The sequence below is a fragment of the Monodelphis domestica genome, chromosome 4 (assembly GCF_027887165.1).
Source record: "Monodelphis domestica isolate mMonDom1 chromosome 4, mMonDom1.pri, whole genome shotgun sequence".
NCBI lineage: Eukaryota > Metazoa > Chordata > Mammalia > Didelphimorphia > Didelphidae > Monodelphis > Monodelphis domestica.
The window spans coordinates 188,011,576-188,080,263 of NC_077230.1; the positions used below are offsets into that span (position 1 = coordinate 188,011,576).

General features: G+C 43.6%; 7 protein-coding genes across 10 annotated transcripts in view; 6 read left to right on the plus strand and 1 right to left on the minus strand.

Moving 5' to 3' along the window:
- The window catches only part of EVX2 (even-skipped homeobox 2), an 8,870-nt gene extending 600 nt beyond the window's left edge, over window positions 1-8,270 (minus strand). The window contains exons 1-4 of the mRNA XM_001368351.4: window positions 7,851-8,270; window positions 6,012-6,873; window positions 4,534-4,784; window positions 1-2,898 (exon numbers count right to left, since the gene is read on the minus strand). The exon at window positions 1-2,898 is cut by the window's left edge and continues 600 nt beyond it. Of these exons, the coding sequence (XP_001368388.1) occupies window positions 2,203-2,898; window positions 4,534-4,784; window positions 6,012-6,435 (1,371 nt within the window). The 5' untranslated portion in view covers window positions 6,436-6,873; window positions 7,851-8,270 and the 3' untranslated portion in view covers window positions 1-2,202. The remainder of the gene's footprint in view (window positions 2,899-4,533; window positions 4,785-6,011; window positions 6,874-7,850) is intronic.
- Window positions 8,271-15,498: 7,228 nt separating this feature from the next.
- Window positions 15,499-19,246, plus strand: HOXD13 (homeobox D13). The gene is made up of 2 exons (XM_001368389.4): window positions 15,499-16,425; window positions 17,404-19,246. The coding sequence occupies exons 1-2, from the start codon at window positions 15,654-15,656 to the stop codon at window positions 17,652-17,654; spliced, it is 1,023 nt and encodes a 340-aa protein (XP_001368426.1). The 5' UTR covers window positions 15,499-15,653; the 3' UTR covers window positions 17,655-19,246.
- Window positions 19,247-21,497: 2,251 nt separating this feature from the next.
- HOXD12 (homeobox D12) lies at window positions 21,498-27,004 on the plus strand. The gene is made up of 2 exons (XM_001368427.4): window positions 21,498-24,469; window positions 24,757-27,004. The coding sequence occupies exons 1-2, from the start codon at window positions 23,905-23,907 to the stop codon at window positions 24,993-24,995; spliced, it is 804 nt and encodes a 267-aa protein (XP_001368464.1). The 5' UTR covers window positions 21,498-23,904; the 3' UTR covers window positions 24,996-27,004.
- Window positions 27,005-30,401: 3,397 nt separating this feature from the next.
- On the plus strand, window positions 30,402-34,713 carry HOXD11 (homeobox D11). Its single transcript, XM_001376870.5, has 2 exons — window positions 30,402-33,098; window positions 33,909-34,713. Exons 1-2 carry the CDS (start codon window positions 32,420-32,422, stop codon window positions 34,142-34,144), a joined length of 915 nt encoding a protein of 304 aa, XP_001376907.2. The 5' UTR covers window positions 30,402-32,419; the 3' UTR covers window positions 34,145-34,713.
- Window positions 34,714-36,416: 1,703 nt separating this feature from the next.
- On the plus strand, window positions 36,417-45,821 carry HOXD10 (homeobox D10). Its single transcript, XM_001368460.4, has 2 exons — window positions 36,417-43,424; window positions 44,895-45,821. Exons 1-2 carry the CDS (start codon window positions 42,680-42,682, stop codon window positions 45,170-45,172), a joined length of 1,023 nt encoding a protein of 340 aa, XP_001368497.1. The 5' UTR covers window positions 36,417-42,679; the 3' UTR covers window positions 45,173-45,821.
- A 2,522-nt stretch (window positions 45,822-48,343) lies between these two features.
- On the plus strand, window positions 48,344-51,184 carry HOXD9 (homeobox D9). Its single transcript, XM_001368489.5, has 2 exons — window positions 48,344-49,824; window positions 50,202-51,184. The coding sequence occupies exons 1-2, from the start codon at window positions 49,020-49,022 to the stop codon at window positions 50,441-50,443; spliced, it is 1,047 nt and encodes a 348-aa protein (XP_001368526.1). The 5' UTR covers window positions 48,344-49,019; the 3' UTR covers window positions 50,444-51,184.
- Window positions 51,185-54,949: 3,765 nt separating this feature from the next.
- HOXD8 (homeobox D8) lies at window positions 54,950-59,625 on the plus strand. 4 transcript variants are annotated; one of them, XM_056794025.1, is made up of 3 exons: window positions 54,950-55,551; window positions 56,583-57,666; window positions 58,116-59,625. In XM_056794025.1, exons 2-3 carry the CDS (start codon window positions 57,039-57,041, stop codon window positions 58,409-58,411), a joined length of 924 nt encoding a protein of 307 aa, XP_056650003.1. In that variant the 5' UTR covers window positions 54,950-55,551; window positions 56,583-57,038; the 3' UTR covers window positions 58,412-59,625. The 4 variants fall into 4 exon arrangements, with proteins under 4 accessions (XP_056650003.1, XP_016289209.1, XP_016289208.1 ...); XM_016433723.2 differs by lacking the exon at window positions 54,950-55,551 and having other exon boundaries at window positions 55,578-57,666; window positions 58,116-58,258; window positions 59,390-59,625; XM_016433722.2 differs by lacking the exon at window positions 54,950-55,551 and having other exon boundaries at window positions 55,579-57,666; window positions 58,119-59,625.
- Window positions 59,626-68,688: the final 9,063 nt, after the last annotated feature.

The window sequence follows — 68,688 nt, forward strand, 5'->3', positions numbered from 1 at the left end:
CTTTTTTTCTTTTCAGAAATCTTTTCCATCTGACAAAAAAAAATACAATTTGTTTTTTTACTGAAAAAGTAAATCGTTTCGAAACAGTTTGCCCGAAAGTCCATTATTAGCATATGAAAGGAAAAAATCCAGTGTCTTCAAAATAGGTCTTTCAGGACACTCGTTTTAAATAAATTATGAAAAAATTGTGCCAATGTGTGTGTATATCGATATGTGTGTGTAGCTCTCTCTCTCTTATATATGTATATATTTAAGGGAAAGATCATATATATAAATGTATGTATGTATATATATATATTTCTGCCTACATATCGATATACACACACATAACCCACTCTCTGGGCCTAAACATGCAATAGCAAGTTATTTGAGGGCTTCAACTCTTCAGAAAATCTCATTATGTGAAGAGTGAAGTGGCTCTGTAGGGAGCATTATGGAAATATCTGGGTTTGATTTAATGAGGCTGTTCACATTGGTGGAATATCAACTTAACAGAGAAAAGTCTACCCAGGGCGTCCAAGTTACCAAAATGAAAATTGGCAATTGAGATGATAAGAACGTGGCTTTCTTCTGCAAAATCACTTCAGGTAACAGAGATAACATTAAATAACATACATTCTATGCACCAAGAACAATGTTTTATGTACCGAGTCTCTTATCTGTCTCTTCTAATGACTTCCCTTAGCGGGTTGTTAGTACTTGACAGCAGGTCTCTGTGCGGGGAACTTTTTTTCCAATTCCACATTCAAAGGAGGTCCATCAGAGAACATGATTGGCAATTTTCGTCATAATCTGCACATTATTAGCATCAAAATTGACATGGCAGTAACACTGGTGGTTTTTGATGTGCCTTTCTTCAAGTTCAAGGAAGTCCCTCCAGTAGCAGTAGGTTTGGTATAGCAGGTCTCAGTTACCCAGTGGTGGCTTTTCAGAGGCAAAGGCTCAATAGACATGCGTAAGAAATAATGCTAAGAGCCAAGGGGGAGGGGAAAGGGAGAAAAGGAAAAAAGGGGGTGGGGGTTAGGGGCAAAAATTCAAACTTCAAAAAGTGTCTATAACGTAAATGCTTCAGGATAATATATACCCAGAGATTCAAGTATTTCCCAGATAGATAGAATATGGTGTTAGAAAGCTGGGCTTTAATATGCCTCTTAAGATCCTATAGTAACCTGTCAATCTCTCACTTTCCCACATTTTACTGGCCCATCCGCAGCTACCTCATTAGATACCACTCTTTTGCATAAAATATGCAAGACATTTTCAATTCATTGGGACTGAAACTAAAGATTGGAAAGAAAGAGAATTAGGGGGAGAGGGGAAGAGGTCCGCTGGTACCAATCTTCTCCATTTTCGTCTTGCTTTGCCAAGGCGGTAGAAATGCACCCATATCTTCTACATCCCTCTTTCTCTGTCCTCTCTACGGACCCCATAAACAGGTAAACACATTCACAAACACTGGCGCTAGTGCAGCCTCCACTTCCACTTTCGCAATCTTTTTCCAAGCCTCCTCTCCTTTGCCTCTCTTTCTCTTCCTGGACTTAAGACGAAGGGCTGACCCTCCCCCAAGAAGCCCAAATTAAAAGAAAAATCGTAACCGTTGCCCCAACCCGAAACAAACTACAACAACCGAAAACAAGACCACGAGCTGAATCTCTGTCTCTGTCTCTCTGTCTCTCTCTGTCTCTCTCTGTCTCTGTCTCTCTCTCTCTCTCTCTCTCTCTCTCTCTCTCTCTCTCTCTCTCTCTCTCTCTCTCTCTCTCTCCTTCCCTCCTCCCATCCCAATAACCCAGTAAGATAAAGAATACCCTAATTCCCTTTTCTTTGTTATTCCTCTTTGCTTCTGGGCCACCTATGCTCATCATTATATGCTCAAGATCAACACAAGCATGGGCTACAAGTCACTAATAACTCAGTTTAGGTCGCATTTCTGCCGTCGAGCCTACAGTTCATTACATGTGTGTGGAGGAGGGCATGGGGGAAGGGAAGAAAAAAGGGAGAGGGCGAGCTGAGAATAAAAAAATAGAAAGAATTTTTTTGAAACCGAGTCGCGGCTCTTGCCCCACCCCACCTCTTTTCTACTTTTCCTTTCCCCCGCCTCCCCTCGACCTCCCCCTAGCGGCGGCCTCAAGCATGGGGTAGGAAGAGGTGTGGGCATCTGGGAGTTCGGAGTCCCTCCCCAGGCTACGCAGCCAGCTAGTTTAGTTATCTAGTGAGCGGGGCCTCCTCCCTCTGGTCCGGGGGGCTGACCGCGGTCTTGCTGAGCACTGCGGCCGAATAGGGCAGAAAGCTACTCTCGGACCTCTGCGAGGCGGCGCTGCAAGCGAAGTCCGAGCCGCTCCCGCCGCCCCCTCCACCGCCTCCCCGGGAGCCCAGGGCCGCGGCCGCCGCCGCAGCAGCTGCGGCCGCCGATTGGCTGCTGTGGCAGCTCAGGCAAGAACAGGGCGCGGAACCGCCGCTGGGGGGCGCCCCGGCGGCCGCCGCGGAAGAGGCCGCAGCAGCCGCCGCGGCCGCTGCCGCTGCAGCCGAGGCCGCGCTGTTGAGCCCGGCGGCAGCAGCCGGAGACTGGTAAAGGCCTGGATGGCGGAAGCTGCAGAGCAGCTCGGGCCGTGAATAAGGGTGCGAGAGAGCACGGAAGGTGTCCAGGGGGCGGATGGAGGTGGCGAAAGGTGAGGAGGCCGCTGCCGCGGCTCCGGAGGCCGCGGCCGCCGCGGCTGCGGCTGTGACACCCACGTGAGGGTAGTAGTGGAGTGGCACGTGCGAATGGAAGGGATAGGGCAGGCTTCCGGTGGCAGCCGCGTGCGTCATCATATAAGTGTAGAAGCTGGGGTCGGCCGGGTGGGGCCACGACATGGCCAGGCGCTGTCTCTTGTCCTTCATCCTTCGGTTCTGGAACCACACCTTGGGAGGGAGGGGCAGAGGGGAAAGGAGGTATAGATGGAGGGAAAGACGAGAAGTACACCCACGTTAGAGACCTAGGCCACTATTGACATCTGGGGACCCTCGCTCCCCCCCCCCCCACTTCACCTCATACACACATGCATAGTTTCACACAATTCTCATTCGGGTCTCACCGTATACACCCCCTTGCTGCGTGTACCATTGGCATCATTCTTAAGCATGCCGACATCAGGAAGTCGATCTCCATCCTCCTTTTGCTTTCCATAAACACACCTGTCCGCCTGTCCTCATATCGCCCCTGTCCCTATCCTAGCCTTTCGTCCTAGTCCTAGTCACAGCTGGAGGCAGTTCAACCAGCTGCCGGCAGATGTACACAGCTCCCTCCTCTTCTCTCTCTTTCACACACACACACATAGACACACACTACACACTTCCATCCCCACCCCCACGTTTGCACTGACGCACCCTTACCCACCCAGGTGCCGGGTCTCAGGTTGTACTGGCCAATTGCTTGTTTATTTGTATATGCTTTTCTGACCTGCATCCTTAAGTGTACTCTACCGAGTTTCTTTCCCACCCCCACAACTCTCCATTACCCAAATGCATAACCTGAAGGTACCTCCTCACAATTGAAGAATTTACGAATAAATTCTGGGCTGACTAGGATTCTCTAGAAGTAGACATAGCAGCTTTTCCTTGAAGGGCACAGGCACAACATTTAAAATTTAATACAGAAAAAAAAGCAGTTTTGTTGATATTTGTTCAATTTTCATTGAATTGTCTAATTACTGCCCCTTACAGACAAACATCTTTCCTTTGCCTGCCGATATACTACTTACTGTTCACAATAACCCTACATAATTCGCCGTCGCCTCCATTAAAGAATAATCCAGGTCAAATTAGAGGGAGAAACTCTTCCCCTCTCAAGACAATACTTCCTGTCAGTGTGCTTACGGGGTTTCTCCTTTTTTCTGGTTTGTCTCAGATACCTAAAATCACCCAGTGACCTAAACGTTTCACCTAGTACGTAAACAAACAAACCATCTATCCCCTCTAAGGTAGACACACCTCACTAAAGAAATTTAAATAGCGAAAAGAATTGTTCCTCTCAAAGGTTTTATGTAGCCGGTACCAGGCAAAAAAGAAAGTGACACAGAAAAGAACAACATCGGAATCGACTTTGTCTTAGCAATACATTTTTAAACGGAATTAATTTTCTTTTTAGCACTTTAAGGAGTGCTACGGAAAATAAGCCTTCCACATCGAGGACAAATGAAAAGTTTCAGTTTAGAGCGATCATTAACGAAACAAAGAACACTATTTTCACTGGACAAAGGTAGGAAGGTTGAGGGAAGACAATGCCTAATTTGTTGATACAGTTCAATAAATCTGTGGCTGTTCTTTTTTCCTATTATTGCCCCATCCATAATCAGTGCTCGTTGAGGGTGGGAGGTGGGGAGGGAAATACCCCATCAGGCTTACCTTTTAGATTATACAAATAGTGCAGGAATAAGGAAGGATCAAGAATAGTTCTCAGCATTTTCTGGCTTCCACCCCAAACTGCCACCCAGAGCCCGAAAGAAAAGGCAAGTGATACCCAGCCATGTTTTTCTAGTAGTTGAGAGATAGCAATACCTTGATGGTGGTTTCCGGCAGGTTGAGCGCAGCGGCCAATTCGCACCTTCTGGGCCGAGAGACATAGTTCTCGCGGTAAAACTCCTTCTCCAACCGGGCAATCTGCTCCCTGGTGAAGGCGGTGCGGTAGCGTCTCACCTGATCGGCCCCGGAGCCCGAACTACCAAGGGCATTACTGCTGTGCAGGTTGGTTAAGCCAGGACCTGAGGAAGAAGGGGTGGTAGTAGCAGCTGAGCTGCTCTCCGAATATCCTAGGAAACAAACAAACAAATACGTATGAAATATAGATTTGGAACATCTACCTAAGGTAAGTAGGTTGTGAGTGGATTAAATAAAGAAGCCTAAGAAGGGGGGACCACTAAGTCTCTGAACTGCCGTAATTGATAGTAGCTGTCATTGTTACAAATTGCTACTGTTAATAGAATCAATAAAGTTTTGGGATCCCTTCATAAGCAAATAATTCTAAGTAAATTAGGTAGTTTTTAATAATTATAGAATTGTTACGCCGGGACAAATTAAACCAAAGAAGAGCAGACACCTCAAAGCACAGTTTGAGATGCTGGAGAACTCAACTGGAACCATCTCTCTAACTTGAATCAGCTTCTCGAGTTCATCTTTGTTGTTTCCTAATTGTTTTTAAGACTAACAAAGTAACAGTCACTAGAGCCAAACAAATTATAGGACAAAAATCCACCTCGCCTTTCATTCCTGTTTCAGATACATCCAACATTGCCAGTACTATCTTAAGAACCCACATAATTTTCTTACCTGTCTCTCGCCGCATAACCAAAAAGGAACGAATCTACATAAGCATGTTATCATACATACATACATACACTCCTATAAAATGGGACATGCTAGGATGGAGGCCAGGATGGAGGCCAGTTTAATGGCCAGTGTGTTAAAAATGAAGCTGAATAATGTCCATTTTTCAGGAGTGAGAATTTAGCAATAACAGTTTTGAGGTGAATTCTGTAAGTTTTTTAAATCCCCTCCCCATATTTATTGCGAGTCTGACTCAGTTGTTCTGTCTAAGCTTATCGCAGAGTAAGACATACACTTTGATCTAGGTAGCCACGGACTCTCTACTCCTTTGATGGGTTTGGGTGTGCGTTTGTTTTTGTTGTGATTCTGTATTGTACATACTCATACAATAAGTATATTTACGTGTATACATACATATATCACATAGATGCACACACAAATATACAGAGACGTATATTAATGTCTCCGGTCCCTCATACATGCATGTACTTTAGTAGATAAACACACCCAAGAGTGTATTATTCCTGGACTCACAAGCCAAGGATAACAGCTTTCTTACAGCTCGGCAGTGTTGATAACTGAGCAGGTAAAAGTACCTCTATTGGCTAGCTGGTTAATCTCCGGGATAACCCGTAAGATCGGAGAGAAGGAAAAAGAAAGAAACACTAAGCCAAGGAGAGGGTGGAGGAAAGGCAGACAGAAGTCCGAGTTACCTTTGTTATTGTTTTCCTTCAACTGAGAGGCACTGAGGCTGGCTGGAGAGCGGAGAGCGGAGCAGCCCACCTCCACATCACTGTTCATATCTGCCTCTGGAGCAACTTCGGAATAATGTCCCGTTTTCTTCCTACTCTCTGCCGGAGGGATTTCCGAGGAGACCGTGCTTTCGCTGGTCTGGTGTTGCAGGTTGAATAAAGTGTCTATTTCGAATTTCCCTTTGGCAGGGATGTCCCCTATAGCGCTATGCAGGGAGGCGGAAGTCAGTCTCGGGCTGAGGCGACCACCGTGCTGCGAATTTTCGAGGGCCTCCAGCACCGCATTTCCAGCTGAGTCGGACAAATTCGAAAACCTTTTGCCAGCTGTAGGGCTGTGCAACCCTCTTTCCATCAGAATCATCTCTTTTCTTATTCTTTCCATCATCTCAGCTTTATAAAAAATGTCAAAGTTGCAAGGCTGGTCCTTTCCTAATGATGAGCTGCTGCAGGGGCTAATTCACATTCAGCCCCAGCGAGCGGCTCTAAATATTATTATCTCTTTTTGAGGGAGGCGTAAAAATTGTGGGATGCCAAAGCGAGGGAATGACTGGTCAAAATGACCCATACATCCCTTCTAGTCCGAAATGTCATTCATCAAAAAGTAGCGCTCGTCATTAAGGTAGGAATGACGCTGTTCGAATAATCATTTATTGTAACAGGTTTATAAGCAAATAAATACGAGCTCTTGTCAGTGGGTAATGAAGGCGGCTTCGGAGCAGACAAATATATCCAGGTGGAAAGAAAGGAAAGAGGAGAAGTGAAGAGTACAGCTCTTGTCCTTTGCCTGATCAGATCTTGCTTCAATTGCTCTGGGGTTTGGCCTCTGGGGGTAAAATTGACAGTCTGATTAATAAAATGAGCAGCGCCACATTTCCCCCTTCATTTAGGGACATCATTATGCTCTGATTTTTGTTTTGTTGCCTTTTAGGTCCTAATGATGCAGCTTCTTCCTCATTTTTTCTAGGACAGAGCCACATGTTAAATAATAGATAATGCTTTTATTTTTGCAGGGCAGATTGTCTGTCTGGGATTAAAAAAAAAAAGAACATTTACAAGCAGAAGTGGGGGTGGGGTGGAGGGAAGGTTGCAAGAAGGGTTGCATAAGGAGAGGATAATTTTCTTTAGATCTGGCTCTCTGATTGTAAGAGCCAAATAGGTTGCTGTTATTTTTTCTTTAGCAGAGAGGACTCTTTGCTCTTTCATGCTCATCCCCTTCCCCACCTCATTCAGGCCACCCTCCCCAGGAAAATCTTCCTCGGTCGAGAGTTTTCAGAAAACTCTCCCAATGCACTAACATAATGTATCAGCGCTTATATCCAAATGGAAATAATTACGAAGATCCTTACTTTCTAATACATTTTGGTTATTGAATTCTGAACTCTGGGTCTAGGGTTTTTACTTTTATAATCCTGCTGATTGATGGTCCTCTCGCCTACGATTTGTCCTCTGGGGAAAATATACTCTGCTATATGATTTGATAGCAAGACTCGACAAATAACTTTAAACACATTTGTGATTTAAGGTACCCTATGAGCCAACCCTTTGCATTTCCACTTTCTTCACTTTTTTTTTTCAAATCGAATAATTTTAGGAACAATAGTCGACTTTTTGGTTCGAAAGCAGAGTAACCAGAAAATATTTCCTCTCTTTACCATCCTCCTCCTCTATTCCCTTCCCCGTCCCTTCCCCCTCCCTCTTACTACCTTCCTCCTCCTTTATCTACTCCTCCTACCTCCTCACCCTCCTCCTCCTCACCTTCCTCTTCCTCTTTTCCCTCTTATTCCGTTCCCGCCACGTTACCTGTAGCTATTGGGTCTTCTCGATGGTCGTCCCAGGCCGAGGGAATTAAAGAAATGCCTCTCGGTTACTCTAAGGTACCGGGGTTTCCAAGCTGAGCCTCTCTCTGTGATAACTTTGATAGTCATAATGACGCCGATGGCAACCATCTTAGGGAAGATAAATCCTCGCACTTGAACATCTCTGGAGTCGCCTTCAAGCCCACCACACAAACCACTCTCCACCCCCAACCCCTAACCCACAAACATACTAGCTCCACCGCAGAATCAACTAAAACTAAGTTTCCGGTGCTCCCTCGTGTGCTGGCTCAAGGAGAAAATAATGGCAACATTCCACCACCTTCTCTGGGATGAAAGATGCTCAGGCTGGCGACTAGTCAAGTGAAAACTAATCTCTTGATACTCAGACGTCCCATGTCCTACCTCCCCCCCCCCCACATACAACCATAAATAATCTAGAATCTTTCTCCAGAACGTTCAAATCGGTGAGCCAAATAAAATGGTGGTTTATCTTAGTAACATCCTTCTTTTAGCTTGGTCAAGTTAGGGATATTTGGGAAATTGAGGAGACCATGTGTACACGTGAACTTTTCAATAATAGACAATAATACCAAAGTGTCCATACCAAAGTGAACTTTTCCCGTTAGGACTTACTAAAAATTAACAGGCCTTATTTAGAAAATCCAGTTATTTATAAAAGAAATAGCCTGAATTTTGTCAAGGGTGGGGAATTTAAGGACGTGGGAGAGAACGTATAAAATAGGAACCACAGAAATATAAGTGGAATAGAGAGAAGAAATCTCTCTCTCTCTCTCTCTCTCTCTCTCTCTCTCTCTCTCTCTCTCTCTCTCTCTCTCTCTCTCTCTCTCTCTCTCTCTCTCTCTCTCATACACACACAAACACACACCCTTCTGTTATCTTACACTTCCACCATACACACTCCTTTTCCATCCATAAGTTACCCCACCACCCACCAATGGCAGCCGACTTTCCTTTCTTCCCTCCCACCCCCACCCCCTATTCAGGCCTGGACCACTGTTATGGTTTTGCTTGCTGAAAACCCAGGCTCCTCTTTGCAAATTAATACCGAAGCTCAAAGATTCTTCCTGCTTTCCCCAGTTGCTCCCATGCTCGCGATCCCCCTTCCTCCCACGTACGTAGATATCCCCACTCTTTCCTGAAGTCTTCAAGGTCTTCGCCAGAGCTAAGACCTTGAATCTGTTGAAATCTCTAAGCTGAAATGGACACCTCAAACAAATGCCTGCTTCATCAAAGCTTAGGTTCCGTCTTATATAGACCCTGAGAAAGGTCTCTGCTACTGAGGAAAACTTTCTCCGTTTTTGCTAAGGGCGGAAGCTGAAAATAAGGACCGGTTATATGGTGCCCCAAATCCTTGAACCAAACATGCAGTCCAAAGGCCATTTGGTCCAGGCTGTGAAGTGAACAACCAATTATGGTAAGAGAAGCGGAAGTCTGCGGGCAGCTTTATTGCTGTCGTTTGGCGCCCCCATCTGTTTTCCTAAATGCTTTGACTGCTCTGAGGAGCTTTTCATTTTTCAAACCACAGCCAGAGAACCAGTCTCCGCTAAAGCCCCTGGTATGGTGCGGCATCTAAGGCCTCGGAGCCTCGGAGCCCTGGAATATAAGGAGTCAGTCACTGTGCAAGAAGAGATTACCTTTTCCTGAGGAACTGCAGGAAAACTGTGGCCAAGCCCAATGTCTTGTAGAAAGGAAAAACAAAACTCCTTTCGTGAGGGCCGCCAAAGCGAGATCTTTATTGGTGGTTTAAGAACTATTTTGCACCTTTTAAAGAATGCTAATATTTAGTTCTATGGGGGCATTTATTGAGAGAAATACGTTCAAGCTCATGTTAGGGAAATTACTCACCATAAAATACATCAATCATCTTGCACTAAACCGTGTTTTGGAACTCCAAATGGTACACAGAATGTGCCTAATAATCCGCCCTCACATTTAATGTCAGTTGGAATTTTAAGAAATTATATGTTTCTATTCTGTCTCTTTACCATGATGGTTTTGTTGTTTTGAATGCATTTTTGTTCCATGTACTCCCGTGGGGGAGGGAGAAATACCATTTGTGTTTAAAGAATTATAAATAGTCCATTTGAAAGGCATTAGGTTGGTTAGTTATACTCAAAACTCTCCATCTTAACTCTTTACAATTTTAGAGTCAACATGATTGTTCTTTAAATCAATACATTTCAATCAACCATTCAGAATGCATATTTTTCCACTCAGGCCTTTTTTCCTTGGAATTTATAGGGGGATAAAAATCTCTAAAGAAATGTTTCAATAACATTTTTTAACGTATCTGAAAAACTTCATCCAATATATTGAAAGACACTTTACCTAAGATGCAAGACTTTAAAGAAACAGCTTTTAACTCAGTCGAAGTTTGTGAGGAATCCAGACTAAATATTTGTTTCTTAGTCAGCTCCGAATCCTCCAAGGTGAAGTGGCAAGTCATTACTGTGATTGCAGGTAATAAAACGCCCAACTAGAAGATGCACTGAAAAAGAGAGGGCTTCCATAAACGTGGGGGGCTTCTTTAAAGGTACTAAAGGATCTTAGGTTGGACTTGACTGCTTCATTGTTTCCCCAAGGGCATTAGGGAACTGTCGGTGTACAATCCATTAACTTTAATTATTCTTTACAAAGCCGAAGGGGGAAGAAGCACTCACCAGGCTGAGGGCGTAGACTAATGCATTATAGCCTTCCTTACTTTACCCTGTTGCATTTTATTTACTTAATCTGCTCAAGGAATCGTCACCGGTCTTGAAAGAAAGAAAGAAAGAAAGAAAGGAATTCGACAACAATAACTTACAATAATAGGTAGTTTTTATGTGGCGCTTTGAGGTTTGCAAAGCACTTTAGAAACATTAACTAGTTGGAGAGATGGAAGTTTGTAACTTTGCTTTTTAAAAGCATAGTTCGATATGGTTTCTATCTAAGCTCTCTCCACTCTCTCCCTCTCTTTAGCATAAAGAAGATGACTGTGGTCTGAGAAGTGGTAGGAGTCTAGGAAGGATTTTCTTCTCAGATACTGGAATCTAGAGAGTCAATTTCGCCTATAGGCAGCACATTGATTCAAAAGCCAGGCATTTGCTTTCCTAGGCACAAGAGGAAAACTTGTAGAGCCATCTAGTGACGGAACCTAAGTACTGCATCAAGAACTATAATCTCATGAAATACTACTGAATGAAGCCATTTAAGAACCAGTCTCCCCTCTGTCCGCTTATTGTTCTGCTCTTACAGAACTTTGCTATTAAATATTTCTGAAGTCTCAATTCTGTACACCACACTAACATTAAATTTTCACCACAAACAACTCATGTCTGTGAGAACCAACGTTATAATCTTTCGCTTGTGTTCTTATATGCACACAAATATTCACACACGTCACTTACTTTCTACTTACTAGCTGCAAGAACAGTCAGAGCTAGCACTTGTAGGAAGCAGGAATTAAGGAAAATAGCTTTTAAAGACCAATGATTTGTTTGTTTGTTTTTTTTAAATCAGAGGGCAACTATATCTTGATGTAGTTAATGACCCTCAAATCATTTAAGGGCATATGATCTTGTTTCCAAGAAGCCACAAGTGGCAGAAAACTGCCACTCCTTAATTCATTTGCCTATATATTTTGGTCCTCTTGTAGATAGTAATTGTAGTTTAAGATAATCATCTGCATTTAATTCATCTTAGCAATTAGGCAGTTATTTAAAGGTCCATACAGGGTGGGTGACTAGTGTGAGCTTAATGTAGTTTTGAGATAGAACACATTAATACTGGATTAAACAACAAAGATTCTGTCTGGGATCGCCTTGCTCAACCTGACATTTTCTTTCTTTATTCTCCCCATACCACCTTAACTGTTTTAGAGATTCAACCTTACCTAGAAATAAAACCAGGCTTTTGCCTTAAGAGAGAAAAATTAGCGAGAGCTAACTATAGCATGTGTATAGAAGGACTTTGGCTGGCACAGTTCTCTTGCAATTCCTTTTTTATTCACTTGAGAAGTCAATAGAAAACCCGATGTCTCCCCTGTATCAATAATCAACTGAAATACTTTCAAAAAGGGAGTTAGGTTAGATTTTGTTGTTTGTTTGTTTTTTTAACACAACCTCAAGACTGTAATGGGATTATTATTATCATTATCTTCATCAAAGTATTCACATACATCCTTTGCCAACAGATTGCCAGATTTAATAGAGGATATTTGGGGGATAGTTTTTCCTCTGAGCAAGAAAGTGTTTTGAGAGAGTCTATGTGTAGAAAGAGGAGGAAATCTTTGATAAAACATAAGTGTGATTTTAGGAGAGAGGAATAACAAAAAAAAAAGGTGGGGAGTGTATAAATTAAGGGAGATTGGCTTGAGGATTCTTGAGGAGAAGGTGATTTGCTGCCTTTACTAATTCCCTATGTTGATTACATTTAAAGCTTGAGTATTTAAGGTCAAAATAAATCTCCCTAAATTCTTAGTCAATGTTCTATTAAACACCACACAGAACCTCTTTAAATGATTGTAACCAAGATTATACCATTAAATACCTCTCCTGTGATATGTGTGTATATATTTTGTGAATATACATATGAATGTAAAAATGAATATTATGTATTCAGAAACTAAACAGTTACTAGATTGCTCTGAGGCTGGGTTTTGTTGTATTGTGTTATGTCGTTTTCACAGGAGGTCCTGTATTTCACAGCAATATTTGGGTACAGATACAAGCTCTATTGTTGCAGCAAGAAACTAAAAGTAGTCTACACTTTGTGAGACTATTTTTGACACCCAAATTTCTTGTTCTGGCTCCCAAATGTCTATCTCAGGAAAATTACTTCGTAGTCATTATCACAGACACTGTGTTTTTATATACCTTCTATAAACTGTTACCACTGTCACCATGTTCCACATACATTCTCTGAAACGACTAAGTACATTATTGAAGTTATTGAAAACTGACATTGTGTCAGAGTAAAACCATCAGGCACTGGCTGAGAATCGAACTGGCAAATCTTATTTTCCTAGAATAGAATTTAGCCTTTTTTTGTAGGGCAACTTAACTTTCTTGCCTGGATAATAAAATGAAAAGAAATAAAATCTTCTAAATAAGAACGATTTTTAAAAACTCTTAGTTTTAGGACATAGTCATTATAGTGTGTATCAGAGCAAAAATATAGCAGAGACCCAAAAGACAACATTTCAGTTAATGACTTCATTTTCAGAACTTCGGAATTAATTTGCTGACTAGTACAGTAGCTGTTATAAATATGATATTTGCATATAAGTCTTTGCATTCAAAGAAACAAATTATTTTGTAAATATACACACATACTCTTGGATAAGAATAGTGACTAAGAACGAAAGAAAGAAGTGAGGGGGTGGAGAAAAAGAAAAGAAAAATGTAGGTGTCATTGCAGCTAGAAAGGGGTTTCCTGTATTCTTTCTGATACTTCGGATTTCTTAGCTGCTGATTAAAATGGATGAGGTTTAAATGTCATCCATATATCCGTCTATCTCTTACTATTAATAGGTATTAGAGATTGTAAATATTGGCACCAGGTAGTCTTTCTTCAACTCATTTCCCCAAACAAGTCAGTAACTTCTTTTCGAAAGCCAGCTGTCGGCATTCTCAGTACAAGTCGCCAAACAAACTGCAAATCCTGTCGAATTTCAGCAAATACGCCAACCGCCTCCGGCCAGGGATTTGATAATGAACATGGCTAGGACTTCAAAAAGAGTATCTGCCTTCTCTTTCTCACCCTTTCCTCTCATAACTTTCTCCTTTATTTGAGGCTTTTATGGTTACTGCATTATGCGTGTCGACATACAAAATAAGATCAATGTAACCAACTATTCTTTGAGGAAATATCTCCCCTTTTCTCGGCAACTGAGGATGACAGGAATATTTTTGGTTTCTCTTATGTCCAGTAGCAGTAGGAGTGTGCAACAAGTAGGCACCGGCCAATCAAAGGCTAGTGAAATGGGTTTGCATGGAAATGGGCTGGACTGAAGAGGGTTTATGTCAAAGGAAAGTGGGAAAAGTGGTGACATTCGGGCCACTGACCAATACCTACACTACCACCACCCAATTCCCATTGGAGCTCGTGTGTACAGTCTTTAAAACACCAGCATTAGGCTGCCTATCAAATGCACCCTCCCAAAGACGGATGACACTTTCGAGGAATAGCTACGCTAAACTTTCCAAACAGAAACCAATCTTCTCAGCTGGTGTTTAAATCATGCTCACAGAGCCGGTGTGTCTTGCTTTAAGCTTTATTTCAGAGGCACAGAATACATTAATTTAGAGAAAGCTCCTAATCCCCAACCCCAGGGAAATGTGACTTTTCTTGGTCCGGTGTATAGATCTATTTGCTAGAGTTTTAACCCTAGGGCCGAGGGCCGTAAAGTCGGGGTCGTTGCTCTGGACTTCTCTCCATTTGAAAACCTCTACTTCCTTCTCTATTTCCCACATATAGAGTACCCCATTCACAGTTGTGAAAAGAAAATGAAGCAAGTTTTCTGAGAAAATGAAATTTCCTACTGAATTTGTGTCTATAATGTGAAGGGGTGATAAGATGACAATACAGCAGCTATGGCAATCCTTTGTAATAATGTGGGGAATAAATCCTAAAGAGGTTCGTTCTTCTCCTCAAATGACTCCCAGAATTGGGGACAAATGGAAATGAGAGAATTGTCGAAGGCGAAGTCTACTCCTAGATTATAAATGTCCATGAAGGAGCCCCCTTACGTTATGTTGGAAGTGCATCTCAACAGGGTGCGTCCGAGTGGACGGTGGATATCTCTGATGCCCAACTAGGCATGCTCGATATCTATTCAAGTGTATGGGATGGGGAAGGAAGCAATTTTGTCCCACAGAGGATGGTACAGTTTGGCCATTCGGAATACGAAATCCAGTAATCCAGTAGAAATAGACAACATGGTGGAAAATTAAACTTTTTTTCTTCTTCCTAAAGTCGTCCTTCTCTTTTATTCAGTAACTCGCCGACCGTAGAGCCAAGGAAATCTGAAAACACAAAATGAAAAACTCAGGCCCCAGGGCCTTAGTCACAAAAAGGAGCCGGGATATAATCAGCTTGGTGCTGTTGGGAAGCAAACGCCTTGGTCAAGGACTGGGGCGTGGGGAGGGAGGGGGGGCAGGGTGCAGAATGATTGCTCAAAGAGAAAGGGTGGAAGAAGGAGGCGGAAATAGGATGAGGGGTGGGTCTAGACTGGTTCGGGGTGGGGGGGAGGTGTTGGGAGCAGCTCTAGCTCCCTTGCACCGCTGCCCCCACGTGTCCTAGAGCAGCCAATGGTTCAACCCTCGGCAGCTACACTCTAATCTGGAGCCGGCCCCCAGCCGTAGTCCTGGCCCCCTCCCAACCTGAACTTCGTTTTTATAAACGTCCTGCAATGAGCTAACCTGTTGGAGGGAGGGCAGGAGGGCGGGAGGCACAAGAGAGGGGAAGAGAGAGAGAGAGAGAGAGAGAGAGAGAGAGAGAGAGAGAGAGAGAGAGAGAGAGAGAGAGAGAGAGAGAGAGAGAGAGAGAGAGAGAGAGAGAGAGAGAGAGAGAGAGAGAGAGAGAGAGAGAGAGAGGAAAGAGGGAGAGAGAGAGGGAGAGAGAGAGAGAGAGAGAGAGAGAGAGAGAGAGAGAGAGAGAGAGAGAGAGAGAGAGAGAGAGAGGGGGCGGGAGCCAAAGTGAGTGGGAGGAAGGGGAGGCGGAAAGCCACTCATCTCGCCATGGTGTCCAGCACGGGGGCCAGGCCGGGGCCAGGCCGGGCCAGGCCATGAGCCGGGCTGCGAGCTGGGACATGGATGGACTTCGAGCGGACGGCGGTGCGGCCAGCGGGGGTGCCCCCTCCTCTGCGGCCGCCACTGCGGGGCAGTGCCGCGGCTTCCTCCCTTCACCCGTGTTTGGGGCGCACTCTGGGCGGGCTGCGGCTGCGGCTGCAGCAGCGGCAGCGGCCGCGGCAGCGGCTTCGGGCTTCTCCTATCCCGGGGCTGCAGAACGCTCTGGCTCATCCTCTTCCTCCTCGACAGCAGCGGCAGCGGCTGCTGCTGCAGCTCGTCCCGAGGCACCCCCTACCAAGGACTGTCCAGGCTCCACTCCGGCTCCGACTCCAGCTGCAGCTCCCCCGGCCGCCCCAGCGCTGGGCTACGGCTATCATTTTGGCAATGGATACTACAGCTGCCGCATGTCCCACGGCGTGGGGATTCAACAGAACGCACTCAAGTCCTCCCCCCACGCCTCTCTGGGAGGCTTCCCCGTGGAAAAATACATGGACGTCTCCAGCCTGGCCAGTACCAGTGTCCCAACCAACGAAGTTCCCTCCCGGGCTAAAGAAGTGTCCTTTTACCAGGGCTATACCAACCCTTACCAGCATGTCCCCGGGTATATAGACATGGTCTCCACCTTTGGCTCAGGGGAACCGAGACACGAAACGTACATATCTATGGAGGGTTATCAGTCTTGGACTCTGGCGAATGGCTGGAACAGTCAGGTTTACTGTGCTAAAGACCAATCCCAGAGCTCACATTTTTGGAAATCTTCCTTTCCAGGTACGGCTGAGAGAAAGAGAGAGAGAGAGAGAGAGAGAGAGAGAGAGAGAGAGAGAGAGAGAGAGAGAGAGAGAGAGAGAGAGAGAGAGAGAGAGAATGATTGATAGCCATATGTTCATATATAATTTTTGATTGTCACGACATCCCAACTCCTCCCACTTCTCCTTAAGTATCGATGGTTCAGGTTGATCAAGGACTTCTTTTTAAGGCATCTTAGAGGTTGGTATGGTTTGCACCAGATCTTCTGTAACTTCATAATTTCAGATCTGGAACCAGTCCCAACCTACGGTGGTTCTACGGTTCAGTCGTCTTAACTCTGTCTCTCTCTGTCTCTCTCTCTGTCTCTCTCTCTCTGTCTGTCTGTCTCTGTCTGTCTGTCTGTCTGTCTCTCTCTCTCTCTCTCCCTCCTTCCCTCTCCTTCTGTCTTCTCTGTATTTCTGTATATAATTTTCAAAGGAAAGTGTTGTGTTTTGATTGGATCCCTGTGCCGTTGGTTGTATTTGATCGTCTTAGCAGACAAGGAAAAAATTTTCCTAGCCCCTTTCAGAGTAATAATTGTCCCAGGGTGGCTTCAATGCTGCTTTGTAGACAGAGCACATAGACACATCCACACACACACCATAATACCAGGAAATCAAACACATAAGGTCATTAAGATGGGCCTTTGTGTGTGTCCATATAGATATCAGAACCTGCGTAGAAATTGTCCATATGAAAAAACTTCTTAAAAAGACACCGTAAAATTGCAGGCTTGTTAAGATGCCTGTTTGAGAAACAATAACATCCATCAAATTAGCCTTCACTTTGAAGTGCAAATAATCTTTCTTTAATAACGTGTAAATAATTATAAAGTGGAAACAACCTGGCATTCTTTATCTCTGTTCCCCTACCCCATGCAGGACTCTCGCACTTACCCATTTGCGATTTAAACGCCTGTAATAAAAGTCTAATTTTTCCACATAATGTCGTTTACAATAGGGGATGTAGCTCTAAACCAGCCTGATATGTGTGTCTACAGACGTGGAAGGAAGAAAAGAGTGCCATATACCAAACTGCAGCTGAAAGAACTGGAGAACGAATACGCCATTAACAAGTTCATTAACAAGGACAAGAGGAGAAGGATATCCGCAGCCACAAACCTGTCTGAGAGACAAGTGACCATTTGGTTTCAGAACAGAAGAGTGAAGGACAAGAAAATAGTCTCCAAACTCAAAGACAATGTCTCCTGATTCCGAGCTAAGGACAAATATGCTTCATTCACAGGCCTTATGTTATCTTCCTCTTAGAAACTTTTGGAAAAACTTGAATATATATTTAATTCCTCCTCCCTCCCCCACCTATTTTCTGCCAGCAGCGGCGAAATTTTGTGAATTGTTTTTCGATCCTCCATCGCATTTTGGATCTAAAACATAAGGCTGCCCAACTTGACTTTGTAGTTCCTTTTCTTTTTGGGTTGTTATCGCTCTTGTTGGTTTCTGTTTTGTTTATTATTATTTTTGATGTTCTGTTTCTCCCTCCAGGCCAGTATAAAGGACTGAATATTTTTTAACAGTTCCCACCATTAATTTTGGATTCACTATTTTGATTTTAGTTATTTTTGTTGTCATTTTTTTATCACTTGAAAAATAGTGCCAGCACTTGTTCCTATGTTTGTTTTCATAAATCATCATGGTCGAATGATTTCAAATCATTCATGGCCTATCACTGACTTATGAAATCATTAAAACCCAATGCGAGGCCATCAGAAACTGCCAAGACAAGGTAGTTTTGTATTTTGAATGTGGGTCTAAATATTGGAAACTGAAGGTGCTGTCCTTGTTTTAAATTTCCAACTTAAGAAATAAGATTTAGAGTAATATTGACACCAAGAGCATCTTTCTGATTTCAGATCTTACTGTTAATTGACAGGTTTTACCAAAGAGTTTCAATACATATAGCAGATTAATTCCATAATTTTAACTTAAAATAAGAGTGTAATGTGTACTTGTAGATGCCTTTATTTCTTCTGAACCAGGTACAGTGATTTAAACAGTTGCATTTTCAAGATTTTATATATTGCTAATATTCATTGCTCTTTCCTTCCAGATAGTTAAGATTGACTCAATTGATATAGATACAGATTTGTTTAATCATTATTTCAATATAGAACATGCTGGATAAGCGTGTAGACATGTGTATTTTTATGTATAGTATGCCCTCATATTAACAAGTTTGTTTGAACAAACACTTTCCCCCTCTCACAGAGGTTCAAAGTTTCTAACAAAAGGGGAAAAAAAAACCCTGGAACTCTTAAGTTCCAAGAATAAACGGGTGTTAAGGAAAATAACAATAAATAATGAATTTTGAACTATTGGATAATTTATATACCTGAAAAATTATTTTTTTAAGTAACAACAACTATGATCTGTGTTATCAATGCAATGTTTTAGACAAATTGCTATCATTTTACTTTTAGGGAGAAACTTAGCAAACAAACAAAAAAAATCTCATTACTTTCTTTTTCTGTAAATTCTTACTTTATAAAGTTGGCATCTTATTATAAAACCATGTTGTCTTTCAAACTATGCATATTTATTTTAATAGCCTATTTCTCTGAACATGTTGATCACCAGTGTGAGGAAGAGTCACATCAGATCCTGTGTGTTTTCCTCTTTCCTCCTCACTTCTACTACCCTCCCCTCCCCCCACATTTTTCTCCTTCAGCTTTAACTAACAATGATGTTTGAAATACCAGACAAACTTGCCTTGAATTTAATTATCTTTTTTAAAAATCAATTCAGCTCAAAATATCTCCAATAAAAATTTTCTATTTCAATAATAACCATGACCTCAGTTTGTATTTTTTTTAATCAAATAGAGATTTTTACTTGGGAATAAAAATCTTCTCTGATTTAGATAATGGACCAAAAGGTGGGTATAAATATTCTAGATACAAAATCTTTATTTAAAATGTCCCTAGTTGGAAAAGACAATATTTGTCTCCCTCATTTTATTCTATTGCAAATATAAAAGGCCTATTCGGCCTGCAAATGGCAAATGAAGATTGAAATAATAATTAGACACTCTAGAAATGCATTCATTTGTTAGGCATTAACATGATTTTCTCTTCCAAGCAAAAAGTAATTAATTACTCCGAAAAATAACCTTAGAAGAACTTGATGGCCTTTAGCTGTTAAGCACTAGGTACAAAATCAGTTGGTTTCCTTATTTGTTTTAAGGTCCTTGCCTCCTCTTTTGAGTAACAGTACACTGCAAAATGCCTCTGAAAAATAAACTACTTTCATTTTGTTCAACATTGCTTCTCTCATTTTATTCCTTTTTAAGTGAATGGAAAGCAGACAACTACATTACCTTTTCCCTCAAATATTAATTGGGTTCTTGAAAAAACGCAAACATATATAAATACATATGTATACATATGTAAACGGTTTGGAGAAAACATAGTCTCTGTTCTTACAAGTCTGTTTGTTGGCTTTTGAGCAAGGCTGTCCCAGGCCTAATCCTTTCAATGAGGGATGCCATTGATTCAAGAGTTCAAAGACATTTTCTGTTAATTTTCTATAGAGGGATGTGTTTTCATCCTAACACAATCTTGTTTTCTCGTGTCTACACCCCAATTTGTTCTTCATCCTTAAACAAAAATATTCACAGCATATGTTCCAAGGGAAAAAAAAAAAGCTATATCTTTTTTGTGTGTGTACTTCCCAGCGTTTTCTGGCCTTGCCTTATGTTTCAGTTTCACCTCTGCTCAAGATCTCTAGTTTACATTTCAGTTTACTCTAGCAAGACATTGAACTGCAGGCTTGTCTGAAATTAAAACTGCATTCAAAACCCTTACAATGGAATTTGAATTGACGGCTAAATCAATAACAGATGAAGTGTTTGCTATTTATATGCAGGTTCTCTTATATCCTGAATTACAGTGGGAAGAGAGAAAGAGAAATTTAGTTAGTAAAAGAAGGGAAGATCAGCAGCGGAGGAAGAGAAGGAGACAGAGATGAGAGAGAGAGAGAAAGAGAGAGACTATTTTGAGTACATATGGACCTAACTAGAATGTGTAACATGTGTCTATAGCTTTTACACAGGCAACCCTCTTCTAGAAGTATTCTTTTGCAAGTCTGCAGCTTGAAATGCTAGAGGATAATGCCTAATTCAATGAGGAAGTCTAAAAGCTATATCAACTAAGTGAAAGAGACAGTGGACTGTTTGTATGTGTGACGCAGAATTTCAGTTAAATGTGCTTCGGCAAGGGATTCACAAGGACCTTGCAAGTCTGTTTCCACTCTCCTAGCTGCTAGTAGGTTATCTATCTCCTTTCAAACTTCGGGTTCCTCCAGTCTGAGCGGAGTCTTCTTTCTTTGCTCTCGCACCTCCCCCACTCTTTCGACCCTTTTCCACAGGGCAGCAGTCGAAGTTCCAGGTCCGAGTTGTGTCTCGGAGGGTGAGACAGCTGTTTTGCCCTTTACCATTGATCTTGACCCGTGTATTGCTAAACCTCGCAAAGCTCTGAGCTCTGGGATAGAGCTATTCTGCCACCTCCTGGACAATAAGAGGCATTGATTAGAAAGGAGGCTCTGTGCAGCAACCCGATATTGTCTCCAAAGTTTCACTGCAGTCTAGGTCGGTCTTATCCCCCTCGACCCTCCACCCACCCCCCGAAACCTAAGCATTCTCTCCTTCCTCAGGAAGCAGGAAATTTATTTTCTACCTGAAAATATTATTTTAAAAATAAACTAGAACAAGAAATAAACAGGGCGGGAGGAGTAGGGGGTGGGGATTGAGGGAAAAGGGGATATTCGAGGACCTAAGAAAGAAGTTCCCGGGACTGTGAAGTCTGGCTGTCTTTATTTTATCTGTAAACTTGCTTTTAATCTAATTTACTTGCAAAGAGACTTTTTAAACACTATCTTTTCAAGAGCTAACCATCATAATGCACCTACCCCTCAACACTGTTTCTTAGTTATAATAAAATTCCTCCAATCCTAAACTTAATTGGAGCAGACCCTGCCGCTTTGTAGAAACATACACCTAACCCAGGGTTCGGCTTGGCAGCTGAGCCCTGGCCTGCTACTTTTGAGGGCATGGGCCCAAGGCCTGCGCAGAAATCCTGCCTGTCCTTTCCTCCTGGGCCCCTCAGGCTCTATTATCAAGCTGTGGCTAACTAGCGTGGGCGCATTTCCTAAAGTACGAGATGTCGGGGCTGTCTAGCGCTTGTAGAGCAAGTTAGAAGGGTGTCCTTTTTCCGATTAAGGATTAAAGGTCCAGAGCGTCTCCGGGCCATCCTCTATCAAGATGCAATGGAACTAAAGCTCCTGCCTAGGCAATCTCGGAGATGAAGGAAGGAAGACGAGATGAGGCAAGAAAAATAGATCCCTTCCTTCTTGTGGAGATCCAGCTTCTGAAGATCTTAAAGAATACCTGGATGTTTTGGTCAGGCCTTAGTCAAGTCTGAGGAAACCAATGAGTTCCTAAGAGCTGCCCAATTGGTCGACATAACAAACAATAAACGAGGCTAACGGTGGTCAACCTTGCCCTCCAGCGACTCCTGTGTGGTCTTTGCCTTTCATCTGGAGCTTTTAACATTCAGGCTTGGTTACTGAAGAAGTTGTGCCTGCAGAGGAGGTTCAGGAGACAGCAGTCGGAACTGAGCTGACTTCCGAGCTGGGTCCTGGAAATTGAAAAAGGAGATGGGGTGGGGGCCGCTTTGTTACAAGGAGATCCCCTTCCTGACAGGGTCGATCCACATCTAACCTAAAAGGTCCTGCCTATCCCTTCCTGACCTGATCCCACACAGGGACAAACGTAGGGGCACTCTGAAGAAACTAGTCTCCGCAGGCACGTTGGCCCAACTGGAAGCATCACCAGACCTGCCTTCTGTTTACAAATGGATACACAGCCCCACTCACCCCCTAGACCCGCCCTTTGGCTTTACAGATCTAACTCCATCTCATGCAAACCCAGCTGCCTTGAATCTTTAGAGGAGGAGAGTAACGTCTTGAAAATGTTCATATGCCTTAGCTCACTGCCTTTCCCCCCAAGGATACCGTGGGGCTCTGCTTCATTTGGACTGATTCTTTTTACCCTCCAGCCACATTCACTGAATGCCGGCCAGGATCCTCATTCTGATCACCTTGCTCCGTGGGTCACCCTAAGCTGCAATCCCTCAGTTCATTTTGTATTCCTGTCCGGGGTTTTCCACTCCTGGACAGTTTGCCGTGGATGGCCATCACCAGTCTCTCTAATTTCTGGGACTCTCTGAATCTCACTCATGCCAACCCTACATGCCAGATGACCTTTCCTTGAAGGTTCTAGCTTCATGAGATCTTCCACCGAAAGTCAAAGGCAACCCAGTCCCAGTTTCTTCAACTCTTCAATTCAGTTCCAGCCCTGCCAAAGTGAGAGGAAGACCCAGAGGAGAGGTGGAAATGAAGCCGTTTGGAGCAATTAGTGAATCCATCAGTCCCTCGAGCAAACTACCCTGGTTCTTTCCTCTAAAGTTTTTATTTCCCCTCCATCTTTGGAGAACTTGATTCTCTGGTTCTGTTTTTAAATTTGAGAGTCATTTCTCCCCTCTGAAATCCAAAGAAAACTCCTGGTTTGTGGGGCAGTATGGATGAGGATTTCCTTCCAAGGCTGGGGCAACAGAGATTTCCAGTCAGAATAGGAAAGCTTCAGATACTCCCAATCTGGGAAAGAAATCCCCAAACAGACGAATGTAAACTCTCATTCCTAATGTTACAAAGCATCATTAACTGTACACTGTAAACTTTGGCCAGACTAATGACCCTGGGTAGAGGAGGATCGTTTGGGTCTTTAATTAACTTTATGTTGCCTGGCATTAGATAATGAAAGGGAAAATGAACCAAATCGATCTTTTCCAGAATCTCCCTGAAAGTGTGCAGATGTGACTTTTAAAGGGATGTGATCAGTTCAGCACACTTTAATGCCACTAGTAATCATTTTTTAAAAGTCAGTCGAATGCCCTTGCCCTTATGGTATATCTTGATGTGGATCAGGGCCCAGTGGCACTCTTTACAGAGCAGGCTAGGAAACAGTATGGGAAAGCAATGAAAAGAAATCCAGGCTCCAAGTAACTAGACTGGGATGAAGAGAAAATAACGCCAATCAGAGGGCCCAATGAAAGTGCCTCATGGAAAGTTGGGCAAATGGTTGGGCTCTCTTTTTTACCCCCCAATCTTGGGGTCTCGAGACCCAGAGGAGACTCCCAGAACCCTCCCTTTCCACATCTGAAAACCTCATGTTTTCTTTCCTGCCAAAGAGTATTAGAAATATCTAATATTCCAAGTGTTATCATAATACTCTAAAAAAAAATAGAGTCGGGGGGATGTAGGCGGTGCTGGAATGGCCGGCTTTGAAGAACCTGTAACGCAAAGTTTCGTCCAATCGTTTGAGCCTGTCCTCTTATTCCCTGTTGTAACTAAATACTGCTGTAAGACCAGCTGAAGTCCTTTGTTGGAGATGTGCGATCGCAGTCTCTACAGATCCGGGTATGTGGGGTCTCTTCTGAATTTGCAATCTCCAGACTCCTTTTATTTTTCCAACCTGAGAGCGAATGGCAGCCAGTTGGCGGCTCTGCCTCCCATCTCCTACCCCCGAGGCTCTCTGCCCTGGTCGGCGCCCAGCTCTTGCGCTGCTCAACCTCCAGGCCACGCTGCCTTCGGCGGCTATACCCAGCCTTACCTTCCAGGCTCAGTGGCCCTCAACCTCCACCCCTCGGGCAGCAAGGAAGGCCCAGAAGAACAAGGCAAATACTATGGTTCCGATTCTGGCTCGAGGCCCGAAGAGCGCAGCCGTCCCAGGCCGACTTTCACCAATGAGCCAAGCCTGGCTCCGGGCGTTGGCCTTAAGCCGGCCAAGTACGACTACTCAGGCATGGCGCGGAGCGTGCACGGGTCAGCGGCTCTTTTGGAAGGGAATCCCTGTGCCGCAAGCTTCAAGGACGACGCCAAGGGCTCGCTCAACTTGAACGTGACAGTGCAGGCGGCCAGCGTAGCCTCCTGCCTCCGACCTTCACCACCCGACGGTAAATTGCATTGGATCTGCTCCCAATTTTCCTTTCTTAACCTTCTAATAGCCCAGGCTCCCCAAATTGTCCTTGCGCCTTGGGGTCCAGGTCACAGGCTGGGTTGCGGAGGGAGGGATGGGTGGTGAATGTATGATTAGTGTCAGGAAATGGAGAGGGTGACCTGAATGAGGATCAAGTAGAACTGGGACCAGGCTGGGCACAGTATGGGCTACGGGTGGGCAACAGGGTTCCTCAGGTGATAACCAGTGGCCCCCGGGGCTGTGCGGGGGGGAACTGTGTTGCAGGATTGCCCTGGGGGGCGGCCCAGGGGAGAGCCCGCAAGAAACGGAAGCCCTACACAAAGCAGCAGATCGCAGAACTAGAAAACGAATTTCTTCTCAACGAGTTCATCAATCGTCAGAAACGGAAAGAGTTGTCCAATAGACTGAACCTGAGCGATCAACAGGTCAAAATCTGGTTCCAGAACCGGCGGATGAAGAAGAAAAGAGTGGTGCTGAGAGAACAGGCACTCACTCTCTACTAGCTAGCTCTAATTGCCTCGCTCCCACGGACTTGGCCTGGGTTGGGCACATTTCACCTCAGAGTCCCGATGGGGGTGGGGGTGGGAAGAAAGGGGGGAATAGAATTTTTTTGTTTCACCTCTTTCTCTCGCCCTCTCCTCGAATGAGTGTAAAGGATTCGCTTCATGCTCAATTCTCTACTACTAGGAGTCTGGCGGGTCTTGGCCTGGTCCAACCTTGGCCTTTCCCTTCTTTGCTTTAACCCCAAATAGCTGTGCTGTAGGGCTGCTCGAGATAGAACGTGAAAAGGGAGAAACTGGTCCACCTTCGATCGGAGGCTGGCACAGAAATGAGAGAACCGTAATCTAGAGAAACCACGGGCTTGGGAATTTCTACCCGGAACCTGCCTTTGAGTTAGTTCCCTTGTTCTTATGCAGCCTCCCTCCCTCCCCTTTTCCCACCTGGCAGCAGATGGTGTCATAGTTGAACATATGAAAACCAACGAAGAAAGCCTTTCTCCTCACGAGAAAAAGCTCCTTGTAAGATCCTAGCCCTCCCGAGAGCTCGAGACCCCTGCTGGGGTAAAAAGAGGAGAGTGAGCTGAACATATGAATTATTAGCAGATTCGGTCGGCTCTCGAAACTCCAGTTTCTGTTCCCAGCTACCTCGGATCCGACCCAGCCCAGTTAGTGAGACAAAAGCTTTCCCTTATTCTAGGGGCAGCAGGACAGAGGCGGGTCTGAAGGGAGTGGGGGAGGGATCAGGAGGAAGAGCCAAGGGCGGGGTGTGTAGGGGTGGGTGGGAAGGAGCAAACAAAACACCTGAAAGATTTAAGGAATCTCTAAATTATTTTCTTGCTCCCTTTAGGTTTGTGTTTGTGTATGTAGGTGTGGTTCTTGGGGGTAAAAAGTAGGAAACCCGTAGGCTACTAGCCTACTTCTAGAGAGTGTGGGCCTGGGGCTGTGAAAATTAGCTTCAATCTTCAGTCTCTTCTGGCTAGAGACCTACTCCCTTGCTTTGTCCCGAACCTCAAGGGATCCAAGCCCACAAGTCAAGCAAAGTCGTCTAGCCTCTTTATGAGCTCCATTCCAGGGCACCGTTTCTCTGTTCCATTCCTAGGGAGGCAGAATATTTGTCTTAACTGTAAATATGGTTTTCCAGTCGCAGTAGGGAAAGATGTAATCCTTTTAAAGTCACTCTAATGGGATACTACAAGGAAGAAATTGGGCCTCTCCAATCTGGGAGATGGAAACAAGGTCACTGAGGCATCTAGCTGGACTCGAAGTAAGATCTCAGTTACCCACCCACTTATTCTTTCCTAGTTAGAGTCCTCTTATCATAGACCCCATGAAAGATAGATGCTCCATGCCCAGGTTAACTCTCACTCCCACTATTCCACTCTCCCCAAACCAATTAAGCAGCCTACTCTTGGGCCCTAAGCCTTTCTCTCTCTTCTGTTCTCTTCCTCTTTGGGGAATCTCTTGCTCTTTGTGTCTTATAACTCTTATTCTCATAGTTCTTTCTCTTCTAGGAGAAAGACTTTCTTCATTAGTTTCCTTGATAATATGAACAGTCAAATGTTTCTCTTACCCTATGTCCTTTCCCAGTTCACTTCTGTTTCTATGCCTTAGCAAGTTTGGGCCCAAGAGCTAGAGAAAATCACTTCCATTCCTATGCCTCCTCTTTTTTTTCCCTTGCCTCCCAAACTCTCTTTCCTCCAACTGGGAGAAAGAAAAATATCTGATGGAGTGTAGGGAATTCGTTCCAATAGTCCAGTGATTTCTTTTCAATGTGTGGTTCAGCTGCTTAAATGGGGATTGCTAACCTCAAACACACTGAGACCCGGTGATAACGCTCTGAAATCTGTGAATAACCTCAGCTGCCTAAGTAGAATAGTTTAATTTGTTTTGGCTATCTAGTAGTGGTTTTGCATGTTTTTGTAACGGAAACAATAGCTTGTATTTAACCGGAAGAATAAAAAAACGTTTCCAGTGGAAATAAATACATGGCGCCAACTGGAGCCCCTCACGGACTGCTGTCTCTTTTATTATTATTATTTCGAACCGATTTTGATCCCCTTTTAATATTTTTCAGACTCATGAGCTCGTTTTCCTTTTCTGGCTGCAGCTTAGGGGCGGGTGTTTACTATTCATTAAATGTGAAAATGGTTTCCAAGCCATTGGTGAAACTGTATGTTAAGCTGAATATTAAATGTCAATAGAGGGGAAATCGTATACAGATTTTTAGCATGTATTTAGAAAAAAGGAAGAGCATTAGTATATTTAAAAGCATAAATAAAAATGGGCACCTACCCTGCATAATCTTAGACTTTCCATGCATGCTTACTGGTCACTTTGGTGCCAGGGGGAACAGAAGATGGGCTTGCTACCCTTTCATATGGTTCCGATTTCTATGAGAAACTTCTGAGCCCAACCTCTTGCTTAGCTCTTCTCTAACAATAGCAGGCCACAAAGCTAAACCTGACTTGCACCTTATGCAACAATATGCATCCCCAGGAATATGTAGGAGTCACATTGGGGAAATAGGGACTAAGCCCCCAGAAGCCGTTTGAATAGGAAGACAAAGAGAATAAGTCTTGATGGAGAGTAACATACCTATTAATCACACCCAAATTCTGTATTACTTTGTGCTAGAGCTTAAGGGAACATTCAAGTGATATATTAGCAAGGGAATGAAATAGCAAAATCAAGAGTTCCTGCTATGGAAGGCATAAATTGTAGACTCCCACTCCCTTCTTAAGCCCATTTGTTATATTTTTAAACTGTTTTCTTTTCTGAGTGCATAATTCAGAAGAAAGAAGACTGAGGCAAGCCCAGTTTGGGAATATTTTCATAGTGCAAAAACCAGGGCCAATTGAGAGTGCCCAAGAAGGGGCAAGTATCCATCTACCTCTTGTCTGTATAATTTGGTTTCCTGCAAGGAGACCAAATGAACAAAGTCAGAGACAGACAATAATGCACTCAGTTTATACAGAGAGCAGTTGTGAAAAGATATGGAATCACAGATTTTTTCTAATCCCAGTCCCAGAACTAGCAAAGACCTCTTGGGGCTGGAGGGGGGTGGGGATAATAATAATTTCTAAAATTAAATAACAAGATTCCTCTTAAATTCTTGTGGGGGTGAGAGGACACAGAAAATATACTTATTATAGAATTCCTCAAGTTTCCTGACTCCACCCCCAAACGATGCCTGAAACAATTCTAAATGCAAAGCCCTGCTTTTGTCTAGTTTGGATTTCTTTCTTTGTATTGCTCTCTCTCTCTCTCTCTCTCTCTCTCTCTCTCTCTCTCTCTCTCTCTCTCTCTCTCTGTGTGTGTGTGTGTGTGTGTGTGTGTGTGTGTTCAAATCTCTCTCGACAAAGCCCACAAAGACTGTACCCTTGATTCAGTCTTGGGTACATGGTCTCTGTAAGACTGTAAGGAAGAGATTTCAAATAAAAAAGTAATAATAAACAATAGATTACCAAATAAAATATGGATTAAGACTAATCTGGCCTTTAATCGCTTCCTAAGCATAATAGGAAAAAAAAAAGTCTTCTTAGAAATCTTATTTTGTTTTTAAGGCAAATTGTATTCCTAAGTATGATCCCAGAAACCCTACCGAGAAGCTTCTGCACTTGGAAAACGGACTTGGTCATCTGTAAATAGGTTGAAAACAACCCAGGAAACGAATAAACAGAGGATATTTAATGCCTCCAACTCGAAACTATGGCCGCTGGGTTAAATAGATCCTTCGGTTTCACACTGTGCAAATTAATGGATCCTTAATGCCTAAAGCAAGTACATATTAATATCTGCACGTCTTTCTCGGACACTGAGGATCTAGTAGATGGGCACCCTGTCACAAACCCTCACCCAGGGCTCCCTAAAGCTAATCCAAAATTCTTGATCAGTAAGGGAGGAGGAAGCATCCTATAAAACATTTTCATTTGGATAGAAAATCAGTTAACGAAGGTTGAGTTTGCAGCAGATTCTGTCTCTTCCTCTTGCTTAACTCAATAAGCTATTCAGAAAGCAAAGAAATGGATTTAAATATCTCCGGGTGGTTTTCTTTCTTTTTCTTCTTCTTTTTTCGTTTCCTAAAAGAGCATAAATAATTAAAGTTTGGCAGGGAGGAAAAGCTTTCTTGCAGAACTGTAGTGGCAATAAATGAAATGACTCAGAATCTCTTCCCCAGTCAGTTTTTACGAGAGCTGCCAGACAGTGTCTGTTCACGTTCTCCAGATACTAGGGGCGCCATAACAAAGTTAAGGTCAAGTTAGTGTCTTATCTTGGGTGGCACAAAAATACCGCATCTTGTCCAGGCGGAAAAGAGAGGACGTCCCTTCTGCGAGAACTGCGGGAAGCCGTGATTCGCCCCGAGGGCTAGCGGATGTGCCAGTTGGATTAGGATGCAGTCGATTCTTATGGATCTGGAGCCAAGGGAGCTAGGATCCTTACGGTAAGGTCCGCGGTTCGCGTCCATTAGAAAAAAAAGCTGTGGATTTTTCGAGGGGTTTGCTGTGAAGACCTGAAGCAAGAAGAGAAGCTGCGGCAGCTGCGGTGGTCCCAACGCTGAGAGATTAGGGGGCCGGGGGGGGGGGGGGGAGGGAGGACTCGGAGGGAGGGAACCAGCGAAATAATGCTGGGAAGGATGAAGCTCCAGACGGATTGCACCCCTCTAACGGATGCGAGGGATGGTCTACGCTAGGGAGGATGAGTGTGACCCCGCCACCTCGCCTTTCCTTTCTGCCAGTCTTTGCAGATGGCGCACCCTCCCCGCCTAAAACGCGGGTTTCGACTAATCCCAGAGTCGCCATGTCGTTGAACTTGAGTTGCTTGCTCTTGTCGATTTTCTCTCAAGATGGTCAGCGACCTCTGTAAGGGGAAGGGGGGGGGGGGTGGCGGAGGAGGAGTGTTGGAGAGGGGAACCTTGTATCTATTGATGAGAGCTCGGGATCCCTATGCCCCACCCAGAGGAACTTAGAAAGAAGGTAGGGGCCCGAAGTTCGATTTCCCAGAGTGAGAGAAAGGAACCAGAGAAACCGCCCTGGATGCAGAGCTAGCTGTTCTGCCTGCTGAGTATCTGGGGAGCCATTTTAGGAATGAGGTTGGGGCGCAGTAGAAGAGTCCAAAGAAGGGAAGGTTTGGGACTAGGCTAGCAAACGGGGGAGAGCACCGCCTTCCTGGGGGGTCTGAGTTTAGGAAGATGGAGGAAACAGGGATGGTGGAAAGAGAAGAGGAGGCGGGCAGACTGAGACCTGGGTGGGAGAGGGGAGGGGGGGGGGAGGATGCCGCAGAGACACCCCCAGGGGGCGGCTCTGCCTCCGGGGAGGACACTATGCCCTCCAGCTTCTTTCTTCTTCGACCTGTTTGCGCAGTGTGTGGGAAGGAGGGGGAAGGGGGCGGGGAGGGGGGGGGAATATGGAGGGAGGGAAAAAGAGGGATGGGGAGGAGAGAGATATCGGCCAGAAATTAGATATGAGCTTCGACTACCTCTTTCCTCCCTGGCTCTCGGCACAGTGGGCAGAAGAGGTGATGGGCACTGAGGCCAGCTCCGTGCGTTCCATGGAGCTATTGCCCACGCCCCGCCGCGTTCGCCGAAGCTTTAAGGCCTCAGCGTTTCAGGGTGAGATCTGGAGGGGATAGGGGCTCCTCTAACAGAAGTTTTGCTCCTGCTGCCCAGTCTTCCTCTTTGATTTAATAATCATCATGTTTAATTTTTTTTGAGGAAATTAGGTGTTCTCTCTCTCTCTCTCTCTCTCTCTCTCTCTCTCTCTCTCTCTCTCTCTCTCTCACTCGCTCTTGCTCTGCCTCACCTTTCACTAAGAAAAGCATTCTGTCCTCTAGGAGGTGAGTGAGATTCAGGTACGAAGGCTTGTCAGTGGCCTGAGTGTGGCAGATCCAGATCCAGTCTTCTGTAGAAAAAAACTGAAGGGTCAGAGATGCTGGGGTGGCAATTAGAAAGCGTTTGTCCCTTTGCGACAAGAGGGAGTATAGGGTCTACAGCTCTCTGATCGACTCTCCACCAAGAGCTTTGGGGCCCAGGCTGCCAGAGTGAATAATAGTTTCCAAGGCTGGGTGATTGAGGAGAAGGGGAGAAAAGAAGAGGAGGGAAATTTTGATGATAGAGTGTGTGGACTGGCTTCCAAAGAGCCTCCTACTCCAGGACATGTTCGGGTTAGCATAGGTCTGAGTGAGTGCATTCAAGTCCCCAGCATGTGCCAGGGAGAGGGAGCGGGGGAGTTGGAAAAAGATGATTGCGGATTCATCTGGGGATTTGAGTAATTTGAGGTGAAAACGTAAGTGCCTTCACCCTGTGAATTGGATTCCTCATCCCTTTGTTCTTCCTGAGCCCTAGAACGTTCAGGTTCTAGAAACATCAGAATCAGGGAGGCACTTTGGGCGGGTAGATGTCTGTTGATCGACCACCCCTCGCTTTAGCGCACTGGTCTATAGGGTATTAGTGGTGGTGTATGTGCGTGTGCTCGCGAGCGCTCGTGTGTGAGAGACAGACAGAGAGGTAAAGACAGAAAGGCAGAAACAAAGTCGAAGAGACAGTGAAGGTGTGTGAGTGGATACTTGTCTGAATTCCGTGGTCAGATATATTGAAAGGATAGGCTGGCCCTTGCTTTATTTCGAACCTTTGTGTGGTGGTTAGTAGAAGACTTGTGATGGAAGCGAATTCGCAAAGCAGACAACATGTAAATCAGGGCTTCCCTTGCCTCAGTGAGTTGCTCCTCAGTTACGCCCCTTGAACAAGAAGCAACAAGCTTTGAATAAGACTGTGAAAGAGGTGGTGGTCATTGGGGGTGAGGGACGCTGACAGGGTTGGGGTGGGTGTTGGTGCTTTTTTTGTTTGTTTGTTTTTTAAGAGAGATTTGAGACTCTCACACCTTCACACCTCGTTCTTACGCTTCCTCTGGACTTTTCTCCTCCCGTTACCTCCGTGTATTTAAAGCAGAGCGGGGAAGGAGGGCACCCGAGCGGCTGAGGCTGAGGGGGGAAGGGGGGCTGGAGGCTGGCTGCAGATGCACCCAGCTGTCTCTCTAGCAATGTGGAGTCAGAGCCCTGAACAGGCGCCCGCGCTCAGGTGATTCGCTTCCAGATCTACCTATGCCTCTTCGCCTCCCAGGGCTGGGCGGAGAAAACCGACCCCTCCCCGCCCCCCCCCCCCCGCCCCCGTAGGCTCTCCCCAAGTGTGTGCCTGCCTCGGCGCCAGGAGAGATCCCGGGAAGTCTTGGTGAAAGACTGATATAGATATAAGGACATTTCTCCATGGAGTCACGTGACATAATTACCACCAGAATCAATCAAGATGAATTGCACGTCAGCACACGGTGGGGATTTTTTCTTAGTTGATCCTGTCCAAAGCCTCTTGTGCAATAGATGGATCTTGTTCAAGGCACGGAAATCTCCCGGTCGCTCGCCATCGCCCAGAGGAAGACATGACCGAGTTTGACGACTGCGGCCCCAGCGCAGCCAATATGTATCTGCCGGGCTGCGCTTATTACGTGGCCCCCTCGGATTTCTCCAGCAAGCCCTCGTTCCTGTCGCAGACGTCGTCCTGTCAAATGACTTTCCCCTACTCCTCCAACCTGCCTCACGTCCAACCGGTGCGCGAAGTGGCGTTCCGCGACTACAGCTTGGAGCGCGGTAAATGGCAATATCGGGGCAGTTACGCTCCTTATTACGCGGCGGAGGAGGTGATGCACAGGGACTTGCTGCCGCCTGGGAGCCGGAGGCCAGATATGCTATTCAAGACTTCGGAACCCGTTTGCGGTCCCCACGGCCCCTCGGGCGCCGCCTCTAACTTCTACAGTACCGTGGGGCGCAATGGGATCCTGCCCCAGGGCTTCGACCAGTTTTACGAGGCAGCACCCGGACCCCCGTACCAGCAGCAGCAGCAACAACCTCAACAGCCTCAGCAGCAACAGCAACAGCAGCCGCCACAGTCCAGCGGCGAGCCCGAAGGGGACGCTGAAAAGAGCAGCCTGAAGTCTCCCGCCACCGCGAGCCCTTGCGGCAAAGCCCCCTCGGGGCTGGAGCCCAAGGGGGCAACGGAGAGCGGCTCCAGTGGCGATGCCCCCCCAGGGGAGGCGGGGGCGGAGAAGAGCGGAGGCGCAGGTAAGACCCTAGATGGGGGGGAAGGAGGAGGGTAGGGAGGGGGTGTGCAGCCGAGCCCGGGCCCACCCTCTGGCAGCCGGCGTTTTATGTGCCATTTTATAAGCATTCGAAGGAGTTTATATATCCTATAAGATTTCTCTACCCGTTGTAAAGCGTGTTTACGATAGGAAACCAATTTAGGTGGGCTTAAGGTATTCTTCGTGGAGGATATTAATTGTTGCAAAGAGGATTTTGTTTTGGGGGACGGGGGGAGGTGAAGAGAGAAAGGTTTCTTGCAACAGTTGCTAGTAGGGTCACTAATGGTATCTTAGCTCCATCTTCGTTTCTTTTAAATGGGAAGGGGGAGGGGGGAGGCTGGTCATTAAAGTGGACCTAATCCAAGCAACTGGAGGAAAGGCACAGAGAAATATAAACAGCTCTTTCTCCACATTCATATATATATACATATATATATACATACATATATAAATATGTAAATATGTGTCCCTCCATATGCATGTGTGTATATATCCACGCACACCTATTAGATCTTTCCAAGCCTGCACTCTAATTTCTCCCGGCCCATATATCATTTCTATAGAGACACAAAGTCTTTTCAGGAGAATGAGGGGATGTCACAAGCTATAGAAGAGGAGTCCAATGTCCTGCCCTGGTCCCTTTCCCCTAGTAGAGGGACTGACCAGAGGCCAATGCACAGTTGGCCAAGTACAAGAGAACTCTAAGTTGTGGTCTGGGTCTGGGTCTGGGCAGTAAGAAGAGCTCTGGGTGGTCTCCATCTAGTCTTTTTTTTTTCCTTCCCGTTCCTTTCAGTGGTTCCCCAGCGATCGAGAAAAAAGAGGTGCCCCTACACCAAATACCAGATCCGAGAACTGGAACGGGAATTTTTCTTCAACGTGTATATAAACAAAGAGAAAAGACTCCAACTCTCTCGAATGCTCAACCTCACTGACCGACAAGTCAAAATCTGGTTCCAGAATCGCAGGATGAAAGAAAAGAAACTAAACAGGGATCGACTCCAATATTTCACTGGGAATCCCTTATTCTGAATGATCAAGAAATCTTCCCCCCCCCCCTCCCCCGACTCTCACTCATACTCACACTCCTCCTCCCCTCACTCAGCCTGCCCGCCGGAGGCAAAAAGTCATTGGGTTTACATGACTCATCTTCCCTGCGGAACTCCAAGCTTCATTTCCACATTCAACTCGGTCAACTCGGTTACTTCCCAGCGATCAATGCCTGCAGAGGATGCCGGTGTCTTGGCGGATCGGATGCCTAATAAGGGGAAAATGGTAAATCCAAACATCCGTTTACAATTTTACCACCAAAGTGTTGTTTTTTTGTTTTTGTTTTTGTTTTTGTTTTTTTCTCCCCTCTCCCCTCTAAAGTCTTCGTGGTGATGCAGATGGACCTGTAGTGCGTTTGGCCGTTGCTTAAGGTGTTTTGTTCTGAGCTTAGAATCAACTGTTTCTTTTCACTAAATGAATGGCGATTATTTAAACTCTGGGAAATGTACCTTCGGTCTCTCTCTAAGTTTCCACTGTCATATAAACGCATGGGCCACTGTCTTTTTCATGTGAATAAATGGTTTCTAGTAAAACGAAGGTTCCATCCTCAATGCACTGTATGAATTTTCCTCTTTGAAGAACTTTAGCGTCTGAACAGGACATTTGAGGGAGCAAAGAGAACTGGCAGGACCCCCTTATCCCCATCCCCCAGCCAAAATGGAAGAAGAACGTTTGCAGCTGAGTTAAAATCAGGGTTGATTTCTATTCCCAGCTGGCTCCTTTTCAATGTAACTTTCAGAGTTAATCCCTTCAGGGTGTGAGACACCAAAGATGGCTCTCTGCCTTCTATCAGAGCCGATGGGACAGAGGCGGCAGGGATTTCTAAAGAGCTAATAATTTGTTCTTCCAGCTTGGGAAACCTGGAATTTCTGAAAACAAGAATCCCTCCCAATTTTTGGAATTGTATGGGAAACGCAAATTCTCTCTTGATCCTTTTTACGATTTCAAGGAAGAGAAGGTCCCTTATAAAATTAAAATCACCACTTTACAAAGTTCAAGAGATACAGCGACCCCAGTTTGTAGAGTAGGGTTGCTTATTTCCCAGTCACGATAAAGTAAGTAGACAAAGGTAATCCCTGCTCAGAGCCCAGGGCTAAAGATCTCTTCCTTGCCTTTATTTCCTAAAGTGAAAGACTGTAGCAGAAGTCTTCTCTGCACTTTATGTTGCGTGACCTGGCTAAGCTGTTTACAAAACCTTGAACTGTCTAGACAACACCATAAAAACCGAAGTTCTAAACAGCTTAATTGGGTTATATTATACACCTTCTGGTGGGGGAAAAAAAGATTTCCGCAATGTGCAATAAAGTGGAGTGAGAAAGGGTTTTCTTTTTCTTTTTTTTTTTAAGACAAAGTAGATCTTATGGCTCTGGCTTCTTATAAGCCTAAAGTCGAAAAATAAATCCACAAAAGCACTAAAACATACTAAAAGATACCCGAGAAAGCTATCTCTAAAGGAAGAAATAAAATTAAAATGGCAAACTCTTTTGCAAGAAGCAAAAACATAAGTGTATGCCTTTGAACTTCCAAAATGTCAAGGTCATCACCTTTAACCTTTCTGAATAATTAGGCGCCCTAAGGTTCTTCTGTTATTTTCAACCACCACCCACTATCACACACATATACCCCTCACACACTCATTTATGACTTTGCAGAGAATCATATCAGGGGAATTGCCATAAATCTCTGAGCAAATTCCTAATTTCATGATCAATACTCTTAATTTCCCTCCAAACATTTCTGTAAACTTAATGGCAACAGAGTTCTTTGCAAAGCCCTATTCAATCATAATGTCTCGAAACAATGTCTCCAGAACAGTTATGAAACACCATTTTGGGGGTTTTAGATCGCTATCACCTTTCCTCCAATGATGAACTGTACTTGGGAGGAAAAAAGGAGCCATTTGAAAGGGGGAAGTTATTTCCAGACAGTTAGTCTTTCATTATATTTTAAACCAATTTGTCGCCCTGTCAAATAAATTATTGCACCTTCAATAATATTAAACCACAGGATTTAATAGAATTTCTATATGCATTTTTGAAAACCTCTCAGCCCTTGCATGGGGAGGGGGTTAGTGAATTAGAGGGGAAAGCCCACTATCGAATTAACTTTTTGAAGGTCTGGCTTTGTTCCTGACACTAGAAAGCCACTAAAATCCCAGTGCCCTCATATGATCACTCCAAAATACCAAACCAGTCAGTGGTTTATTTCTGGGGTTTCTTCCCCCCCCCCCCCCCCGCCCCGCCCCTAGGTTTAAATGTAGCAAGTTTGCCCCAGGAAGGGAAAATCTTGGGAGAAACCAATTTCATATTGCATCCTGAGAGAGAGCCACACGAGGGCGCGCTCACGTTCTGCAAACCTCCACTATGGTTCGATTGCTGCAGTACATTTCCTTTCAAATACTGTAATAAGAATTTTCATTGACAGCCGCGCCACAATAGGAATAGTCTTCTAAAAATCGGCTTTATCTACCACAGATAAAGAGGCTCAGAGATTTTATTAAGGACAGGAAGGAGAACAAGGGTGAGCGTAGTGACAAGATTTTTGAAACATATGTCTGGCTAACGGTTTCAGAGAAATGAGGTGGTTAAAAGGAATTATTTTTGTTATAACCAGGAGATCACAGGAGAGATCTTAAAGGCCAATATATGCATATTTTAAAAGAGAGATGTCGTATTTAAAATTCATTAAATAGGTGAAAATATGGTTTTAATCTTGAGAGCAAAATGAACAGATGAAAATAAAAGCCCACCATCCTTCCTTTTTTCCAGGTTTCTATAGATTATGGAGTTTTTGTTCTGAATTGATTGCAACAATCTCAAATGATATAAGATTCAATTTTATAAAAATGCAGGAGACTTTAGGTTTGGGAAATTTATTTGTAGTATGAGAGTAAGAAACAATTTGAAGTCTTGTGATGATAGTAAGCTGGTAAGGGAGCCATTAGAAATGAATAAAACTAGAAAAGAAGAGCAAAACGTATGCCGGCGCTGGTTAAGAAAATGTGTGTTCTATATAATTCTAGGGAAAGTTTTGGAAACAAAAATATCTCAGATTTGTGAAAAGATTCCCGTGAACTTTCCGAGTTGTGGGGGGGGGGGCGGCCTTGGGGAAAGTCAGTCGGTTTATCCTGCGGTTTTTCCCTCTTCTCCCGGATTTGGAACCCGGTCTCATTTTCTACCCTTTGGGGTAGGAAAGAAAAATCTCTTAGCATTAGAGGAGGTGTTGGCCTCCTGGGCTCCCATCTACTGGGAATTAATCCAGGCGAAGTGTCTAAGGGACCATTGGGATTTTATCAATTTAAACGGATTGACTGGCGGGTTTTCTCCCCTCCTCGAAGTTCATTGTTAACGAAGCGAGATTCTCCCGTAATAAATACCATTCCGCCGTCTCTGTTCATTAGGGTGATTTCCCCCTATTGCCAGACGACCCCCCCCCCCCCATATCCTTCCTGGCCCTTGGTCAAAGGCGCGAGGAATGGAGACGCCCTTTTCCTAACCCTGGCTCAAGGAAGTAGACCGCTTGGATTGGGGGTGGAAGGGTAACCCAAGCTACTCCGCTGGGGTTCTGTGGGTCTCTTCTTAGAATATCTTTCCTCTATCGCCACTGGCAACTTGTCTCCCAGGTCTCTTGTTACTGATCAGGGCTGTTCCACTTGAGAGTAGAGGGTGAGAGGGTGGTGGAGTCCTGAGCTTTAGAATTTGATCGAGGAGGGCAACGTTGGCTTGTTGCTCGAGAAATCTCGGGGTTCCATCTGGCTCTCTGACCCTGGCTTTCTTGAGAGAACTGCCCGAGAGGTGACTGGAGAACCTCATTCTTGGGAAGTGGGTATGACAAAAACGTCAGTTTCTGTCCTTGCCCACAGTTCTCCAACTGCACAACCCTCCCCCCCATCCCTAATTTCGAATGGGCTGGAGCATGACGGAGTGTCCCGGGGCTCGTTCTTTGACCCTTGAATGGTTCACGGGTACCCAGAAAGTGGACTGAGAGTTGGGCAGCGGCTTCCAAGTCAGGTAGACGAATTAAGGCAGAGAAACGGAAGGCTCTGCCATCCCACCCCTTGGCCTTGGGCTGGGTGACTGGGGCCAGAGAGGCAGCTACTGTTCAGGGCAGGCTCTTCCAGTTTCCATTCCAGAAGAGCTTAACTGCATTGGCTTTGCGCCTGGGAGAAAGAAAGGGTCTGTCTGGATTTCTAAATCCTCCAGCCTAGGTTAGTTAACAAACGATTGCCTCTCTCGAAGTCCAGCACTAGGTGTAGAAATTCGAGTGACCTACAGGGTCTTTTAAGGGAAGGGAAGTCAAGGAGAGGGAGGAGAGGATTTTTAAAAGTAGGATTTCCTTCCATCTAAGGGGGGTGGGAGGAATCCTGTTTTTACGAATATTGGATGTTTGACACTGACTGAAGGTAATACCTGGTCTTTGACTTCCATTTGGAGGAGAAATGAACCAACTTGGTTCCTTTTGTGTCTAGAAAAGAAGGAGACGCTCCTTGGTCTCTATGGCTATTTGAAAACCGCTTATTTTCTCTCACCCCTGTACTTAGTAGTTGTGCTTCTGAAGAGCTCCCTGAATTCCCCTTCAGTCCTTCTCTCCCTTGGTCATGAGCTCTCACTCCGAAGGACAGAGAATTGGGAAGGGAGGTAGGGAAGGAGGAAGGCCGGAAGAGACAATCTAGACCAAGGTACAGTCCCGAAACTTTCCCGAAGGCTAGAGGCCGTTTAAAGCTTAGAATCCAGGGCAATCCCAGTCGCAAAAAGGTCTCCTCTCAGCACGGGGTTCCTTCCTCATTTTCCTTGAAACAGGAAATCGAGGAGACAACCTGCCCCCTTGATTACAAATGCTAATTTAACTGTAAGGCGACTCCTTTATTTTTCCCTGGGAACGTAGCTTAGCTTAGGGAGCGAACCTTCCGTATGAATGTAGGGTACATATCTCCTTTATGGCTCGATATTGATTTATTATTAATGTTAATGACTTTGCCCTATCTAAATATGATCTAAAACAATACTTACATTAAATACTCATAAGCAAAATAACTGCTTGCTCCCCAATACAGCCACATTTTCATTCTTCTCCTTGGGCAGATCAGCCTCCGCTTTCTAATAGTAGTTTCACCCTTTCCTTCTCCCAATTCACTCGCTCTTACTATTTCTAATTTGCTTGATTTTTTATTTTAAAATGGAGAAAACTAAAAAAGCCCCAATCTGCTCTTAGAGCTTGTAGACTATTTCAAGCTAAAATTTGAGGGGAGAGTAGAGGAAAAATAATTGGATCTAGGCAAGAACAGGTCAGGCATTAATTTTGAGGAGGGGGTGAAGAGAAATTGAAAATGAAAGCTAACTCCGAGGCCACTGGGTCTTTCATAGTCACCTGAGTAAATATCTGAGACACCCCAAATGCAAGAATAAGACCTCAAGTACTTGTTTTAGGGAAACTCCTCCAAAACCGTCAGTCAGACCTGTAAGCTAAAAACTTGCATCGGATATTTCTGATTACCCTCTTTTCTTCAAGTGTAAATAAAGATTATGAAAGACCATCTGATGGGCATAAAATTCCTGATTAGATTTAGCAGTCGGAGCTTAGCCTGAACCCAGGAAAATAGTATTTGGCTTCTTTGCACTCTGTGGGTTGCCCGGCATTAGTGTAAAAAAGGGGGGGGGGTGGGGGGATTTCTAGAAAGCAAAATAAGTCCTCAGTGCTCAACAACGTGAAGTCCACGACACTTTGTGACTTCGGCAAAGACTAGCATTGGCTCTGATAATGATCTCAAACTGGGAGAAAATGCCCTTTTCGAGCCTACTACCCAGTTGCCGCTAAAATAGTAACGGAAAAGACTATTCCACACAGCGTTGGTAGGAAAAATGTAAAGAAAATTATTAAAATGAAAAGGTCCTTATTTATTTATTCATAGCTTAAAACAGCTACTCCTCCATAAAGGTAATGTTTAAACTCTCTGGCCAACACAGTGCTTTAGACTGTAGCTGTTAAAGGCGTCGGGGCTTTTAACCTGACAATGATGTTGTATTTGAACAGCTGCGATAAGGTTTTAAAAGGTCTGTCTCATGGCCACAGTGGAGATTTTAAATAGGGTTATTGTTTCTGACAATGCCAGGCTTTGGGGGAAAGGGAAACAAATGCATCCCAGAAAATAATGTAAAATTCTAACTTCCACTAGGGACAGAGGAGATTTATTTGGGGAGGGGGGCGAGTTGGTTTGTTGGAAAGAGAGATTTGAATTGCCTTTTCTCGTGGAGGTCTGCGAGGTACCATCTAGCTTGCAGCCCCCAATAATACAGAAGCATTGAATGTGCTTTGAAGCCGTTCAGGCCCCAAAGAAATGTTCAGCTCAACCGGAAACAAGATTTATCCACAAGTTCAGTGTATCCGCCTGAAATCCAAGTCCAGGGACCCTTCTCAGAATGAGGTTTAGAAAAAGAAAACCCTTTCGAAAGAAAGAACTGGTTCACGGTCAGTGTTTCTTTCCGTGCTTTATCCCCCACCCCCTTTACTCTTAGCAAAAAAGGGGACTGTAGCTTCGGAAGGAGAGGACAAGTTAATACTTTCTTCTAAGACAAGTCTTTGGAAATCCAAGTTTAAATGCTCCCTGCTGCTGCCTTCCTATAGCTGGAAACAGTGGCCCAGATCAGGGCTGCCTGCTCCCAAAGCCAGGGAAGGAAGTTGCCAGAACAGTTTCTCATAAAACTCCGAGTTTCTGTGGTGTGTGTGTTTTTGTTTCTGTTTTTTAATGAGCACGACCACGGCACAAGAGCTAGTCCTCTTTGTGGGACTTAGCTTAATTAGAGGAAAACAGAGGATTTGGATCTTTCCTATCCTATCCTTTCCTTTCCTTTCCTATCCTTCCTTTTCTCTCTCTTTTTTTCTGGCAAAGCAAAAGCTCTCATCAAGTAATTTTAGAAATCTCCGAGAACTATAAAATTCAACTTCTGACAAAAGTATAGCTTTTAATATTTGACGATTTGTGTTAAAACAAAAATTGACCCCCTTGGTTAGTAGCGAGGGGAAAAATCAATAGTATAATTTTCAATAATTCATAACGCGAACGCCATTATGCTAAATCTTAACTATTAATCTTATCCTTTACAAAGTCTCGATTGATTTGTTAATAAAATATCTTCCCGTGTGTGGCAACAGAGGGTATAACTCTTTAAAAACCTTCAGAAGCAAGAAAATTACCAAGTAGCCCAAGAATGTAGATGAGAATTTTATTGATCGCCCTGATTCTTCTTAATATGTATTAATAAATTCCACAACCTTTTGTACCTTGCACTTGTCAGAAACCAATGCTTTTACAAAATCCATAAAAGGAAAACATATTTTTCTTTGCATAATAACTGAATGACACCTTAGCATTTCCCTTCCCCCTCCAGCCCAGCCAGTTACGGAAAACTTTCAAAGTCTGGATTGTCAGGGGGTTTTGCTGTTGTTTTTTCCATTTCCTTTCTTTTTCTTCTTTTATTTCTCGTCGCAACCCCCCTCCCCCTTTTTAAAAAGTGTGTGGAGATGAAGATCCCAGCTCTGTTCTTATGCAGAGAGCTCAAGGGGCGGTTTCTCTGACCATTGCTGGAAAATAATTGTCTCCTGTATGAAACCATACAGGGTCCCTGAGTGCATGCGGTCAGGAGAAACCCCCCATTTCCGCTGGGGAGAAATGTGTATGCTGAGCCCCACAGTGAGCAGAGTTTTGAGCCTGGGATGGAGAGGGCTGGGGTAATGGGACATTACTTCAGCACCACTTTCCCCTAGACTTCATGTCCAGCGGATCCTTGGCCTATTTGCACCTTTCCTCTCCCCTCTGTTTCCCCCTTTCCACGTTTACTACTAGGATTATCATCATCATCATCATCGTCATCATCGTCATCATCACATCCCTATTTAGCCCAGGGATAAGATACTCAGAATCCCAAGGAATTTGGACTCACCTCTCCGCAGTCCTAAATAAATCAATAATTGGCCCCCCTCTCTGTCTGTCAACTCTCTCTCTCTCTGCATGTATGTATACATGCATACGTGTATACACATATATGCAATATGTATTACATATATTGTGTGTATATATATATATATATATATATATATATATATATCCCTCCATTATTTCCCTTCTCCTTCCTTCCTGCTCTCCTTTCCTCTTCCTCTCCTTTCCTCTCTCCCCCATGTTCGGCCGCCAGGCTGCCTGGCTGCTGAAAGCCCCTTGTTTGCCGTGGGCGCAGTGCGCCAGGGCTGTCTGCCGGAGCCCAGCTCCCGAGGAGCGCCCCACTCTCCCCGCACTATCCCCTGCGCGTTGTAGATGTCGCTGTTGTCCGTAGTTGCTCTGCGGACCGGCCGGGCCCGGGGAGCACGTGACCCGCGAGGAGGCAGCGGCTCAAGGCCATTTTCAAATCTCATTGGCTTGGTTGTCATGTGGTCGGGCAGAGGCATCCACAATTACACAGGGAATGTTTTCCTAGAGATGTCAGCCTACAAAGGACACAATCTCTCTTCTTCAAATTCCTCCCCAAAATGTCCTTTCCCAACAGCTCTCCTGCTGCTAATACTTTTTTAGTAGATTCCTTGATCAGTGCCTGCAGGAGTGACAGTTTTTATTCTAGCAGCGCCAGCATGTACATGCCACCACCCAGCACAGACATGGGGACTTATGGAATGCAAACCTGTGGACTGCTCCCGTCTCTGGCTAAAAGAGAAGTTAATCACCAAAATATGGGTATGAATGTGCATCCTTATATACCTCAAGTAGAGAGTTGGACAGATCCGAGCAGATCTTGTCGAATAGAGCAACCTGTTACACAGCAAGTCCCTACTTGCTCCTTCACTACCAATATTAAGGAAGAAACCAATTGCTGCATGTATTCTGATAAGAGAACCAAACTCATTTCTTCCGACGTCCCTTCTTACCAGAGGTTGGTCTCTGAAACATGCCCCATTGAAAATCCCGAGGTTCCTGTCCCAGGATATTTTAGACTGAGCCAGACCTACGCCACTGGGAAAACCCAAGAGTACAATAACAGCCCCGAAACGAGTTCAACTGTAATGTTACAGTTAAACCCTCGCGGCTCTGCCAAACCGCAGCTATCTTCTGCCCACCTTCAGATGGAAAAGAAAATGAGTGAAAACCCCAGCAACCAAGACTCAGCTAAAGTCCCTCAAGTGGAAAGCCCCGAGCCCAAGTCCACTTTGCCAGAAGAGAGGAGCTGCCTAGCTGAAGTGTCCGTGTCCAGCCCAGAAGTCCAAGAGAAGGAAAGTAAAGGTCGGTATGATCAAAGTTTAAACCGTATCGTGGTGTAACTTGAACACGGCAGCATCATAAAACACAGTATAAAATACTAACAAGCACCACAGCCATAACATTTAATGATAAGGAGGCATCGGGCTGCAGGTGCTGGCTCTCTGGAGCTCTTAGAAAGAGAAAGAGAGCAAAAATCAGTCCCCATAGAGTGCAGCCATCTCTTTCCCTGTTTTACCTTCTCTTATTGTGTTTACTTTCTCCACAGACTGATAGGGAGAGGGAGGAAGAGGTTGCTTGGACTTGTTCTTTTCTAGGTTAATTCATGAAAAAAAAAACCCTCCTAAACAAACAAACAAACAAACAAAAAAAAAGATTGAAGGAGATCTGGAGGTTGTAAACACAAACATTTACTCTCCTTATTCTGGTAATATCTTAATTAAATATTTTAGTTGCATCCAGTTATGATTTTATGGCATTAGAAGCATTGTCTTGATATTCCAATGTGTGTGTGAGAAGTATCCTGCGAGCTGGTTAAATCTTTGTAGAGGCCGAAGGCTGAAGCCAGGAATCCAAGGCAGCAGCAATGCGCCTGGGCTTCCACGGGACACGGCTGCCCTCCTGGGTTGTTTCCAATAACCTTGGATTTGTCTCCCCCCCCCCCCCCCCACTTTAAGGGATCCAGCCTCTTAAACTCTCTTTTCAAGATTGAAAATGTGGAGAGTTAGATGGTGGCTCCCATTAAAGAAGAGCCAGAGTTTGCCTCTAGGAACAGACAGAGGGTGAGGCGATCAAACCCCGGGAATTCACCTTGTGAAAATGGACTTTGCAACCTCTTCCTCTCCTCTTTTCATATTCATAGAATATTGCAGGAGGCAGAAGTGTATAGATTTACTCTGAACAAACGTCTCTATGGGGTGGGAGGGCATTCTCAAGGAAACAATACATTGATAAGTGTGTGGGTATGGGGGGGGGGGATTCACTTCCAAGAGATAATTTCTTAAGAATAGAATATATGTATACACCTATAAATGTGGCTGGAGTGGGTGGGACTCCAAGTCAGGGATCATGGGGAAAATGTTGCAAAATAGAATGTGTGAGTATTGGGGAACTGGCAGCTTTTCTTAGCAAGTGGCTTACGGTCTCAGGTTGTCATGAGCAACACCGTTAAAATGTGACTGGGGAGACTGGCATGTTAAATATTGTTTAAATGTTGTGTGCGAGTTGGAAACTTTAGCGAGAAATCAAAACAGAAGCTCAAAAGTCGAGAGTGCCCTCACATCGTGTCATTGGAACTATTTAGCACTAATCTGGCAACAATTAGAAATCCCTTCCAGTGTACACACCTCGTGTGAGTAATGTTTAATACCAGCATTTCACCAAGCTGCCAGTCATTATAGAAGAGGGGTCATGGCCAAGGGTACACTTTAACAGACTGAGGAGAAAAAAAAAATTCTTTTGATTTTTTTTGTCTTTTCCTTTTGATTTTGATAGAGGAAATCAAGTCCGATACTCCAACCAGCAATTGGTTAACTGCAAAGAGTGGCAGAAAGAAGAGGTGTCCTTATACTAAACATCAAACACTGGAATTAGAAAAAGAGTTCTTATTCAATATGTACCTCACTCGCGAGCGCCGCCTAGAGATCAGTAAGAGCGTTAACCTCACTGACAGGCAGGTCAAGATCTGGTTTCAAAACCGCAGAATGAAGCTTAAGAAGATGAGCAGGGAGAACCGAATCCGAGAACTGACCGCTAATCTGACCTTCTCTTAGACCCTAACGCGGGGACAGAAACAGTGAGGATATTCGGCACAACATTCCCCGGGTGCAAAATGCAGGAAGAGACTTGGAAAACACAAACAAAACCTTTATTTTTTCTTTTCCTTTTTTTTGTTTTTGTTTTATCCTGATAGAATGTGACTTTGGGGTCATTATTTTAGTGCTGCAAGTGAATCTGTATTCCTATGGATATATATATATATATATATATGAAAACTAGCACGTGTAATTTATTATTTTTTCATCGTAATGCAGGGTAACTATTATTTAGAGTTATCATTTGGTCTTAACTTATTGGAACTATGGAGTATCCAAACAATGTGACTTTTTCATGTTTTTACTCACAAATGTGGTTTGTGCGTGTGGCTTTTACATTAGCCATGGCATTATTGAATATATCCAATACTTTAACAATATTAAGATCACCCACAACCTTCTGGGGGGGGGAAAAGCACATGACAATGTAACTATCCTCGCAAATGAACATAGAGATTGTCTTTCGTAAAATGGATTCTTGTCTACTTATCCATTGTAGATATGTTCGTGTGGTGCATATGTGGTATCTTAGAAATACAAACAGCAATCTGTCTTTTCTGTGCATGTTCTGTTAGCATGTATAATGCAATAAACTCTGTAAATGATACTGGCCCCTTTTGTTGTCTAAAATGGAAAGATCATCAGCCTGGATTTGAGAGCCTTCGCAGGGAATATCAGCTGCAGCCTGAAAGACTGAAGGGGGAGGAGGGGATGAGGAGTGAGAAGTGGGGTGGAGGAGAGAGTCAGAGGAGAGAAAAAAGGAAAGACCCCCGAGAAGTGGACAGAGTGGTATCAATGATTAATCCAGAAAATGTTATACAGTTATTCATAGTTGGAAAAAAGGAATCACTACCCCCGTTCCTTCCCCCAAAGGATAGTATTGTGACCTAAACTGGACTCCTGCTTCCTACCAATTGGAGACTGGTGAGTGTCCCCCAGATCCCTTCTTCCAGGAAACATTGCAAGAGCCATTTTTCTAGGCCCTTCTGTAGATAAAAAGTCCGTTTTTGTATCCTTGGGAAAGTCTTATTCGTGTTTTATGTTAAGGGTCCAGATTTGAAAACAATCTTGCCCAGGGCAGGGTGGAGTGAGGGTAAATCTTAGCTTTCATTAATAACTGAAGACTCTAGTAAGCTGCCTAGCATTTAAACTCGATCTCTTTTCTCCTCTTCCTTCTCCCTCTCCCCCCCCCCCCCCACCTTAATGGTCAGACACCCACTCTGTAACATAAGTTAGGAAAGCCAAATTTTGCAGACACCATTTTGTTGTTGTTTACGGGAGAAGGGATTTTATGTGTAGTAATTACCTTTTAGTGGCCCACATAAAGAGAGAGAAAGAGAGAGAGAGGGAGAGAGAGAGAGAGAGAGAGAGAGAGAGAGAGAGAGAGAGAGAGAGAGAGAGAGAGAGAGAGAGAGAGAGAGAGAGAGAGAGAGAAAGAATAAAAGTTTGCACAGTCATTCCTCCTCTCACTTAATTGCAAAATACTGCTCAGAGCCACTGTATATGAGTCGGAAAGAAATGCACTAAAGGGACCTGAAGGGGATTTGCAAATGAACATGACTCCACACTGAAGTCCAATGCTCGAATAAGCCAGTGCTTTCTAGCAGAGTTTGAAAGAAAACCTTCGGGTTCCTATTCAAGCAAGATTCTAATCTGAGAGGATAACCAATATAATTAACCACCATCCTTTAGACAAGGTACAAGAATATGCCTTGGAAAGACTCTACAAACATTTCATTGTCTCAGGCCTTAGGTGCAGTTTTAAAGGGTTTCTAGTATCATTGGTTACACTGGACAATTCCTTTTCGATTTCCTTTCCTGGAAGGAAAAAAAAAATCCATTTAGATGCTTTCAACTCATTGCATTCATTTAGCAAGGGATTCTAGGCAGTCTGCATTTATGCAAGTTTAAAACCTCATTCCTAGAATCAGGAACATTCGCCAGTTGTAAGCACTAATATTTTTGAAACTTCATTTGGAGAGGGAAAGTATCCTCTTACAGGAAATCGTAAACATGATAGCTATGAAAACTGGAATCTGCCTTCCCCATGCCACCTTTAAGTAGCCAAAGGAAACCTGATTATTTCTGGGGTGCTAGTTCAAATAGTGGACATTCTGCTGACAAAGGATGAAAACATTTGGGGGATGGAGAAAAACAGCCCAAGATTTTCTACTCCCGTAAAGAATTTTAATTGAGAAAGTCTTAGGGGGAAAAAAAAGAATCAACCATCAACTAAATAGTAATCCCACCCATTCCACTATTATTTTCCTATAGGTCTATAAAGAGTACATTTCCCACACGAAGAAAACGTCTGAAGACACACACCTTCGTGGAAAAGAAGTACAGAGAGTAGAGGGAGATTTTAAAACACACACACACAGAGTTTGAAGTGATTTTTTGATAGAGCTATATAATGGATTTGGGGAAATATTCAAGGCTATTCAGTGCCGCCTTAGAAGAGGAAATGCTGATGAGGGAGAGGGAGAGAGGGAAGGCCAATATTTCTCAAATATACTCGAATTCTCTAATAACAAGAGTTTCTACCTGCCTTGAGATATACTAATATTCGTTTTTCCTTCAATAATACAGGAGAGACAGAAAACACCAACTGCCCCATTTAAGGATGAAGGGGAAATTTTGGCCTGAATGAGGAGGCTGGCACTTGAGTCCACAATCGGCTGTCTGCCATGCTCTCTTTAAGGGCAGTGCCTTCTCTTACCAGGGGAACGTCTGCGTTTTGCCAGTTTATACTAGCCCGTCTTACTCCTGTGTAAACTTTACCTTCTCGCTTCGTGTTTGGAAGGAGCCACTGCAGCTAGAGTCCCGCAGCGCTGCCCAAGTAGGGGAAAGGAAACCCCGAAGTTTCACCTCTGGAATAGTGGTGTGTGAGCACAGAGAGCAACACGTCGTTGCTGTGTGTAGATGTCTGTATTGGGGTTGGAGGGGAGAAGCTGTCGGAGCTACTCCATCCGTCCGTTTTATTAGGGACACATTAATCTATAATCAAATACACCTCATAAAATTTTTATTGAAAGGCATAATATCATTACAGAGGTCTTCCACCTGTTTTAAACAACACGACAAGCATTTTGGGGGGGGGGTTGGGGGAGGGAGGCGTTGAAGGGGAAATGAGAAGGGGGGAAAAAAGGAAAGAAAATCCCTTCAGCTAGGAAATTGATTTCCACAAAAATACAAGCACATGCTTTGAAATGGGGTGGCGTCCTACCCTCCCTCAGTGGGTCTGGGCTGACTTTCTCTCAAATCCCCCCCAGCCCTAGTGTTCCTTCCCCATTTCTGCCCAATGCCCTGCCCTCTCCTCCTCCACTCCAAGGCCGCTAGTCTGAGATAAGGAGACAGAGGGTAGATGGGAACTGGAACCCATAGAGACCCTAGAGAGGGTGGGAGTGGGGGGCACCGAATGAAGGGCAGAAAGCACAGAGGGAGCAAAGAAATAGTCCCCACTGTCTCCTGCCGGGCTCCAAGGCACGACCACGCCTGGCCGGGCTCTGTTCACACCCGGTGGAAACCAGAGAGCCTGTGCTTGTCCCGCCGGCGCCCTCCCCGTGGCTCCAGTTGCCTTTTTTTTTTAATTGTAGTGTTGATGATGATGATTTTTTTTTTTAATCACAGCAGCCCCCAGTTTAGCGGATTGATTTACTCCCCGTATTGGTAAATATGATCACGTGGGCCCCGCGACCAATGGTGGCGGGTTGCAGCCTGCAAAATACTCGGATTGCGCTCAGGGAGGGGAGCCGCTACAGTTAACAGTGTAACCTTTTATATGAGGGAGAGGGGAGCCTAAAAAATGTCTTCCAGTGGCACCCTAAGTAACTACTATGTGGACTCTCTCATAGGCCATGAGAGCGATGAAGTGTACGCCGGGCGCTTCGGACAGGCGGGGCATGGCACGGCCACCAGGCCGTCAGGTGTGGCCGATGGGGCCGAATTCTCCTCCTGTAGTTTTGCCCCTAAATCCACCGTGTTCTCCGCCTCCTGGCCCACCGTACCCCCACAGCCCTCGGCTGCTATGACTGGGATCTATCATCCCTATGTGCATCAACCCCATTTAGCAGCCTCCGAGCCCAGCCGGTACGTGCGCTCCTGGATCGAGCCCTTTCCGAGTTTCCCCAGCAGCAGTACGGGGAGCAGCGGCACCGGGAGCAGCAGCGGCGGCGGCGGCGGCGGCGGCGGCGGCGGCGGCGGCGGCACGTCCTCCACGGGGCGGCACTACGGAATTAAGCCTGAAACTGGAGTAGCTCCCGCCACCTCCTCTTCATCCTCCTCTTCCTCCTCTTCTTCTTCCTCCTCCTCCTCCTCCTGTCCCTCCTCTTCCACCTCCTCTTCCTCCTCTACCAAAAGAACTGAGTGCTCCTCGTCCCGGGAGTCCCAGGGGATCAGTGTCCCCGAGTACACGTGCAATTCCTTCCTGCAGGAGCCCCGGGAGAAGTCGGCAGCGACAGCGGCAACGGCAGCAGCCGGGGTTGCTGGAGTGGCCAACGGCAAGGATCCCTCGGCTTGCAGCGACCATCCCAGTCCGAGCAGCCAGCTGAAGGAGGAGAAGCAGCAACAGCAGCAACAGCAGCAACAACAACAGCAGCAACTTGACCCAAGTAAGTAAAAAAGAAATTGCCCCCTGATTTATTGCTGAAACCTGTAAGGCTCGAATGTGCAAAACTGATAGTTTTACTAACCTATAAAAATGTCTAGACGCCTACCCTAGCGCAGGCGAGCAACAAACGTCCATAAAAAAGGGGGGGGAAAAGAGTTCACATAACCACCTACCATCCGCACACAGTTTGTACAGTAAACAGAACGGGGGGCATTAAGGCTTTTTATGATAATTCCCCCAAAGTTGTGAAAACCGTCCATCCTTCGTTAAATTAATTTAACGACCTCTCTCTCCCCTCCCCGCCCTCTTTTCTCCCACCCTGACTCTCCTCCCCTCCCCTCTCCCTCTCTCCCCTGCTTCAAACCCCCCTCTTTGCAGATAACCCTGCAGCAAACTGGATCCACGCACGTTCCACCAGGAAAAAACGCTGTCCCTACACAAAATACCAGACCCTGGAGCTGGAAAAGGAATTCCTTTTTAACATGTATCTCACCCGAGACCGCCGCTACGAAGTGGCTAGGATTTTGAACCTCACAGAGAGGCAGGTCAAAATCTGGTTTCAAAACCGAAGGATGAAAATGAAAAAGATGAATAAGGAAAAGGGGAGTAAAGGAGACTAATGTCCCTTGGAAATGAATTGGTTTTGCAAATGCATATTACCCTTTCTTTTTTCAGAAACTCTCCAATGACCAGGTCTATTTAGGTAGAAGTGAAATGTTGTCTCTGTAAGCTATTTTTGGGGGGAACTTCATTATTTGTTCTCTAGTGTGTTAAAAAGATGCTTTGACCCTCCGTTCCCCTCCCTCCTTCCGAACAGGTCTGGTTTCTCGGGGAAATTGTCTATTGTGAGTGCACGCTAGCTTTGGGGAACTCTCTAATGTGTAAATGTCTGACATGTTTCTGAAGTGATGTAGTGTAGATTCCCCCTTCGCCAGAATTAAGGCGAGGATGTATAATAATCACGATAATAATAAAATTATATTAAAGGCGCAGTTGCTTCCATCGATGGCAGTACACTGTTGTTTAGTTATTCAAAGAAATCATTCCCCCTGCCTCAGCTTTGCCTTTGGAATTTCTGCATTTATTTAGTTTGCATTAGGTGCCAGCACCAGGCCAGGAGAGCCTGAAATTTGTGTGTGTATGTGTGTGTATGTATGTTTTCTTCTGCACTTTTAAGGGGTCACCTCATACTTGAAAGGATTTGTCATGGGCCTGACATATGCTGGACTGGGCCTAAAGGAGCTTTGGTCACTTGTATTTGCCTTCTTATTTTTCTAACTGAAGACCCGTTGTAAATGTTGTCAGTTATTACTAATAAAGCTTGAATTGACCAAAAGAAAACCACCTACAAGCTATGAAAACTGTGAGTGCTTCCTTCATTTCTCTATTTTGATTTTTCTTTTATTTAAAAAAAGACCGCCCTCACCTTCCTGGTTTCTCATGGTTGTCCTTGATTCACCACTTATGTATGCCCTCAGTACAGGGAATTTGTGAAAGTACTCTGAATACAGAAAGTCTTTTCTAAACTAAACCTTATTTTGAGGACCGAAAGTCCACAGTCACTGAGAGAAATCAAGAATCGGACTCAAAAGTTTTTAATTCTATGATAAGTCTCAAACCTTAATTTCTCACAGACCAACAAAGAAGGTTTTTTTGTTATCGTTATTTGCTGGTTGTTGTTTTTAAGCACCCTGGAGTGTGGTTTTAAGGTAATGAAAAAGGTGAAATTCAGAGAGAAGCCATTCTTTTCAAAGGGACGCTTCCAGACACTATCCTCATCTTAATGCTCATAGAACAATTCTTTGTTGATAAGATTATCCCCCTAGAAAGTGAAACTCCCAAAGTTGCCCCCCCCCCAATTTGAGGAATTCCACAAACACTATTGAGGATGATTCCTAGGTCGACACTTGGCTTAAACCTTCATCTTCTCTCCCATACACTTTCGGCCCCCAACACACAGACACACAAGTTCCAAATTGACCTTTTCGGGATAAAAAATGGTCAAGTCTTTCCTACTCAGCCTCTCAGTTACCCACCACACCACTCCCCACCCCCTCCACCAGCTCTAGTGTGTGTTTAGCCCCTATTTCCGCCATGCTCTAATGGCGTTATTCAGTTGGCTAAAATGAAGTTCATTGTAAAAAAGGTTTTGTTCCGAATGGAGCCCATTGAATTGAAGAGGCCAAAAGCACCAAGTTGTAAGTCTCCAATTTTGCTTCTTTCCAGTGTGAAGAGAATCTTTCTGAAATCTTGGGGGTCTTGATGCTTCTTCTTGGGAACAAGAAAAAATAATAAGAAAAGAAAAAGAAGGGGGGGCGGTAAAAGCCAAGGCCCAGAGGGCAGCAAAAGGTGTTGCCTTGCATCCCCCATTCATTGTCAACCCTATACCTATAATTCTTTTAAAACAGGAAGAACCAAGGTATAATAAAGCCATTGAGAAGGCTAGACGTCTGGACCTAATGAGTTTACGATATGCCTGGCGCTTTGCTTTGAAACCATCTTATTTTGATGTTTGTGTTTGTTAGAGGGGAAGAAGAAATGCAGACAAAACTAGGTCTTAAAATTCAGACAATAAAATATAAATAAGAGTTGGGCAAGGATAGCACAACTTAAGGAAATCTGGAGTTGAGGTATGGGCACTTATAAAAAAATAAAAAAGAAAAGAAGAAAGAGGTGGAGGAATCTGGAGGCTTTAAAAAAAAAAGAGTTTGTTATCAAGATCTATTATCAATAGTTCCTATAATTTTGACAACCAACACCAGCATGCTGCTGGCACATCTAAATCTAAATACCTTCTGTCATTTTAAAGATGTAATCCTACTGTGAACTTGGGGTTTTTTTGGGGGGGGGAGGGCTTGTTTTAAAATTTAGTCCAGCTAGTCCATCGACAAGTAGACTGTAGTAAATAGCTGAAGATAGTCTCCTGTCTCTAGAAATATCTTTAACCACAATTTGGATTCTTGTAGGTTACAAGACCCCAAATAGCCTCAAATACCTCCTTAACTTTCACCTCAATGAAGGGAAAATGTAAAATTTTTAAACTAGTAGAAAACATTGAAATTTGTGACAGCTTTTGTTCTTCATGTCCAAGCAGAACCGCATAGAATTTCAATTCCATCTGTGCCTTTTGGAATTATTACAAAAAGCATATTGTTATGCATTTAAATCCAAACATACACATGGAAGAATGGATCTGTTCAGCTGTTCAGTTCATCAATCCCATATTAGAAAAAAAGTTTTAAATCTTGTTTAAAGGGTAAGGAATACTTCAGCAAGTATTTGAGCAAAGAAACTCAAAGAAGTAAAATAATAAAAAAATTATAAGAATAAAAATTAATTATTGATTATCTTCAGTAGCAACAGCCTCTTAAAGAAGAAAGTTAAGATTTTTGACTTTGCTTGTAATTAGTGGTAGTTTTCAATCTGTTCTCTTGAGGGGAATAAAACTTGCAGTCAGTACTTGGAAGATTGTGAATCTTATTTTAAATATTAAACTCAGTGAATAAGCGCGATTGAAAAGGATAGTAGGAACAATGCTGATTCAGAAATGTTAGTAGCTGTAAGTGTGTCGGTTATTAATAAGGTTTGAACTCATATCAATCTCCATCCAGTCTCTCCTTATTTTTAATTAGTTCTCTGTTTACCTCACTTTACTTGTTGAAAAGCAAGGGGGGAAATATAACATTATTAACCAAGTTACACACAGAGAGAAACAGAGACATAGAGAGACAGAGAGACAGAGAAATACACAGAGCGAGCCAATTTTAAATTGGCTTAAAGTATTGAATAGGAAGATGAGTTGGGGCTGATAGCAATTTCATATGGCCACTAGAGAGCGCTGTTGCTCCACCTTCTGAACCCATAAAGCTTAGGATTCTTGTTCCGAAACATTTTTATTAAAAGTATTTACAATGCTATTTCAATCCCAAATTAGGACGATTTTAACAAATAATACACAAACTGAAACATCCAATCCTTTATCCACATTTGTTTGAACTAAAATTTTGGCTCAATATTTTTTAAAAAATTAGAAATTGTTATCCTAGAAACTATAAAAAGGATTGTATTTCAGCATATTTTACCAAAATAGAAATGTCCAAAGTAATATGCCTTTATTTACAAAGTTAATAACACTGTATTATATAGACTATAAATGGAGTTTTTTTAATGCTTCCAGTATTTTTTTTCCTTATAGAAATGGAAACTTTGTAGTGTTTTCTGAATTAGGCCTGATTGTATAAAAATATGGGGTTTCAGCTCAATTACCAGAAACTCATCACTCCTGAAAAGTAAAGAAATGCAATATTTACATGGTGTGTTCTTTTAATTCAGTTTGGACATACTGACATATTATCAGGCTTTAAAATACCCGTATACACACAGCTAAAGAGATCATTGTTCTAATTTTCTAAGTCCTTTCATTTTAATTGAAAACAATCTCTGAATTTTTTGGAAAATATTTACAAATTGATAAATATCAGATTCAGTCTTTAGAATTTTCAATATCCATTGGAAATATATAAATAATTCTAACTAGAAATGAAAAATCTCTTCTCCAATATCAATAAAATCCATATCATTTGTAACTTGTATATTCATGCAATATCAATCTATATAAAAAACTTGCAACTACATAATTAAAGCGACTCAAGTTAAACTTTTTCTATCATCTTGAAAATTTTTTTCCATTTGTAAAGTATAGAATCAAATATTCCTGAAATTACTTTAAGATTATGTTAGTGATGTAGACCAACACAAAAGGAGTGTCTATGCAGCTGGAAATAACATCCCTGCAGTCAGTTTTAAACAGTCTCCTGTTTTAAAACCACATTTCTTCTTTGGTTTTCAGTATTGCCTGAATGCATTTTAGGTTAAACTGGAAACTCTTCCGAGGTGGGTTTTGTGAATCTTGGATTTCTGCTCAAAAGGCTGGTCAGCTTGAAGTGCTTACAACATAAATTTATACAGCAGAAAAAATTTGCTTGGTAACCTAGACAAACTGAGGGTGGGGTGGGGGGAGAAGGGGAACACCCAGTACATTTATTGGACATTTTAAAAGGGGGAAGAGAGAAAAAGAAGAGAGGTGGGTGGAGAAGGAGATTGATTGTAATGCGAATCAGCTTTGGAGTATATTTTCTGGAATCATAAATATTTTTGCGGATTCACACCAGACTTTGCCACATGGCCCAAGCTGCTTCTTCTTACAGCCTAGATCTCAGCCCAGTCTTCTCTCTGCCTCTTTCTTTCTCACTTCATCTTTTTCATCTCTTTCTCCTCCTTCCTTCCTTCCTTCCTTCCTTCCTTCCTTCCTTCCTTCCTTCTCTCTCTCTCTCTCTTTCTCTCTCTCTCTCTCTCTCTCTCTCTCTCTCTCTCTCTCTCTCTCTCTCTCTCTCTCTCTCTCTCTCTCTCTCTCTCTCTCTTTCCCTCTCTTTCCTTCCTACACACACCTTTATTATATGCGACTTATCAAAGACTTTCACGGAATTAAAATTTTAGATAAATAGGAGCTTCCTTGGATCATATTAGAACTTGTGGGATCCTAAACATAGAGACCTGAATCCCTTTTGTTTCCAGAATTTTATCACACCATTCTGTTCCATATGAAGGGGACTAGGGGAAGGTTTTAGGCACCCCTCCCAGCTTGAAACAAAGCCTAACCATGCTCTGCACTTGAGCCGGATTGAAAGCTGCGTGTCCGGTACCTGAAGAATTACCAACAAGCTGGAATGTGAGTTCTTCTTTTCCTCTTCTCAGAACATTTCTTTCTTATTTTCTAATCCTTCCTCAAGCTATGCTAATTTATCACCCACATATTTTTTTCTCTTCCCTCCCCTCCCTTTGCCTAGAGAATGACGTCCACTAAGGGTGAAATGATGGAAAGTATATTCATAGACATGATTTCCATTAAATATCAATTAACCTGAGAGCCTCAGCCATGCATGCAGTGCGTCAAGGGTAAATGTACATCTCATTTCCAAACGACCTGCTGGGCTGGAAAATAGTTTTGATTCGCTTTGATAACACCTAGGATTTTAGACTACTTGTATGCATTTTAATGAAACTACTTTCAAATTTCCAAGCAAAAACTCACGGCCAGAGCATACAATGTGCCCATTTCCTTGGACACATACGAATGTTTCCGGACTATATACTGGATTATTTTGTATACTTTTAGTACAGTACAAAATAAAAAGAGGGTTCTCTATGGCATGTTACAGGAGTTCAGGGGATGGTTTACTTTGTGCCTTCTGTGAGTGACCTACTCGTCTCTCCCAAGTGTAAGGCTCTGCCTTTCCCCCTTTTCCTGCCTCTGGGACTTGCCATTCCCATCCCATCAGGGAGGGACAGTAAGCCCTTGGCAGTGCTACTTTATGGGCCTCCTTTAAGGCCAGCGGATGTATCCCTTTCTAGGGAGTGAGTTGTCCCGTTGAGCTTCAGTGACCTTCTCTCGAAACCACTGTATCATTCCGCGTTGGTTATCTCGGCTCTCATCTCTCTGCCTCTCCGCTCAGTGGCGTTGTGCAAAAATGCCTTGCCAGAGCGCACATAGGCGGCAGCCGCGGCGGCGGCGGGAGTTGTGGGAGGGGAGAGTGGGGGGGTTATGTGAGGGAGGAGGTGAGGGGTGGCGGTGAAAGTTTTTTTTTTCCTTTTGCCTCCGGTGTAGCAAATGTAAACTGAAGCCAAAGATCCCCCCCACCCCCACCCCTGCGCTTAGGTGCACTTTTTTCTTTTTTTTTTCCTTCTTTTTTTTTCCCCTAGTACGCTCAGGGCCGCCTTGTGCCTAATAGGAAACAGTGGAGGCAGCGGGGCAGGTCACCCGGGGCGCCGCCGATTATATTGGAGCCCCGGCCGCTGCGCGCTTGGAGAGGCAGAGTGAGTGGCGCGCGGGGCAGAGCTAGGAGGGCGCGCGGGGGCTGGGCGCAGCCGGGCGGCCGCGCGGGGGCCCCAGACCTAGAGAGTGAGCGCGAAAGCCACAGCGGCGCGCGACGGCAGGGGAATGAACGTCCAGGCTTAAAGCCCTTCGGCTCCGTGGCCCTCGGAGGTGGCAGCGACGTAGCGGCGGCGGCGGCGGCAAAAGCACCACAAGAGGCACTCGGCCGCTCCCTCGCGCTTCCTCCCGCGCGCTCTCCCCTCCCTGCTCGGGGCCGCCCTTTCGCGCCGCAGTCGCCGCCGCCGCCGCCACCGCCCCAGCCCTAGAGCGCGCCGCTCGTCCCGATGAGCTCCTACTTTGTGAACCCGTTGTACTCCAAGTACAAGGCGGCGGCGGCGGCGGCGGCAGCAGCGGCGGCGGCGGCGGCGGGCGAGGCCATCAATCCCACTTACTACGACTGTCACTTTGCACCCGATGTCAGCGGCCGCCACGCCGCTGCAGCCGCCGCGGCCCTGCAGTTGTATAGTAACAGCGCCGCCGGGTTCCAGCATCACCACCATCACCATCATCACCACCAGCCGCAGCAGCAGCCGCCGCAGCAGCAGCCTCACCCGGGATCCACTAGCGGCGGGGGCGGCGGCGGAGGGGGCCCGGACTATTATCATCCCGCCGGGGGGAGCCCGGCCTCAGCCTACCAGCCGGCCCCCCCTCCTCCTCCGCATCCTCCTCCTCCTCCGCCTCCTCCTCCTCCGCCGCCTCCCCCCTGCAGTGGGATTGCCTGTCACGGGGAGCCCGCTAAGTTTTACGGATACGATAACTTACAGAGACAGCCGATTTTTACGACCCAGCAAGAGGCCGAGCTGGTACAATATCCTGACTGTAAATCGTCCAGTGGTAATATTGGCGAGGACCCAGACCACTTAAATCAGAGCTCGTCTCCTTCTCAAATGTTTCCCTGGATGAGACCACAAGGTTGGGATGCAGTTTAAAGAGAGAGAGAGAGAGAGAGAGAGAGAGAGAGAGAGAGAGAGAGAGAGAGAGAGAGAGAGAGAGAGAGAGAGAGTGTGAGAGTGAAAGAGGGGGAAAATTTGCTTCCATCTCACGTTTTAGCTTTAAACTCCTTCCCCCCCACTGTAACTTCAGTGGCTCTTGTTTTAAAGTAATAGTGTGTTTATATGCACACACACACACATATGTATATATTAAAAGTAGAAAAGTGTAAGGCTACAACTGCCAGAATAATTTGTGGATACTTTCTACCCTTCTCCATACATACACACCTATTTATTATGGATGTAGAATATAGTAATATAGGTGTTTCCCCCCACATGTAAGAGAAATCTCTACCAACAAGCAGAGACACCAATAAACTCTGTGCTTTTAAAAACTGTTTCTTTTCCTTTTTTGTTTGTTTTAATCAGCAGCTCCTGGTAGGAGGAGAGGAAGACAAACGTACAGTCGTTTCCAAACGCTAGAGCTGGAAAAGGAATTCCTTTTTAACCCTTATCTGACCAGGAAGAGAAGGATTGAGGTTTCCCACGCTCTAGGACTCACCGAGAGGCAGGTAAAGATATGGTTTCAGAACAGGAGAATGAAATGGAAAAAAGAGAACAACAAGGACAAATTTCCAGTTTCCAGGCAGGAGGGAAAGGAAGGGGAAACAAAAAAAGAAGCACACGATCTGGAAGAGGACAGAGCTGAGGGCCAGACAAATTAACTTATGCCTTTAAATTTTTACCGTAGACTATTAAAAATAATGATCAACATATGCTGGTGAATGCCACTTGTTTTTTGTTGTTATTGTTGTAAAGGGTCTACCTGTATTCCAGGCTACCGTAATGTCACTGTTCTTGATGTTTCTTTGCTTTGGGAGTTGTTTGGGTTTTTTTTTTAAAATTCAGACACAGCATAGAAACAATTAAGCTGTACTTTACGTGGAAATTTGATATTGACTTTGTAGCAATATTTTAAAATTGTAATTTTTAATATCCAAGCTGGTGATTTGCCTCAACAACATAAACTTCCTAATGATAAGCACGAGAAATTGAACCTAAAAATGCTTTATTAATCGAAACAAGTGCACTTGAACATTTTAAATTTTTTTTCTTGTGGTGAGTAAATTAAAATAAATCTATTAATTTTTTGAAGAAATTATGCAGCAGAATATTTACTTTATATTATTTGATTAAAATAAATGTAAAATGTTTTATTTATGTTTTTTTTTCCCTTACCGCTTTTGTAATGAATGGCTTTGGTGCCTTTTGTTTACTCCTAAAGATTCTTTTTTTTTTTTTTTGCATTTATATATATATAATATCTCGGGGAAAAGTTTGGGCCAAATATCTTAAAAGCACAACATTAGCTGCAAAAGTGCACTCTATATATAGTCTTGGGACTTGCAAAAGCACTTAAGTTTATGGAAACTGTACCGGTGACGAAAGTTTTACTACAACGTCAAAGTTGACAATTAATCTTTTCCTAAAGTCCATGCAAATTGTGCCAACTAAATCATCTAATGAATGAATACTTGAAAAGCAAATGATATTCTTGATCACTATTCGCACCGGGCCAGTGGCACGGTTAAATACTGCTCCCCCCTGCCCCCAACTTTCCTCCTACTTTCAATTTGAACCGCTATTGTAATTTCCTTAAGTCGTTTCTTTGTACCAACTCCATGGTTTTTCTTTGTTTATAGAGTAGGTGCCATATTTATTTGTATTACCTGCACTCTGTTCATGAAATCATGTTGAGCCAACTGAAAACTACATCTTCGCTTGTGTTGACTGGTACGTCTTCATGTTTGTTTCATCCATGAAAACAATGGCTCCACCTATTTGAAATGAACACTTTGAGGAAACATCTAAAATGCTTGTGTAACAGCCGCTAATAGAACATATCTATCCCTTCAATAAAACAAAACAAAACAGGAAAGATCTCCTTCAATGAACCTGTGTCTGTAGCGCCGCAAAGATTTCCCATAAGCCACAACGCATCATCTGACAGCAAAGTTCATTTTGGTGCATCCATTTTATTTTTTTGCATACACGACCCAGAAAAACAAAAACACGAGGAAGCTTCCAAAATGTTACAGTCTGATGCCCCTCCCCCATGCTTCTCTCTGTAAGTAATTTTTCTAAGATTCAATGAAGACTTTGAAATTACCTGAACAACACATTATAAGCTTCCTGAGACATATAAAATCGTCCTGTCCTGTCTGGTTTTACAGAATATAGCTAACAAGACTGATATAGAAATTATCGGTTTAGGATGGAAGTTTTAAAGAGAGTAAAGGCAGTATAACAATATACTGAATGTCTGTCTAAAACAAGTAAAATTACTACTCACACAAAAAAGGAAAGTCTTGTGGCATTCCTAGATTTACTTTTTGAGTAATCCACAGTTTATTTTCATTATTTAAAAATTTCCCCTATGATTAGTTTCCATTGTTTGGATCTAAGTATAATCTTCACATTTGGGAAATTTAGGTTCCCCACCGGGAAAGGCTTACAGTGAAAGCAGATGGACAAGAAAACATGAGTATCCTAATAGGAAAAAGAGACTGAGGAGCCCATTGACCTGAGCCTAGGAAGAGACAAGTTTAAGTCACGGTCTCACCCTGGCTTAAGAAACATTTGCACAAAAAGAGACAGCTGCATACGTGTATAATAAATTTATGAGCATTTTTCTATTAACTGTGCCAGATTTTGCTCAATATGATAGAAACATTCCTTGAATAGGAGAAGCTTTCTGATGAATTTTCACAGATGAGAATTTTTCTGAGCTTTGTGTTATGCAGACCCCACTGGCCCAGTATTTAGGGGATTTTCCCTCACATCATGAAGAACAATAGGTTGTTGTATTTAATGATTCTCCCAAAGAAATACAACCTAAAAAAAAATCTGATTTAGGTCAACAACTGTATCCTGACTTAGGTCAGTATTCCACATTAAAAGAGCCATTGTCAAATGGAAACATTTGAATGGACATATTCAGTAGTTAATGCATCTTCTGAAAACATACAGAGTTGCATAGGGACTCATTGAGGAGGGAAGGAAAAGTATAAAAAAAAATACCTATTTTCTAGAAGTCCAAGTACTGAAACGAATCTGTCATAGTAAATACTGTTAAAGTGCCCTTATAGTCCCCCTTCCCCTCCACTTTCCTTCCATTTTGAAAAAATAATATAAAAATCACTTGGGCTTAGTAGGCTGTTCTGGGGAAATATTGTATTTTTTACATCTATGTGCATGTCCATATATGAATATGTCCATGCAAATATATTCAATAGATACAAAGTAGATAATTATATAAGTATACAAGAAGAGAGATTTGAGAGAAATTACATACTCTGCATGTGTGTACATTTACATACACATCACGTTCTTTGTCTTAATGCAGAAGGTTGCCCTTGGACATGCACCTACAGTGGTATTTTTTGCCAAGAGACTCACAATGACAGGCATTCAAGAAGCACTTCTAATTGGTTAGAATCTGTAAACATCAGAGCACTGCGGCAAGCTATGAAGCAAACATTTTGCTGCAGAAATTTGCATAACCCTTCAGTGAATCCCTGGTTTATCAAGGTAGTACAGTTACAGTAGTCTCCTATGAGAGTTTCATTCAGCAGTATTTTATTTGTTTAATCATATACTATAATTTAACATTATATTATTAAATACTACAGATTCCATTCCATTTAAGACTTCAGTGTGAATAGAAAAGCTGGAGAAGCACAAAGGCAAATGGGATATTTAAAGATCGTTAATTGAAAAGCAAGTTCAGCAACAATCATTTTATAAGGCCTTATGTAATCCAGAATATTACTTAACACTTTTCAGAAATAAACATACAATTATGGAGACCTTTTTGGTGGCAAGAATTTCCTCCATTAAAATCTGAAAATGAATCAGGTAAAAATAAGTGTTTTCTTTTCATAGAAACCATCAGAGTAAATGAACTGGTCTTTGAGATTATTTCCTAGAAAACTATATAAATGATCATAATTTGGTGCTAGTTTCAGCATTTGTAGTCCAGTGTCAGATGGTTCAAAGCCTTCTAAATAATCTTTTCCACTTGTTTGAATGAACTAAAGTATTCTTTTTCAAATGGTCTCTGTGTTCTTATGTTGGAGTCTGGTGCCAAATCCCTTCACACTGCCAATGTCCACTGAATCCTGTGAGTATGTAGAAAGGGAAAAGGGTATTGTAAGATATTAATGGCTGCAACTGTAATTACTCCTCTTCAAGTCCCCTCAGTTAATATATAAGGTTGTTAGATGGTACTTTTTTTTTCAGAGTTGAAGACTTCATGTCAGATAGAAACAAGACTTAAAATCTATATAACATAAGGTCAACCTACCTGCAGACAGGGAAAATACACATTATAAAGGAGTATCTTTGTATGACTGTGTATTTAAATCGCAGAGAGCCATATATCTAAGCTTATTGGGGATGCATATATAAATGGTGGATATGTGCACACAAAAGACATGCCTAACATGGTAATTTCTATAAACTCTATAATAATAATAATCTAAAAGAAATCACATTAGTAGAGGTGCAGTTCGAAGAGAGAGGAAAGGGACATATTATGTGTGGAATATTTCAAGCAGATTTTGAAAAATTAGTGGTTATTTCTGCTGATTGGAGGAATATATCACGAAATCCAGGTTCATTTTTCCTTCGTTAGTAGTATGCATATATATGTATTCCTAGATATGAGTATCTACATATTTTCAATTAGAAATTAGAAGGATGTATGCCTCTTGAAATAAAAGTGGGAGGAATATATTTGGGGTTGATTTTTTAAAAGGAACTAATGATAACTCTCTTTAAAAGGGAAAAAGAGGATTCTCAGAGTCTTTTGTATTTCCATTGCAGTGTGGTAGGTTTTTTATTTATTTCATAAAATGGAGGTGAGGTAGATGCAGTTATTTAGCTAAAATTAAGTAGGCATAAAATCTACCTTCATCAAAGTGAAGCATAATATACACATACACACTAATTTAAGAGTCAGAGATACCTGTTCATCTTTAAATATTAAATTGCTTACACTGACATGTTTCCTGAGATAAGTATGGAGGTAGTTTTCAGTATGGGTGTTTGCATTAATTATCTTTTAACGTTTGACAAAGAAAAAAACCATTTCCTGCCCTTTGAACACAATATTAACTTTCCTGGGGTTGACCTTATACCCCAATTTAAAATAAGCTGTTGGGAAGTTTTCATTCTTTACAGTGCTATGGTTTGGATGTGAATCTGACAAGGGGATGTCATTGCTTTCAGATGAAGGCAGTGAGAGTAAAGTACACCATAGTCTTTCTAGTAGCTGAGGGTGGTGATGGTAGGGAAGGAAGTTAGACAGAGAGAGGTAGGGGGGAAATGGGATAGCATGAATTTTATTTTCTCCTTTAGTATCTAGATTGGAAGAGCTCAAACCTCTCATTGGGGCTGTGACACATTATCCAACTGGTCAGAAATGTTGGGCCAAACAAACAAACAAAAATAATAATAATAATAAAGTCATACGAAGGGAGGGGTGAAGAGCAAAAAAGGGATAGGAAAGGGAGGGAGCAGGGTGGGGAGGGAGGGAAGGGGAGAGAGAGAGAGAGAGAGAGAGAGAGAGAGAGAGAGAGAGAGAGAGAGAGAGAGAGAGAGAGAGAGAGAGAGAGAGAGAGAGGGAGGGAGGGAGAGACAGAGACAGAGACAGAGACAGAGAGAGACAGAGAGAGAGAGAGAGAGAGAGAGAGAGAGAGAGAGAGAGAGAGAGAGAGAGAGAGAGAGAGAGAGAGAGAGAGAGAGAGAAACATGGCGCTTGTGAGCTCTATGTGCAAAATCCGCAAGGAATTGCAGTAAATTCCTTTTTGTTTGAAGAAAATTTACAACTTGGTAATAGACCTTTTTATGACCTATTTGCGGTTGTCATTGGCTGCGGCTGGTCATGTGCAGGCTCCGCTCGCCTTCATGGCCTTTTTCCTGATTTCCCTGGCGAATTTCCCCCTGCATTCTGCCTTTCGAGAGCCTCACCCCCTCTTTTTCTAACCTTTGTCTCCGCAGAGGTGTATTCCTGTCTCTGGGAAGCGTATGTGCCGAATTCGAGGCGACCAGCGCCATTAAATCCCTCCCGCTCCCCGCGGCTGGCTGCCTCTCGCTGACTCCAAGCTCTAAGAAGACTCACTGGCAGAGCATCTCGCCACCCGGTGACTAGCAGCTATTCAGCCCGCCGGGCGCCCAGAGCTAGTCTGCCCGCAGTCCAGTGCTTTTAGTCCACCCCAACCCCTACCTGTTCGATACCCACTTATTTTTCCTTCCTTCTTTCCTTCCTCCTTCCTTCCTCCTTCCTTCCTTCCTTTACCTTCCTTCCTTCCTTCCTTCCTTCCTTCCTTCCTTCCTTCCTTCCTTCCTTCCTTCCTTCCTTCCTTCCTTCCTTCCTTCCTTCCTTCCTTCCTTCCTTCCTTCCTTCCTTCCTTCCTTCCTTCCTTCCTTCCTTCTAAAAAAAAAAGAAAAAAGATATTTGGTTTCTGTTGCTGGTTTTGTGTTCATCCGAACGCCTAATGGATTACAGCAGCCGTCTGGGTGTTCCTCAACCTCCTCTACAACTAACGGGTAAGAATTGCCTTTATTCTTTCTTTATTTTTATTTCATCCCCTCCCCCATGCCCTGACCGCCACCCCTCCCCTTAACCCTGGCGCCCCACTGCGGCGCTTCCCGACCAGGGAGCTGCCATTGAATGACTTGGGAAAAGTCATAAAAGTGGCTCGTTAGGTTGGATCTGCCTGCCGCAGTTCTGTCCTTCGCTCCCAAACAGCGATTCCGAAAGCGGTTTGACAGCTCCCAGCCCCCTCTCTCCCTCTGCCAAAAAGACCCTGATCCCCACCACCTGTCCCTGAGGTTACTCCCTTTCCCTGGGTGGAATAGGCAGGGCAGGGCAGGGTGCGGAGTCTGGCCTGTAGAGCAGCGGTCAGGGTGGACGTGGGCGCTGCGCATGCTGAGAGTGGAGGTGCGGCAGAATGGATACCTCCCCCATCCTTTCCCCGCTGGCGCGCCTTGGAAAAAGGGGCGCAGAGATTTTCTTGTAAGTTTAAAGCCTGGTTTTGATATAATAAAGGCCATTCGACATATCCAATATTGAAAGATGTTTTTGTGCTTTGTATGTGATTCTGAGAAGGCAGTCCCTCAAGTTAACAGGTGTTTTTTGCTTAGATTCAGGGTTAGGTTGATGTGTGTGTGTTAGTGTCATTAATAATTTGCAAAACCGGATATCATTGTAACATTTGGAAGCTAAGTTTTAGTGAAAGATGTGGACTTCAATAATTTTGCCTTTATTTAAACAGAAGCTTTCAGATGGGCCGAAAATAATATTCTCTACTCCTTATCTTCTGACAATCCTCAAAGCTTCCTACTTGATATTTTGTAATTACATTTATTCTATAAACTCAACCTACAAATGTTCATTTTCTTCTAATAACGAAAAATATGGTTTAGGACTCTCATGAGGGCCAAGAGATATTTCAAAAAATGCTAAGCATCTTTATGATTAAGCAACTCTTATGCTTTAGTGTGTAGCAGGGTAGAATATTTGCTTTGCATACACATTGTCAGTCTTGTCTAAGAGCGAGAATTATTTGAAAGATTTAAAAAAACTCAACCTCGTTTAGAGTTATAGAGCATTAAAAAAAATGATATGCTCCCCACCTCCCCATTACTTTACAAACTTCTACTGCCAACAGTACTCACAGGGTTTAAAAGACTTTTAAGGATTCAATTCTTATACACTTATATGATTTCCCTGTAATGCGATGAATACAACAATTTCGAAATTATGGAAAACACATCCCGCATTGCACAGAGGATCTTACATCGATGTGTTGCCAAAGTCGACTTTCTCAACTAGCCTATATACTATTATTTTCCTAAATAGTGGTATTCACGCCATCTCCTTTAGCCTCTTGAAGAATAAACACCTTTTTGTAAATGTATTTATTAGTAATTAACACTGAAATCACTTTGGTTTCAAAATGGAGGTTTACAAATTATGGGCAAGGTAGCTGAGGAGAAATGACTGGCATTGTTCAGTAATCTCAAGAAATAATTTACCTCCTGGCCTTTTAAATAAGCAGTTCTTATTCTGAGAAAAAAAAACATCAGACATTAATATTCTTTGATTTTAGTAATATAATCCTTTGGTTATAAAGAAATCACTGAATTGTGTCCTTTTACACACACACACACACACACACATCTCCACTCTTTCACCTTTGATAAGTTCTATAACAAGACCAGAAAGACCAGTTGTAACTGTAGAGGCATATTTCATAGATGTGTCTAAGTCTATTACATAAAATACTGTATTAGTTTCCGTTATTATTGAATTCTATGGATGTGAATACATAGAGGAATTGGTGATGGAGGCATATGGTTCACACAGCTGAGAATGATGTCATGGATTTAGACATGGTAGACCTAGAGATAATTCCAAGTGCTATCATATATTTTCAAATGCTTAGTATATGTAAGTGACCAATTTCATTCAGGAAAATGAATAATTCCTAAAACGTGTTTGGATGGAGGCTAAGTCAATCAGAAACATATTTAATACCTTTGCTGTAGCCAAAAGTACTACTTAGCTCTTGCACCATCACCAATGTAAAATGAAACGAAACCAAAAATGTCAGGAAGCTGAAAACAAATGCCTGCCTTTATAAGAAACTGCCTGTGTACTTGGCCAAAATCTCTATCTATATGTAGCCCATGTAAATGGAATGAATTTGTGCTTAGTTCTCGGTGGTTTCTAGGGACAGTGGGTGTGTTGCAAGAGTTGTCAGCACAGTGGAAAGGGGAAAAAAGAGAAAATAAACGTGCCTAAGCTACAAGGTCCAAAATTCAGCTCATTTCTTTGCCAAGATTCCTTCCAAATAAGCATATTTTGCATGAGTGCTGCTTTCTGAGTCCTGGAAGCAGGGAAAATCCGAACAAAGACAGTATTTCACCCCTTGGTTGGCAGGCAGCTGTTAAAGGTATTTACAGCTCTGCTGCAGTGCGGCAGAGAAGGCAGAGTTTGAAGGGAGTGGGGGAGGACAGGAAGTTAAAGGAAACGCAAAACGTCATAATGGTCCGAATTCCAATTGTGTCCAACTTAAAATACGTAATTCTCTTTCGAGTGGAAAGCCCTTCTCAGGATTATATTTGGAAATTGCTGGAGGAACCCGGAAGAGTAGTCACCCCAGTAGGGTTGTTTGGTCTTGATTTTTTTTAAATGCCTCTGAGAGAGCTGTGACTAGACTTTAGATCACTTATATAAATGAGAGCCTAGAGTTACACTGCAACTCTTCTTGCCCGGAAATGGAAATCGGGAAACACCAGGTTTATAACTTTTACTTTAGATATTTTTTGGAAAGGAAAAAAAAAATCCATCCATCCATCCATCCATCTATCTATCTATCTATCTATCTATCTATCTATCTATCTATCTATCTATCTGTCTGTCTGTCTGTGTCTGTCTATCTATCTATATTCTGGGACTGATTTAAATTTCCTTCGTAGTGAATGACATCAAGCCTATATATACATATATATGTACATACATATATATGTGTGTGTATATATATATATATATATATATATATATATATATATATATATTTTTTTTTTTTTCCCATTCATGGGTGCAATGCGGTGTAGGCGCGGAACTTTGCACCAAACCCAGATCCCAGGACAAGGGCACAGAGCTGTAAGCGCATGCGCAGTGAAATGACTACCAGTCAAGCTCATTTGGGGGAAGGAGAAAGGGGGGAGGGGAAGAAGCAGAGAAGAGACCAAGGAGGAAGATTAAACTTGATCTTTCCTCCCACTTATTGGAGAGTACTTGCAATTCATCTTTCCTTAAATTCAAGGCTTCCATTCTTAGGAAAAACCTCTTTCTTACTGGCCTTCTCATGACTTAGTCGGGTTACTTTCGATCACTTTAATATCCTTTCTCCCAATCTATTCACTGCAAAAGTATACTAAAAAAAAAAAATGAACAGGCTTGGTGCCAAAGGAAACTTAATCTTTCCAGGTGTTAAGAAAATATATATTGGACCCTCCAAACATTTATAGACTTATTCAGAAAGAAATTCATCCGGTTTGGGAAAATAGGTTTGCTCTTGGCTCAAGTTCAAACCATATCATTAAGGTGAATCCCACTAACCGTAACCTCCTCCGTGCTTACCACCAATGCATAGCAAGATGCAATGCTTTGGAGGCAACAGTATAGCTCGGTTAAGGATCAACAAAATGAATAAACAAATAAACTGCTGGCATCTTTTGTGGGACTTTGCTCTCGTCCCAATGCAGTTGACAGAAATGGGGAACTGGGAAGAATAGGCGAAAAGAAATGAAGGAAATTAATTTTATCGACTCCCAGTCTAACCAGGAGCTTTCCCCAACAAGACAATATATTCGATGCAATCTCCTTGCATTTTGCCAGCTAAAGGAAGTCAGATCTTCCTTTGGTGGTTTGATTCTGGGTTCTTTTTTTTTTTTTCCTGTCTGGCCTCTTGTCCAGGAGAAGGCGCTGTAGGACAAGTCTCTCGCGGGTTCCAGCTCTGCACTAAGTGCCCAGAGTAGAAGCCGGGGGCGGCGCGGTCGAGTGGGTGGTGGGAGGGGCAAATGACTTCACCCCCTGCGCGCTCCCTGGAGCCAGACAGAAGCTGCTGCAAGTGCATAGAGGACCGGGACTCTGCCAGTCTGCCCAGAGTCGGCTGGACTACAGGATTAATCTCTATTTGACCTGGGCTGAGGGCCCAAGGGTGGACCCATGGACCCATCTTCATCTCACGTCTTCCTCCGTTTCCCAGTGGAGGTAGAGACATTTTGCAGAAAAGCAATGAAAAATGAGGTGCTCCGAGGAGCTAATTCTAGGGCTCTGCCTTTGCCTCGCCTTCTCTCTCATACAGGGGGCGCGCTTTCCTGCTGCAAGCTCCAGTGCCCCCAAACCACCCAATCAGCTCTACTC

What these genes read in the sequence shown, in the direction of transcription:
- HOXD13 (XM_001368389.4), top strand. Translation starts at nt 15,654, where the DNA reads ATGAGCCGGGCTGCGAGCTGGGACATGGATGGACTTCGAGCGGACGGC. An exon ending in TTGGAAATCTTCCTTTCCAG is followed by an intron (nt 16,426 to 17,403) that starts GTACGGCTGAGA and finishes CGTTTACAATAG; the next exon opens with GGGATGTAGCTCTAAACCAG.
- HOXD12 (XM_001368427.4), top strand. Translation starts at nt 23,905, where the DNA reads ATGTGCGATCGCAGTCTCTACAGATCCGGGTATGTGGGGTCTCTTCTG. An exon ending in CCGACCTTCACCACCCGACG is followed by an intron (nt 24,470 to 24,756) that starts GTAAATTGCATT and finishes ACTGTGTTGCAG; the next exon opens with GATTGCCCTGGGGGGCGGCC.
- HOXD11 (XM_001376870.5), top strand. Translation starts at nt 32,420, where the DNA reads ATGACCGAGTTTGACGACTGCGGCCCCAGCGCAGCCAATATGTATCTG. An exon ending in GGAGAAGAGCGGAGGCGCAG is followed by an intron (nt 33,099 to 33,908) that starts GTAAGACCCTAG and finishes CGTTCCTTTCAG; the next exon opens with TGGTTCCCCAGCGATCGAGA.
- HOXD10 (XM_001368460.4), top strand. Translation starts at nt 42,680, where the DNA reads ATGTCCTTTCCCAACAGCTCTCCTGCTGCTAATACTTTTTTAGTAGAT. An exon ending in CCAAGAGAAGGAAAGTAAAG is followed by an intron (nt 43,425 to 44,894) that starts GTCGGTATGATC and finishes TGATTTTGATAG; the next exon opens with AGGAAATCAAGTCCGATACT.
- HOXD9 (XM_001368489.5), top strand. Translation starts at nt 49,020, where the DNA reads ATGTCTTCCAGTGGCACCCTAAGTAACTACTATGTGGACTCTCTCATA. An exon ending in ACAGCAGCAACTTGACCCAA is followed by an intron (nt 49,825 to 50,201) that starts GTAAGTAAAAAA and finishes CCCTCTTTGCAG; the next exon opens with ATAACCCTGCAGCAAACTGG.
- HOXD8 (XM_056794025.1), top strand. Translation starts at nt 57,039, where the DNA reads ATGAGCTCCTACTTTGTGAACCCGTTGTACTCCAAGTACAAGGCGGCG. An exon ending in TCCCTGGATGAGACCACAAG is followed by an intron (nt 57,667 to 58,115) that starts GTTGGGATGCAG and finishes TGTTTTAATCAG; the next exon opens with CAGCTCCTGGTAGGAGGAGA.